This window comes from Schistocerca serialis, chromosome 2 (assembly GCF_023864345.2).
Source record: "Schistocerca serialis cubense isolate TAMUIC-IGC-003099 chromosome 2, iqSchSeri2.2, whole genome shotgun sequence".
Lineage (NCBI taxonomy): Eukaryota > Metazoa > Arthropoda > Insecta > Orthoptera > Acrididae > Schistocerca > Schistocerca serialis.
In genome coordinates this window covers 144261643-144333731 of record NC_064639.1, presented here as the reverse complement: position 1 = coordinate 144333731, position 72089 = coordinate 144261643, and the positions used below count along the sequence as shown (strand labels likewise).

Sequence of the window (72089 nt, the reverse complement as noted above, 5' to 3'; positions counted from 1 at the left end):
AATAACCATTTTTCTCCTCCGCAAACGAAAATTTTGTTGACGCCAACCTACATCGGGAGAAATGATCATCATAATGAAACAAGAGAAATCAGAGCTCGCACGGAAAGATATAGATCTTCGTATTTTCCGCGCGCTGTACAAGACTGGAATAATTGACAATTATTGTGAAGGAACCCTCTGCCAGTCACTTAAATGTGGTTTGCGGAGTATCCATGTAGATGCAGAAGTAGCTGAAATTTTCTTTCATTCCTCTTTTGACACAGAAGCTCAACACACTAGCAGAAAACTGTAAATTTGATTTGAACCAATCTTAAAAGAAATTTTTTAACTTAATTAAAATTTTTTGTTACGCTGAGCTTGTAGACAACTTTGAGATTTCTCGTCTGTGTCTGAACATAGTTCCGATTCTTGTTGCGACTTTTTCATCTGTGTTTATGGGTTCCTCAACACAAAACCTCTGGAGGAATTCTGAGTTTTCAGTGTTCGTCATTCCACTACTAACCACCAGTTCGGAAACATAACACTGCTGTCTGTATCGGTCGTGCTAACAACCTTAGCTGCTTCCATTAATGCTTTGGATTTTCTTTCTGTGCTTCTCTATTTTATTCCATCCAGTTTTGTATAAAGACAACGTCAGTTGTCAGGTAGTCCTTTAATGGTAAAGAAGTTTTGAAAATGTGTTGGTGAGTATAGTGTTTCATAGATTTGGAAAACTAAATGAGGTAATGGTAAGCATGCTATAGTTGCTACAAAGGCATTAAACCGCGTCCAGTCAAGATGGTTTTATCTTCCATCATTCAGTAGTTTCTCGTCCAGCATGCGGAACAGCTTGATGAGGATTCCGCAACTTTCCTTTTTATTTAAAACGACGAGCAGTTGCAGTCTCCAAGTCTAGGACAACACATGTCCGCTCACGAGGCCTGACATATGCCACCTTATATTGGACTTTCGAGCCGAAAATAAACGTGGTTTTGAATAAAATGTGCTACTGGTGCAGACGTTTGCTTCTAAGTCCAGTTCTACTGTTCTTTTGCTTTTAAAACCTTTTCCCACTATTTATAGCTGGGAACGGTGTATTGCTTAGTTATTGTACTTACTTCACGACAGACTTATTCATAAATGCGTCATAAACGATGATATAACTGATGTTAGGCCGTACCTCCGAATAGTGCAAGCACACAGTATATTTAATGTTGTGTCTAGACAAGACAGCCTAGACACAATGAGAGGAAGCCGAAATGCCCGCGCTTAAATTCATGCAGACTGGCGTGAGGTCTGGGACATTACAAGGAATTAGAGTAGCCAAAAATAGTACATAGCTTCTGGAATACTGAACTTTAATTCATAATTGTAGAACATCAAAAAATGGTTCAAATGGCTCTGAGCACTATGGGACTTAACAGCTGTGGTCATCAGTCCCCTATAACTTAGAACTACTTAAACCTAACTAACCTAAGGACATCACACACATCCATGCCCGAGGCAGGATTCGAACCTGCGACCGTAGCAGTCCCGCGGTTCCGGACTGCGCGCCTAGAACCGCGAGACCACCGCGGCCGGCTGTAGAACATCGCTCTTGATGATACGGAAGTATAATAGCAATAATAACAAAGAATAATGGCGCCTTGCTAGGTCGTAGCAAATGACTTAGCTGAAGGCTATGCTAACTATCGTCTCGGGCAATGAGAGCTTATTTGTCAGTCATCCATCTCTGGCAAAGTCGGCTGTACAGCTGGGGTGAGTGCTAGTACGTCTCTCTAGACCTGCTGTGTGGTGGCGCTCGGTCTGCGATCACTGACAGTGGCGGCACGCGGGTCCGACGTATACTACCGGACCGCGGCCGATTTAAAAGCTACCACCTAGCAAGTGTGGTGTCTGGCGGTGACACCACATTTAATATATTTCACTTCAATAAATTTCAAATAATTTCATGTTCAGAGACATAAATTATTAAATGCTCTTGAAAAAAAAAACAAAAAAAAAATAGAAAAACAAAACACTCTGAGTTTGCTTCTTTGTGTATGCTACTCCGTTCATTACATAGTAATATTTCCATCTAATACTCTCAATTCTTATATCCACTCTTCTCATCGATAAAGTCTACTCAGTGTTTTACAAGATTTTCGTGCTTCTTTTCCTTGCAGGTATGTTTACCTCTTTTGGTTAATTACTTATCATTGATCCGTAATGACCACGACGCCATTACTTGTGTTTCCATTTTGACTGTGTACTTCGTAAACCATCGTAAATCTATTTCACGGTATACTTATTTCTCTAACTACAGCCTACTGTTAGCTAGTTTCAAATCCATGTCTGCAGGCTTACAAAATGCGTGGGCCGTCTAGCCACGATGCTTGTCTCTATATCTGTTTTGCTTTGCTGATCCATGGGGACAGAAGGCCGACTGAGTATTATTTTCTGCCTGCCTCCTTCCTTGAAACTAATTTGTTTCAAAATAATCTGTACAATTAGAAGAATATTAATATGGAATCGTAAAAGAATAAATAATATTGAGATGTTTCACTTTGTTTTGTACTTTTTTCTTCTTTTTTGCTTTAAGTTAGCTTGCCAGATATAGGAGCGTGCAGTCAGCAAAAGTATTTCAGTTATTATGGTTATTATTACTATTGAAGTAGTTGTTAAAATATTAAATGGGAGAAGCAACAATGTGGCTACGAAGTTAGCTATCGAAAATGAGGGTTTTAAATAACTAACACGTCATGCCGACTCTGTAAGAGTGGTTGTAACAATTTGGTAATAAATGTAATGAGCGTCAGTGCCGTCATTTGCAAAGGGGTTGTAAAAGCTAGAGAAAGTCCCAAAAACCATCTTATCGAAACAGTTAAAATGATGCCTCCATGGTTAGCTAGGACGCTCCAGTCTCAACGCATAGAAGGTCACAGATATGACGTCCCGTATCGAACAATGTTGCATGAGTTATAAGTGTCAGTACGAAACGATAATCCTTACAACTGCTTAATTTTTCAGTTTGTACGTCAGAGACACCTGGCCGCTCGTGAATCACAGGGGAAGAGACAATTAAAAAACGTGACCTCCGTCCCTATACCATGGCGGGCCCATCCGTACCGACCAACTACCGTGTCATCCTCCGCAAGTTGCGTCATCGGATGCGGTACTGAGACGCGCGGGGTTAGCTCCCCTGCTCTCCCGACTGTTGTCAGTTTTCGTGACGTGGATCCCCTGCTACACGCTCAGGTAGCTCCTCAGTTGGCGCTATGAGGCTAAGTGCACCCCATTCCAGTCCTCCTACCGAGGGAAAAATCTCTGGCAGTGCGGGGAATCGAACCCAAGTCAACCACATGGGAGTGAGTTGAGCCGATCACTGAGCTAGGAGCCGAACCGGAACAGACAAGCGTCAAGACTACATTTTGCGTGAAAAACACGGAGAAAAACTGCTGTAGATAAGAAACAAGTACTTGATCATTCAGATGGCTACTTAAATACAAAGTGGTGGCATATCAAAAACGAGTTTGGAGCTGAGTGCTACTTGCTAAAGTTAAGTTGTTTACAGAGTTACTTATGACGCACATGCGCGGAAAATAAAAGATCAGAATCACTGGGCTTTGCACCTGAATCGGTGTCGTTAAGTGATTTGGGAACAGGATGCTTTATCTCTCTGCGTCATAAAGCACCCTTTGTGATAACGGAACTGTCTCAAGAGATAACTGACTCGACTCGTCTGATCTGCAGTAAGAGGAAAGAGTCCCCGACTCTGAATCGATACATCTACATCTGCATCTACATCTGCATAATTACTATGCAGTTCAGTATTAAGTGCCTCGCAGATAATTCATCGGACCATCTTCAAACTGTTTCTTTACTGTTCCATTGTACAACAGCGGGTGGCAAAACACGAGCACTTAAATTTCTCCGTAGGAGTTCTGATTTTTCTTATTTTATTATGACGATCAATTCTCTCTATGAGGTAGGAGTCGAAAAGGTATTATCACACTCTGAAGAGAAAGTAAGTGACTGCAATTTCATGAGAAGATCTTTCCTAAAAAAACGCCTTTGTTTTAATTATTGCCACCCCAGTTCGCGTATCAAATAAGTGGCACTCTGTCCCATATTCCGCAATAGTATTAAACGAGCTGCCCTTCTTTGAACTTTTTCGATGTCCTCCGTCAATCTTATCTGATGAGGATTCCCCCACCGCACAGCAGTTATCGAGAAGAAGGTGGCCAAGTGTGGCGTAAGCTGTCTCTTTTGTAGACCTGTTGAATAATTTTCTGTATTTTTGCCAATAAATCGCCGTCTTTGGTTTGCTTTTCCCACAGTGCTATGCATGTGATCGTTCCATTTTAAATTATTAGTTATTGTAATCCTAAGTATATTGTTGAATTTTCAGCCTTTAAACTTTTGTGTTTTATAGTGTAATCGAAGTATAGCGGGTTCCTTTCTGGTACTAATGTGAATGACTTCAAACTTCTCATTATTCAGAGTCAACTGCCACTTTTTACACCTTACAGATATCTTGTATAAATCATTTTTCAGTAAGTTTTGATCATCTGTTGACTTTACAAGACAGTAAATGACAGCACTATCAACAAAAACTTATGAGGGCTGCTCAGGTTGTCTCCTAACCCGTTTATGTATATCAGGAACAACAAAGGGCGTGCAACATGTCCCTGGGGAACACGACATATCACTTGTGTTTTTTTTTTCACGTCTTTCCATCAGTTACTACAAACGATGACCTTTCTCACAGGAATTCATGAATCCATTCCCACAACTGAGATGGTACTCCATAGGACAGAAGTTGATTAGAAGACGATTGTGAGAAACGGTGTGAAAAAACTTCTCGGAATTTAAAAATACGGAATCAGTTTAACATTCCCAGTAGATAGCACTCATTACTTCGTTGAGAGTAAATATCTAGTCATGTTTTACAAGAACAACATTTTCTGAATCTCTGTTGTGTATTTGTCAATAAATTTGAGGTAATTCATACTATTCGATGACGGTATATGTTGCAAAACCCTACTGCAAGTCGACGTTAGTGATACGGCTCTGAAAGTTGGCGGATTACTTGTATTTCCTTTCTTGGGTACTGGAATGACTTGCGCAGCTTTCCAGCCTTTAGGTACGGATGTTTTGACGAGCGAGCGGTCGCATGTGGCCGGCAGGGGTGGTCGAATGGTTCTAGGCACTACAGTCCGGAACCGCACGACTGCTACGGTCGCAGGTTCAAATCCTGCCTCGGGCATGGGTGTCTGTGATGTCCTTAGGTTAGTTAGGTTTAAGTAGTTCTAAGTTCTAGGGGACTGATGACCTCAGAAGTTAAGTCGCATAGTGCTCAGAGCCATTTGAACCATTTGGTCGCATTTGATTGCTGAGTATGGGGCTGCTGTATCAGCACACGCTGAAAGGAATCTAACTGGTATACGATCTAAACCGGAAGCCTTGCCCTTATTGAGCAATTTAGGTTGATTCAGTACACCGAAGATGTTTACTTCTAAGTTACTCATGTTGGCAGTAGTTCTTGCTTCGAAGTCTGGAATATTTTATTCGTCTTATTTAGTAGAGGAATTTCGGAAAACCATATTCACTAACTCTGTTTTAGTGGCTCGTTCATCACTAATATCGTCGACGTTATCGCACAATGAATGTATAGATTTCGTATGTGATGATACAGGGTTTTTTACAGAATCAGTTACCGCAGCAATCACGCATGGCAAGTGTCGGCCTGACCTTATTCATATTCGATTCAGTGCGATACAGGCAATGTTTGTATAAATTCCGTTAATTTCTGATTTAAATCCTACAGATGTGTATGTGCGTTGTTTCTTATGTTTCATGAACAGCGCGGCAGCTAAGCGGCAGTGGAAGAAATCTTCTGGCTGACCCAGAAAGTTCAAGTCGCAGGACGCAGAATCAGAGGCTGGTGAGTTGATTGGTTTAGCGAAGGAGACCAAACAGCGAGGTTATCGGTCCCATCGGATTAGGGAAGGATGGAGAAGGAAGTCGGCCGTGCGTTTCAAAGGAACCATCTCGGCATTTGCCTGAAACGATTTAAGGAAATCGCGGAAAGTCTAAATCTGGATGACCCGTCGCGGGTTTGAACCATCGTCGTCCCGCATGAGGGTCCAGTCTGCTAACCACTGCACATCCTCGCTCGGTGAACGTCAGGGAGCCGATGACCGTACGCTGGGAGAAGATGCCACAATCTTCTCTTAGATGCTGTGGAATATGTTTTTAACACTGGAATGACGTTTCATGAACGAAAATATAACGTGATAACTTCAGGTCTATGCCAGAGTTCGAAGTTAGCTGTCCAGAAAAAGCCATGCTTGATCACAGATGTACACTGAAATACTTACGTAGCAGTTATCTGTGAGTGATGTTAAGAAATAAAAGGTTTTTCTCTTCTAAAAAGAATAGTGTAAAAGAATTAGTTATTTTGGAAACCGATGACTCTAGTTTATCTCTACGGAGATGTGTTTGAAAATCAGGAAGAGCCGCGAGTTTAATTGAATGAAAATTCATATACCTATGGCCGCTGCGTAACATCATATTAAATAATGACTGCTTCTACGCACATGTGAGATCATACAGGTTTTTTCTCTTTCCCTTAAAAACATAAAAGTGAATAATCAACAACGGAGCACAGAACAAAGGCTAAGAATAAACAGGACTCAAATAATTAACGTCTTTGCCAGCGCTTTCTGTACTGTGCGTACTGTTTACTTATTTTGTCTGTCTTCCCGCTCCCACACACAGCACCCTCTCGGTAGAACGGAGCTCCAAGTACGCGTGGAAACTTTTATCGGACAATTCGAGGGACCCTTGTATAAATCACCGTTTGTGTGCACTGTTTTTCCACCGCTGTATGTTCCACAAAATTCGGTTTATTTACTATTCTGAAAGATTTTTGCTCCTCTTGTGGCACCACATTCTGCTGTGAGCGTTTTACTTCTTCCTGCTTTAAGCCATTCCGCAGTATGTGAGCAGGCTTCACTCGATCGACTGGCATAGTAACCCGTTTATGTGAATCTGGAGCTTCATTGGGTGTGCGTTACGTTTAGGACTTTATAGGGCCCAATATATGGTGGCTGCAAAGCGCTATTATTACTGTGTCGATTCGTAACGTAACATTGGATCACTTGTTTAAGTCTCGGTGCACAAACGACGGAATGTCACCATGCCATTTCGACAGTTGTGGCCGGAGGTTAGTCATCTGTTCTTGAACCCCCTTCAACAAATATGATAGGTCAGTCTGGGTCTTACGCACTTCAAATATCTCGCCCGGATGTCGCAAGGTTTCTGCCTACACAAGCTCTGCTGTAGAAGCCCCTAGCTCTGGTTTGAAACCAGTGCGCACTGCTGTAGAGCAATTGTCACCATGGCACATCAATGCAGCTTTAAATGTTCTATGCCATCGCTCTACCATTCTGTTACTTTCAGGGTGATAACTTGTTGTTCGTTGACGTCGGAATCCGCAAATGTTCGCCAGTTACAAATAGTGGGGAACCGAACTGACGATCCTGTTCAGTCGTGTCGTACATTAGGCTTTCGAATATCCCTACCCATGTCGCCACGAAACTTCGACTGATTCTCTCCGCTGATATGGCTTCAATTGGTACGGCTTCTGCCCATCTCGTAAACATGTAAAATACTCCAGAATGAGATTTTCACTCTGCAGCGAAGTGTGCGCTGATATGAAACTTCCTGGCAGATTAAAACTGTGTGCCCGACCGAGACTCGAACTCGGGACCTTTGCCTTTCGCGGGCAAGTGCTCTACCATCTGAGCTACCGAAGCACGACTCACGCCCGGTACTCACAGCTTTACGTCTGCCAGTATCTCGTCTCCTACCTTCCAAACTTTACAGAAACTCTCCTGCGAACCTTGCAGAACTAGCACTCCTGAAAGAAAGGATATACCGGAGACATGCTTCGGTAGCTCAGATGGTAGAGCACTTGCCCGCGGAAGGCAAAGGTCCCGACTTCGAGTCTCGGTCGGACACACAGTTTTAATCTGCCAGGAAGTTTCATATCAGCGCACACTCCGCTGCAGAGTGAAAATCTCATTCTGGAAACATCCCCCAGGCTGTGGCTAAGCCATGTCTCCGCTATATCCTTTCTTTCACGAGTGCTAGTTCTGCAAGGTTCGCAGGAGAGCTTCTGTAAAGTTTGGAAGGTAGGAGACGAGATACTGGCAGAAGTAAAGCTGTGAGTACCGGGCGTGAGTCGTGCTTCGGTAGCTCAGATGGTAGAGCACTTGCCCGCGAAAGGCAAAGGTCCCGAGTTCGAGTCTCGGTCGGGCACACAGTTTTAATCTGCCAGGAAGTTTCATGTAAAATACTGTTAGCGAATAACGGTAACCTCTCAGAAATCGGCAGTGGGCCAACGATTTCGAGATGCACGTGTCCAAAACGACCAGATGGTTCGTCAAAGTGTCCAACTGGTTTCTTCACACGACGTACCACCTTACGACGTCCACAGGCATGGCATGCCTGTGTTCTCCTTCGACAACCTTTTCGACCTCGAAGCCAAACAATGTGTTCCGTTAGCAATTTCATACTCCATCGTGTACCTGGATGAGCCAAGTTATGAGTACTTTAGAATATATCTCACCATAAACGTCCAGGCACGAACGGTCTAGGCCTTTCTTGTGACGTATCATGCCATATTTTAATGGACTCACCTTCCCAACGTATTTCCTGCAGTCTCAACCCTGTGGAGGCGCTCTGCGGAAAAACCTGAAGTTGTGTACTTTCTCTTTGCTCTCTTGCCAGTCTCGCGTATTCCACAGCATTTGTTACGTTGAGAAATTATCTCCTACGATATTCTCCGCTCCTTTTACATCGGTGTCGGTGGTGAACTGGCTTATATATTCGCACTGTCTGAACTGCTCAGATAGCAGAGCATCCGTACGCTTGCTGAACACAAAAGTGAGTGGTCTGTGGTGTGTGAGAACGGCGAATTGGTCTACCCCCTACATGACGCCGAAAGTGACTGAGTGCCTATTATACCGGTCTCTGTCGTACACACTCCCTTTATATCTGTGAGAAAAAAACGTAACGGTTTCCAGTGTCCAGCAGAGCATTGAGGTAACGCTGCTCCAGTTGCTACCTGACCTGGATCGACTGTTGTAGCTAGTTTCGAATCTCCCTCAGGATGGCCCAGTGAAACCGCTTGCTTCAGAGTTCTCTGGATCTGTTGAAAGGCTTGCTGCCTGCGGGGTGTCCAATCTAGCATCTGTTGTTTATTGGTATTAGGGCTGGTCAGAGCCTCCGTGAGCGGTGTTTGCAAAGCAGCTGCTCCCAGCAGATGTCGACGGTAAAAATTTACAGCATCTAAGAACTTATGTAACTGTTTCATATTCAAAGGCCAGATAATTGTTGTTTAAGTTCCACTTTCACTTCCAAGAGACGGATACTGTCTGATGAAACTGTGAAACCCAGATACATCAAGTGGTTTTTTCTTAAGTTGCGCTTACTTTCATTAATTATTATCCCATACCTATGTAGTCCGTCAAAAACTGCTTTAAGGTGCCATCGCGACGATTCTGGGTTGCTGAAAATATCAGTATATCGTCGAGATAGGCGAAAGTGAAGTCTGTCCCTCGTAACACGTCATCAATGAAACGTTGCCACGTTTGAGCCGCGTTTTTAAGGCAAAATGGCATAGTAAAAAAACTATGTCGAAATATGTAATGAGAGCCGTCTTCAGTATACGATCTTCTGCAACCGGTATTTGATGGAATGCCTACTGACAGTCTATGACGTTGAAATATTTCTATCCCACTAGCACATTTGGAAAATCACGTATATTCGGCACTGGATATCTATCGGGTATCGTGAGAGCGTTCGATTCCATGTAATCATAGTAATGTCTTCACTTCCGTCTTTTTTTTACTAGATGTAAACGTGAGGATAATATGTATTATCACCTCTCCGTATTACTCCTTTTTCTAATATGCGTTCGAACGCGGCCTTTGCGTCAGCGAACCTGTCTGGCTCCAGTCTTCTCGATCTAAAATAGACTGGAGTGACTGCCACTGTGTTGGTGTGCTGGACCGTAACACGTGCCACTGTGGTCGGCGTTTGTGTTGTTAGGTCCACATGCTGGTCTACCTCTGCCACTTGCGCCGAACCTGTTCCTCTTTCTATGTATTTTCATGGAAGCCCAGTTACCATTTCCTTACCTTTCTCGAATAGAGCCAACCGAATGTCCATAGTGATACTGTATACGTACAGAAAATCCGCCCCTGAGATTGATTCCGGTTCGTCCGCTATTACGAACGTACAACGACAAGTATTACCAAAACCTAAATTCACATCCTTGTTGCAGCTGCGATACGTTGTTATCGGCTGTTTCTTTGCTGCCGTGGGGCGATCTAACGAACTGTCTTTGGCTGAGATATCTCTTTCTACTGGCAACGTGCTTGCGTTAGGCACGATGTCTACCTGATAATAAGATAAAGTCGTCAAATCTCGTACATAGAGTAGTCGTGATCAAGGCAAAAGGAAGTATCTGTATCTATGGTCTCCATTTTATTGACACGGCTTGCGTAACTGCGTGGTAGAATTCATTTGGCAGCTCTTTCAACGAACCGTTTATGATACCAACATAGTTGTTCAAGTTTCAAATGTCCACTTTTTCCTAAGTGCGTTACTGCCCCCCCCCCCCCCCCCCCCCAATCCCAACCAGTGGTCTACCAAGTCTCGATTTGTATCTGTAACCCGTCTAGTTGTTCCTTTACATTTTGAAATCTTGCCGCTGTGTCCACTTTTCGACGCTTGTCAATTAGCCGCCGCCTGATACTCTTTCGACTTCGCTGCAGCTTTTGCCATGCTCAGCGTGTTTGCTGTCTCCATTGTTGCACAAGCTCTGTCGGCCGGCTGGAGAATAGTGGCCATGTCGCACCCATCCTTCGTAGCCACGGCCGCTCTTAATGCCGCGGGAAGCTGTCAGGTCCAAACGGACCAGAGCGTTGCATCTGAAAATTCTGCCTTCTTCACTACATCTACATCTACATCTACATCTACATGGATATTCCGCAAATGACCTGTAAGTGCCTGGCAGAGTGTTCTTCGAACCACTTTCTCAATTCTCTACTATTCTAATTTCGTATAGACTTTTGTGAAGGCATTTCGGAAAGCTGTGCTTTGGCAGCACTGTCGTCGATAGTATTTCCATTGATATTGCGCAGAGAAGTCATTGATTGTGTCTTCCCGCTAGCATACTTCAATGACGACCACAATCTCTTTGGATTTTCTCCCAGCTTTCGAGACAAAGTTTCGTTGTAGAAACTGTTATAAGCATCTCGCACTGAAGTCCACGCTAAATTTCGAGCTTCTCTAAAAGATCGCCAATCTTGGAGATTTTGAGTGTGTTTAAATTTGGCATGTTTATTTCGCTGTTTCTGCAACAGTGTTCTGACCAGTTTTGTGTACCAAGGAGGATCAGCTTCGTCGTTTGTTAATTCATTTGGTATAAATCTCTCAATCGCCGCCGATATTATTTTTTTGAATTCAAGCCGCATCTAGTCTAAGCTTATGTTGTTAATTTGGAAGGAGAGGGGATTGTCTCTCAGGAAGGCGTCAAGTGAATTTTTGTCTGCTTTTTTGAATAGGTATATTACTTGTTTACTTTTGTAGGATTTGTGGGTTACAATATTTAGTATCGCTACGACAACCCTGTGTTCACTAATCCCTGTATCCGTTTTTACGCTCGTTATTAATTCAGAATTATTTGTTGGTAAGCGGTCAAGTGTGTTTTCACAACGGTTTACTATTCACATGGGCTCATGAACTAACTACTCGAAATAATTTTCAGAAAATACGTTTGGCACAATTTCCGATTATGTTCGACGCGTACCTCCGGAATTAAACATGTATTTTTCGCCAACATATCGAGGGTAAATTAAAGTCACCACCAACTATAATCCTATGAGCCGGGTAAGTGTTTGAAATCAAACTAAAATTTTCTTTGTATCTTTCAGTAATTGTATCATCTGAATTGGGAGGTCGGTAAAAGAAACCAATTATTATTTTATTCCGGTTGCCAGAAATGACCTCTGACCATTCTAGCTCACAGCAACCATCTACTTCAATGCCGCGACAAGATAAACTACTCCTAACAGACACGAACACGCCACCGCAATCGCGTTTAGCTTATCCTTTCGGAACACCGTTAGGTTCTTTGCAAAAATTTCGAATGAGCTTACCTGCGCTTTTAGCCAGCATTCAGCGCCTATAACGATTTGAGCAACAGTGCTTTCTATTAGCGCTTGGAGCTCTGGTAGTTTTCCAACACAGCTACGAGAATTTACAACTGTCATACCGATGATTTCTGTATATATGTTCTTCCTGTGTTTCCAAAATTCCTGTGGCACCAAAATTCTGAGAGGGATCTGTCACCTCGTCGCTCGCTGCATAACACGTCGTTTACTAAGTCTGCTTATAGAAATCTTCATTAGGCTTATATATTGCTGTGTTGTTGGTGGAAGCCTAATTTCGTCTTCTACTAATGCCGCTGCTCTGGCGTCCAGACTGTTGACTGCTTTTCTTGATCATTCGTTACCTCATTATGAGTGAATACCAATGTAACATCGAAAACCACAGTTCCGGTTTATCGGGCAGGAACTGAGGCGTGTGCACCTTCTTAAGCCATCTAGACGAATCATCGATTCTCGTAATTTCGTCGACTGCGAAACCTATCGCGCAAATCATTAATTTGTTCCTGCGAAACATTTGTCTCACTGTGCTAGTTCATTCCGTAAAGCCTAGTTTACACAACGACTCTAGGTTGCAGGCAACCGCGCTATCGGCCACTACGCATGCGCGTCACGTGTTTGCCCAACTCGTTGGTGAAACAAAACACTTTCAAGGTGTTCCAACTTTGGCGACACTAGTTGCATGAATTTTGAGGTTATTTATGTTCGTAGAGTGTAGACTAATTGAAATATGAAGTGGGGAACGGAGAATGATGTTCGCGTTTTGGATATCTATGCTTTGAATAGGTGTTTGTGGCATTTCAGTGATGCTGATTACAAAATAAGCAACATATTGCTGCCGCTGAGACCGTCATGTGCGATCATAACATAAATGGTTTGACAATATTGGAGCTGCAGGGCAAAATTTATTGAGATAGCAGCATATATACGACTGAATTAAGAAAAATACAAGCAATTTTAATTCTAGCTGTGGCAATGTTCTCGTCTACAAGACTAAAATCCCATCGTTCGAGTTGGCCAACTCTTTGTTAAGAAATATTGTTGATAGGAGGGAAGGCTATACAAATTCAAGAAGCTGCAGTCTTTATTCAATATTCCTTTATTTAAAACGTCGCTGCAGTGCTCCCCATTCACATATGTTAGAATTTGAAATATTGCCACTGTACAGATGTATCTTCAAGAGAGTGGTTAACGAACCATTCTCTTCTTAATGCGGCCTGCTCAGAATAATTATTGTTGCTAATGTTAATAATTATTACTGTTAATATTAATAATTATTGGTGTTAATGAAATAGCATCATCACCAACTAAAACTGTATCTTATAGAATGCCGAGTGTTCTCGTTGTAATGCACGCAATATATGTAATTTCAGTTCTGGCTTTGCAGTACCTTTATTCCTTATCGCATTATTAACTCCATTTAGAAGAAATGTGAACAGATCTGGTGACATTGTAAGATAATAAAAAGAACTTCTTGGATCTTCTGTTATAAATTATTTCAGCAAGGATGCTGAACAACCGAGCTGACGTTTTTTCTTCATTTAGTGACGATTCGAAACACGTTTCTTATTTTTTTCTTATGCAGCGATTCCACGCAACAAGCTTTAACTCCATCACAACTCGTGCGACGTGCAGCTGCCGAAACTTTCATTTCAAACACGACTCAGGGACCCACAGAACGACGAATCTGAAGTGCATTCTGGTGTCACCGTGTCTACAGTCATATAGCAAAACCACTTGCGTGCAACTCATTCCACGCAACGAGTGGCGCAACCCAATGTCGTCGTGTAAACTAGGCTTAAGTCTTGTATGTGACTGTGCAGCGTACTCTGTAGCTGTACTAAATGTGACGTAGAGCTTCTGTCATCTGTCGTATGCGTCGGCGAATTTGCGTCGCCTCGATTGTTTGTTTCTTGCTGTGCGAGTTCTTTTAAATTTGGGATCACCACTTTATGGCCGCTAGTAACATCATATTAAACAATAACTTCTTATACGCACATGCGAGAACATACAACTTTGTTTCTCTTTCTCGTAAAAGACATAAAAGCGAGTAATCAACAAAACGGAACATTCTAACTACGTAGAACAATGGCATAGAATAAACAGAGCTCAAAGAATTAATGTCTTTGTCGCCGAATTATGCATTGTGCGTAACTGTTTATTTATTTTGTCTATCTTTCCACACGACGCTAATCGAAAGTGGTGTTTAACCTCTGACTTGTCGAGTTTACGAGAAGCGATATTAACTGTGAATCTAGAAATGATTTCCAAAGCATAGTAATATGATAGAGTATATCAGTGAAACATTATCAGTTTTGTTATTCAAGAGCCGTCCAAACTGAACACAAAACACATAATTAATAATTTTCTGCATTTGAGAATCTTAATACCCTTGCCCGAGATAACTGTGCTTACGAATCTTGGTGTTAACAATCATACTTGGTTCACATAGTAACGGATAAACGAATAGAGGAAGATCTTTGGTTTTAACTCAATTTCGCCAAAAATTATTTTTATGAAGCATTTACACTATTCAGTGGCCACAATTCGATCGCTAGAGAGGAGTGAACCTGGCTTAATAATAATTTTACTAATCTTCGGATATATAGAGGTGTGGTTAGACGCGATCTCTGTGAAGAAGATAGTGAAGCGTATTTGGTCTGCTAGCTACTTAAGATACGCGCGGCCAGAAGAGTTTTTAAGCTCTGATCCATAAAATACCTACAGAGTGATTGTGACGGACCCACCCTGAGATAGTAACATCTAATGTCTTGCCGCTGGTGCACTTTGCATACGACCAGTATCTCTTCGAGTTTTGTGATATATTTCTAGACAGAGTTTCCTTGTGTGAACCATTAAAAACATCGCGAATGGAAGTTCGTAGTAAATTTCGAGATTGTGTAAACCTTAGACAATCTTGGACATTTTGTGTCCTTTTAAATTTGGCATGGTTTCTTCGTTGTTTCTGTCACAGTGTTCTTATCTGTTGCATGCAGTGTGGTGGATCAGTACCATCTTTTATTAACTTGTTTCCTATATAATCAAATTGGACTGAGGAGAGACCGTCTCCTAGGAAAGTGTCAAGGGAATTTCAGTCTGCTTTATTAGACATATATACTTTGCGTTTATTTTTGGTGTCTTTGGATGTTAGAATAGTCAGTCTCGCCACAACAATCTTGTGGTCACTAACCCCTGTACCTGTCATTATGCTCCCTACCTATTCTGAATTATTTGTTGCTAAGAGGTCATGCATCTTTTCGAAAACATTTTCACTTCCCGTGGGCTCCCGAAGTAATCGTGCAAAGCAATTTTCTAAGAAATTTATGCCTATACCGATTTTAAACATGTAGCTTTGTCAAGAAGAATACATATGGCAGAAATGAATTGCGTGCCACAGAAAATATATACAGATATGTAGAATGATATGGGACCCCACCCATTGTAAAACAGAGGCTACAAGATTTGTAGTATGGTTGCGACATTTGGTGTCGGATATCTCGCGAAACGTCATTGCTTACAACGGGACGTAAACCTACACGTTTTTAGTGAGCAAAGCCACACAGAAACTGGACTGTGGCGGACTGTAGGCGTGGAATTTGTCCAGTTAGTTTAGATTTTGTCTTTTTCCAAATCAAACATCATGTCGAGTTCACCGAACGCCCAAAAAGGTGTATAACACTCTCACACACAAATTATTATTCTGTAGACTAATAAGTAAATTTCCTCGTATGAAGTCCGTGAGATCGAATAAAACTGCTGCATTTTGCATTTATTAGCAATGGGGAAGTGTCTTCATATGAGGGAAGCGAGAGCGCAAATAACTACGTCCTACGTACACATTTCATTAAGGGGCAACCACCACAGAACACCTCAAAGGGCTGTACACACTGTTTCGAATTCTACTTTGTGTAATAAAAAGGTTAGTTGTGCTCAGGGGTAGAGGTTATACTTGACAACCGGAACAAATTTTAACCGACCCTTTAGTGAAGATGATACAGTTGCTGAACAGTTCAAAAAAACTTTCCAAATGGGTTCCCCACTCATACAGTATTGTTGTAGTTGTTGGTCACTTCAATTTAACCTCGGTATGTAGGAAAAAATATTTGTTTAAAGACGGTGGTGGGCGTAAAACACTCGTCCAAAATCGTACTGAATGTGTTCTCACAAAATTATTTCAGACAATTGGTCTATGAACCTACTCCTAAGTTTAAACGGATTGGAAAACATATTTGACCTCTTAGCAATAAGTAATTCTGAGCGAAAAAGGAGCATCACGACTGATACAGAGACTATTAACCACAAGGTTGTTGTAGCGGTACTGCATACTCTGACATCCAAATCCATCAAAAATAAACGCAAAGTACATTTATTTAAAGAAGCAGATAAAAATTCGCTTGTCGCTTTTCTAAGAGAAAGTCTTCACTCGTTCCAATCTGATAATTTATGCGTAGACCAGATGTGGATTGGATTCAAAGAAATAGTATCGACGGCAGTTGAGAGATATATACCAAATAAATTAATAAAAGATATTACCGATGTCCTGTTGTACGCTATACAAGTTAGAAAACTGTTGCAGAAGCAACGAAAAAGGCATGCCGAATTTAAAAGAAAGCAAAACCCACAACAGTGGCGAAGTTATACAGAAGCTCTAAATTCAGCGCCAACTTCAATACGAGTTGCTTTTAATAGCTTCCACAACAAAACCCTGTCTCGAAATCTGCCAAAAAACCCAGAGAGATCCCGGTCATAGGTAAAGTACACCAACGATAAGAACCAATCAATACCTTTACTGCGCGGTAACAATGGTGATGTTAGTGATGGCAGTGCCACCAAAGCAGAGCCACTAAAAGGCGTTTTCGGAAATTCCTTCACCAAAGACGACGAAGTAAATAATACAGAACTCCAATCAAGAACATCTGCCAACATAACTGAAAAGTAGATATGCTCGATGTAGCGAAGCAGCTTGAAAGACTTAAGAAAGGCAAGGCTTTCGGTGCATTCATTATACCACTCAGGTTCCTTTCAGAGGAAGGTGATACACTAGCCCCATAAGCAATCATATACAACAGTTAGCTCGTCGAAAGATCCGTACCTAAAGACTAGAAAGTTTCCCATTTCACCAAGTCACGCCAATACCCAAGAAACAAAAAAGCAGTACTCCATTGAATTACAGACCCATATCACTAAAGTCGATAAGCAGAAGGATTCTCCAACATATACTGTGTTCAAATATTATGAATTATCCCTAAGAAAACTATTTATTGACCAACAGCCAACACGAATTCAGAAAATATTGTTCTTGTGAAACAAACTAGCCCTTTTTTCTGACGCTGTAATAAATGCAATTCTTTAGATTACCAGAAAGCTTTTACCACCATTCCTCAAAAGCAACTTCTAATCAAGTTGAGTGCCTGTGGAATGTCGTCTCAGCTATGCAACTGGATTCGTGAGTTCCTTTCAGAAAGGTGACTGTTCGTAGTAATTACCGAAAGGTCATCGAGTAAAACAGAAATAATTCCTGGCGTTACCCAAGGAAGTAGTATAGGCCCTCTGCTCTTCCGGTTCTACGTAAACGATTAAGGAGACAATCTGAACGGCCCTCTTATATCATTTGCAGATGATACTGTCATTTGTTGACTTGTAATGTCATCATATGATCAAAACCAATTGCAAAATGATTTAGGCAAAATATATGAATGGTGCGAAAAGTGGCAATTGACTCTAAATAATGAAAAGTGTGAAGTCATCTACATGAGGACCAAAAAGAATTCTTCTGAATTTCCGTTAGACGATAATTTACAACAGCCTAAAGGCTATAAATACCACTGTATACTTAGGGGCTATAGTTGCGCAAAATATAAACTGGAGTGGTCACGTAGATGATTTTCTGGGGAAGGCAAACCAAAGACAGAACTTTATCGGCAGAAAGAAAATTCAACAGATTTATTAAAGAGTCTGCTTATACTACGCTTGTCCGCACTGTTCTGGAGCTCTGCTGTGCAGTGTGGATATGTATCAGGATCGATGGAAGACGTCGAAAATATTCAAAGAAAGGCAACACGTTTTTTACTATCGCGAAACAGGAGAGAGAGTGCCACGGATATGATACAGGAATTGGGGTTCAATCATTAAAACAAAGGCGGTGAAGATTCCTCTGTATTCAATTAACTTTCAGGAACAACAGCTGACTCCTCAAAACAATGCCTCAGACACAGTCTCTACATTATATAACAATAGCCAGCCAACATTATTATGGAATTATACCATCGATATACTCATCATTCTAGTTCTAAAACGTCTAGCGCTTGGTATCAGAGATCTCCTCTGCATTCAGCGAGCAATGCAGCAGTTAAATTACCTCATTGGTCCCGAATGTGGGATGCTCGGTGTTCAGTTTCCTCAGCCTTTCAGTTACATACCAGTGACTTCCCTAAACGGTTTAACACGAGTTCTGGAGTATTTCTGTTGAAAAAGACTAGGCTTCTCCAGTTCTTATTATTTCCAAATCCGTCTGTACTTTCAGTCCCTAATGAGTTCATCGTGGACGCGATATTGAATCCTTGTCTTTCTTTCCTTTTTCTCACAGTAGTTCGCGTATAGTGATTCTTCTTTCCCTGTTGGGTTGCCTAAATGCTGGGGCAGGGGCTTTCCTATGTGCAGGGTCAATGACGTAGTCAAGATGATGGGAAACTCAGAAAATGAAAGACGGCGTCTCTGTTTTTTGTAATATAAGGGGCAGTCAAATGTAAACCGAACACTCGCCACTGTGGGACCATGGAATGTTTCCATTCGAAAGTAATCTCCATACTTCTTAAGCCATTTGTCCTACTGGGAAACGAGACAGTATTCCTGACCGTTTAGACTCTGTGGTGTGTCGCAGGTCCTGCAAAGTGTCTTCATAGAGCTGCGCACTGATTGTGGTTTAATGCCTAAGGAACTTGACGAGGAAAGAAAACGCTCATCATGACCTTAGAGAAACTTGTGTAAACAACATTGGATTTCTCTGTCGGGGAACATGTGAGATGTTTCCACTGTTGGCGTTGCCGTTAGCCTTAGGGCCGTTGGAATTCTGTTGGACGGAATAATCCTGTTGCATGATAAAACATGTCCACACACTAACAAGTGGAAAAAGCTATGTTTCAGCGATTTCATTGAGAAACACTGCAGCATCATGCATACAGCCAGGATCTTTCACTGTATAATTTTCACACATTTGTGATCTGAAGAAAGACGTGGGTGGATTTTGGTGCCAGTCGAACAAGGAAGTGCAAGAGTGGATGTGATTGTGGATCCGTCAGTGGCCAACAGCGTTTTGTGACACAAGAATTGATCATCTCGTCTCACAGTGGGATAAATGTCGTAACACTTGTTAAGATTACTTTTGAATAGAACCATTCCATGATCCTGTTGTAACGGTGTTCAGTTTTCATTTGACTGTCCCTCATATATTGCAGAGGGAATGAGAAATACAGAAAAGAAAACCCGAAAAAACTGTAGATATAAAATTTATTCTAAAAGAATATTACATTACAAAGAAATTGTACAATATTTTTTTTTTTTATATTTAATACTTTTCTTACGTTTTTACCACATGTAAAGTTTGTACATTTTCTTCACAATACAAAAATATTCTAGATATTAAACGATTACATTCCAGAGGAATGTTAAATACATACTAGATTACGGCAAGGAATATCCACAGTTCAAATTTTATAACACTTTTACATTTTCACAACAAGTATGTGAGCAATTCCAGTGAACTTCTTTTGATCACAGTCTGAAGGAAGCATGTAAATTCACATCAGCTGCAAATGGGTGACAGGAAATTCAATCTGCACAGTTGGTTTTAATTCCAATAACCACACATGTTGCCCGTAATCATCTATGGTTACTGACTCTACAGAAGACTGTTTTATGCTATTGGCTCTGTGGATTATGTGTCCAAACTCCGACTAGAGAGAGTACAATTATGGCCCTAAGACCACAAATTCTGCAGTAGGTTCGGCATTCAACTTATCTTTGACTAACCCATAGACTCTTTCACTCACAAGTGGAATACCGTATTTGTTATATGCACAATATGTTATATGCAGAATATTAACATCACACCTAATACATTCATAGATATTTGAAGTTTTAATTGTAGCAGTTGAGGTCATCAGTGCCTGTGTAGTATAGTTTCGCACGATCTGGCAGAAATTTGTTTAATATATATCCACAGTGAAAATAGAAAAAAAGCGTCTTGGAAGTATTCAGGATCATCATTTCCACCCCAATCGGTTTGTGAAAGACTACATTGAGTCTGCGCAGTTCAGTGGGGCCCACGTTTCATAAAAATTATGCTCCTTTGAAAATTTGGTTTTGAAATTGATGCAGCTGCCCCATACTGGCCTTCCCACTATTTTAGTAGTCTTATGATCGACATCTTTTGCATATTTAGGGTGGTCTGTGTTTGAGCTTGACTTTGAATTTGAAAAATGTTCTTCTTAAACTCATTGGTTACACTCATGAGGTTTTGTGCATCAATTTCAGTGTATGACTTCATCCAAGGAGCTTGGCTTAGTGAAAAGATTCAACCAAACTTTTTAAAATCAGTTTATTCTGCAAACTTCGTTCCAAATTTCTGCAATGAATGACATAGTTTTTCTGAGAAATTAAGGTTGAAAATAATATGTTTAGTATCTTACTCTCTGATAGTGCCACCATTTTTTTTCCAAAGGGGAAAATCCGAATGTAACGCTTGAGTGCTCTATGATTACTTAAGGTCTTCTTTCAGGTAGATACCCTATGTCCTAATCGTCTGGTACATAATTCACAATAAAAATTTTGCACTTTCTCGAAGAAGACATTCAAAACTGGACACAGAAAGACACTGCAACTTCGATTTGCTATACAGACTGTTCATGTCAAGACTAATGATGAAAGATTGATTTATTTTACTATTTTAATCGAATATGATGTGATAGAAGAAGAAACAGGAGTCGATTTAGAAGAGATAGGGGATCCAGTATTAAAATCGGAATTTAAAAGAGCTTTGGAGGACTTACGGTCAAATAAGGCAGAAGGGATAGATAACATTCCATCAGAATTTCTGAAATCATTGGGGGAAGTGGCAACAAAACGACTATTCACATTGGTGTGTAGAATATATGAGTCTGACTTTCGGAAAAGCATCATCCACACAATTCCGAAGACGGCAAGAGCTGACAAGTGCGAGAATTATCGCACAATCAGCTTAACAGCTCATGCATCGAAGCTGCTTACAAGAATAATATACAGAAGAATGGAAAAGAAAATTGAGAATGCGCTAGGTGACGATCAGTTTGACTTTAGGAAAAGTAAAAGGACGAGAGAGGCAATTCTGACGTTACGGCTAATAATGGAAGCAAGGCTAAAGAAAAATCAAGACACTCTCATAGGATTTGTCGACCTGGAAAAAGCGTTCGACAATATAAAATGGTGCAAGCTGTTCGAGATTCTGAAAAAAGTAAGGGTAAGCTATAGGGAGAGACGGGTCATGTACAATATGTACAGCAACCAAGAGGGAATAATAAGAGTGGACGATGAAGAACGAAGTGCTCGTATTAAGAAGGGTGTAAGACAAGGCTGTAGCCTTTCGCCCCTACTCTTCAATCTGTACATCGAGGAAGCAATGATGGAAATAAAAGAAAGGTTCAGGAGTGGAATTAAAATACAAGGTGAAAGGATATCAATGATACGATTCGCTGATGACACTGCTATCCTGAGTGAAAGTGAAGAAGAATTAAATGATCTGCTGAACGGAATGAACAGTCTAATGAGTACACAGTACGGTCTGAGAGTAAATCGGAGAAAGGCGAAGGTAATGAGAAGTAGTAGAAATGAGAACAGCGAGAAACTTAACATCAGGATTGATGGTCACGAAGTCAATGAAGTTAAGGAATTCTGCTACCTAGGCAGTAAAATAACCAATGACGGACGGAGCAAGGAGGACATCAAAAGCAGACACGCTATGGCAAAAAAGACATTTCTGGCCAAGAGAAGTCTACTAACATCAAATACCAGCCTTAACTTGAGGAAGAAATTTCTGAGGATGTACGTCTGGAGTACAGCATTGTATGGTAGTGAAACATGGACAGAAGAGAATCGAAGCATTTGAGATGTGGTGCTATAGACGAATGTTGAAAATTAGGTGGACTGATAAGGTAAGGAATGAGGAGGTTCTACGCAGAATCGGAGAGGAAAGGAATATGTGGAAAACACTGATTAGGAGAAGGGACAGGATGATAGGACATCTGCTAAGACATGAGGGAATGAACAGCGGACAATTCCACCTCACATACCTCATTCAATGAATGGAGTTGTTTGATATCTGTTACAAGCTGCAATTTTCTTTTTCTAATTTTCATCACAGCATTCCAAGACAAACCATAAAGACCACAAGAGTTTTCAATATGTCGCTAAGCAATAAAATGTCAATTTTCAAATAGAAATCTGAATATTTTACATGTGTTTTACGCACGGGTACGCAACTACACTCCAAGATCTTTGAAAGTCAGCCTCTAATAGAAGGGCTATTAGGAAAGTGAGGAACGATCGGTCGCGAAATGGAAAGCACTGTGAAAATCTGACGAGGTTTTGGGCAGTGTCTCTTGTATGCCCATCGATCGCATCAAGACGCTGTTTCCAGTTGTGAGCGCACTGTGAGTGAGTAAAGGTGCCTAGAACAACAATGTCTCCCGCCAAGTAGTAGTTCCCGCTGAGAGGCTTTGCCTTAATGAATCTCTGCCCACCTAACACAACTGCCACGTACTTCTTTCATCATGGCAATTCTCAGCCACGTTCTGCAGGGGCAGTGAAGACGCTCCTGCAGCCTTTTCGATAGGAAATATTGGATCACGCACAGCACAGCCATAATTGCCTCATCCTGAGTATCACCTGTATTCACATGAAACGCTGGATATGAAGAAAATACTTGGGCGCAGGCTACGCGCTATAAACCAGCGTAGAGAATTATCGGAAAGCACAGGCGGTTGCCTTCTATGACGATGGTGTGGGAAATTTGGTATAAAGCTTCGACAAATGTCTAAGTTGGAGCGGCGACTGTGTAGTGAAGAACCTGGAAAGTGTAGCTATATGTGCAAAGAAAGCAGTTTTGACTTTCACTGTGGTTTCCATTTCGCGACCGATCGTTCCTTACTTTCCGAACAACGCCCGTGTTATTTCACATGTTAACAAACTTTCAAACCTTTCGATTGAGTACAGGCCACCTTCCGCCAGAATTGTTTCGTTGCTCGCATATTCATATGGTAAAATTCCATTCTGATTAACTAAAATTAATTTTCGATAATTACAAAAATATTTAGTCGTTATCCTGAGTTCATATTATTTCAGAGATGGTGCTCCCTTTTCTAGGAAGCGTGTCAAGATATGTCACCAATAAATAAAACGAAAATCTATGTCGCATTTCTTATCCTGGTGCATTACTAGAACACTCTTAGAATGAGATTTCCACTCTGCAGCGGAGTGTGCGCTGATATGAAACTTCCTGGCAGATTACAACTGTGTGCCCGACCGAGACTCGAACTCGGGACCTTTGCCTTTCGCGGGCAAGTGCTCTACCAAGTGTGCTACCGAAGCTCGACTCACGCCCGGTACCCACAGCTTTACTTCTGCCAGTACCTCGTCTCCTACCTTCCAAACTTTACAGAAGCTCTCCTGCGAACCTTGCAGAAGGTGTTTTCTACCAGTTATTCCTACTTGTATATTCTAGAAAATTGAAAGAGAAAAAGCATACCTTAGGAAACACAATGCAGTTGCATAAATTGATACGGTCATAAACAAGCAGAAGAGTCAGTATGTGGAAGATGTTACAGTTAAATTTATTTCGAAGGCCTGCCACACGTCTTGAATTTTCCTCATAATTGAGTATTTTGTGAATCGTCAAAGCAGTTCTTAAACCACTGTTCCGATCAGTTTCTTTATGGACAGGAGCAACGACAAGTTCTGCAGGAGTGAGCCGGCCGGTGTGGCCGAGCGGTTCTAGGCGCCACAGTCCGGAAGCGCGCTGCTGCTTCGGTCGCAGGTTCGAATCCTGCCTCGGGAATGGGAGTGTGTGATGTCCTTAGGTTAGGTATGTTTAAGTAGTTCTAAGTTCTAGGGGACTGATGACCACAGATGTTAAGTCCCATAGTGCTCAGAGCCATTTGAATCATTTGCAAGAGTGAATAAAAGATAAAAAGGCATACCATAGTTACCAGAAATTAATCAATAGGTGGAAAAATACAAAATTCCAGAAATAAATTTTCACTCTGCAGCGGTGTGTGCACTGGAAGTAGAGCTGTGTCGTCAGTTGCGGTTGGGTGGCTCAGTTGGTGGAGTCGCCCTTCGGCAATCTAACGGCACGGACGTCTTGTGCACATTCCCGCCGCGCAGATCGCTCACAGTTCTTCACATGATTTTGCCGTCTTGGAACGCTATACTTTCTTCGAAACAGAATGGCTTACGTCAACAGAAAATTGACACTGAAGATCAGCTTCCGACTGACTATGCTCGACCAAAAGCACTTGAAATCGAACAGTTCGAGCCGTGGCGGCATGGCACTACGTTGGCGCCACCAACTACTTGGTTTCCGATTTCGATCCGATCATATAAAGCTAAGGTGCCTGGGCGAAGCATGTGTTGTTGGTTTGGTGAGCCCTGGCACTGACAGCTAGAGGGCACGTGGCTGACAAGTTGTTGCTATTGGCGGACTCCAGCTGTCCGGTATGGGCCTCGAGAAGCCGGGAGTGGGTAAAGCAGTCGGAGGCAGGCCGTCGTATGCAACCTGGTGAGCAAGTTCCCGGCCTATACTTTTACGATACCTTGAAGACCACCTTTTTGAATTTGAGGCAATAACACTTCAGATTGGAATCCTGGAAATCACGGGTCCTTCACAGCTGGCTGGAGGTAAGTGTTGTTCTTTATTTTCTGATTAATTGCTATTGTAAGGCCACGTCTGTGTTAATGAGGAATCGGACGTGTTGTATTAATGCGCTTTCGAGTGATTGTGTGTATGATCATCAGACAGTGTAACTCATGGTAATTTGTTGTTCCAGGCCATATTCTCTGTTATAAATTGACTTGATGAAATTAAATTTGTAACATGATCTCTGTCTGAAGCAAGGCACCCTCTGTAGGTGAGAATGCCCTAGTCACTTCATCAGCAGGCGCTGATATTTCGTCTTGTAACTTAGAAGTAATTTTAAGGAGTGTTAAGGGTGTAACTTGTATGTGTAGTCGCTTCCACAATAAGTTAAAATTTCCTACATCTTAGACGTACTAGTCTGTAGCGTTATTTGGGCAAATTACTGTTTCTTTCTGATGTATGTTGGCAGTGTAGCTTTGGCAGCGGACGATGCTTGCTTGATCCCTGGGCCTGGTGCAGAGATATGTTTTCTTTCTGCTGCATCGGCGCTTCCGTTGCCACACGCTAGCTGGGTTGGCCTGAAATCTGGTGCCTCTACCAGCCACCTCGTGTTGGCTCAAGTTAAGAAGAGTTGATCATTTGATAAGTGCCACGTCGGATTGTCGCCAATTCATGAGGAGATATTAATTTATCGTATTTGGTAAATTCAGTACGCTCATGAAGTTTGAAGCGTGTTCTGCAAGCCCGAAGTTCCTCCTCACTATACCTGCTCTGTAACTACTCGTTTAAACATTGCACCCTTCTTGTTACTTCTAGAGCGTTTTAAGTTTTAAGGCCTTTTGCTTATGCCAGATTATCCTCAGGCGTCCTTTGCCGAAAGAGTTAACCATAATCTTAGAAGTCGTACTTGATTATATACCACAATAAGTCCCCGAGAAAATGAGATAGTAACCTCCCTTGGCTCAACGTTGCATTGAATTCTGTTCAACATGATGCATCCATAGCTGCTCTTGCCGCCCTTACGTTGTCGTACTCCCTCGATTCTCCACTATGTAACTTGTGGAATATTATTAATCTTTTGCACGCATCTATCACTCCTGATACGGTTAAAGAAAATTGGCAATGTGTTGGGAATAATATCGAATCAGCCCATCGTCGACAAGCAAGCACTATATCCAGCGTAGACGTCCCTTTCGGGGCAAGATAGAGGATAAAATCTATGTCAGAAGCTATACTGGGGGAGCCCACAGTAGCGTTGGACTTTGTAAATTCACCTCCCGCCTTAGCGGTTCGTGTTCCATCGTTAAGGTTATGGGCTCAGTTAATTTGCTGGCCATGGGTTTAGCCAACGGCCAGACCCTCAGAGTCCACCTCATATTAAGCCGGTCAGTTGACCTCTCGCCCTTTTTCAGGGGTCTGGAGAGGATAATTGGTTTAATGGGGGTGGGAGAGATTGAGCTGTGGCGGTTTTCATTTTGGGGGCATGGCACTCCACTGGCACCACTAATTACTAGGGTTGCCGATATCAATCCAATCATGTGGCTGGATCTAGGGTTCAGCGATGAAGATTTATTGTAACGGTCTTGTTGGCATCCACCTGTCTATAGTGAGCAGTGTGGTGTACGTGGAACAAATTAACAAAGAAGTATGTGACAGAATTCTATGTTCTATGTGCAACCAGATGTGGTCTTAAATTCTGTCACTCTGACCGAAACGTCTATGACGTAACTGTGGAACATGAGTGTCTTAGACAGCGGATTATCTGTGTATTTGAACCCCCTTCGAGGTGTCTTCAGAGATGGTGGTATGGGCATTCTGCCCACAAGGGAAAGAAATTAGTTATACAGCTGAAAAGTGTATGCACCCGCTTCTGAATGGAGTATAGAGTTAACCAAACATGTGCCGTCCTATGTATGTGTTAGCGGATGCTGCGACACTATAATTTATGATGGCATGCTCGGGATGTGGCAAAGAAGGACACTTCCGTTCTAGCAGGATGCAATGCAGAACCACACAGTTGCAATCTGGGGACCAGTGGACCACGATCGCTTTTACAGTGCTCCCGTTTGTCAATGTCTCCAAAATGACCTCCGACCGCGATCCGTGCTGGCTCCTACTACTGAACCATCGCCGTCTCCAAAAGCGTCTCAGGAACGACGCCTACGGCCTTGCCTCTTCCTCCATTGTCTGTCTTGCACCGTGGTGAGCGGTCTCTGGTGCAGGGAATGGCCCTCGAATCTATGGTTGTATAGGCAGATACGTTTGTGCCTGACCATCAGGATCGACAGACGTCTTCGTATGCTGAAGATCACTCGCACAAACAATGGTCGACAAACAGAGGTCGGAAACGCCGGAACAGTCCGTATAACACTTGCAGGACACAATGTCTAGACTATGAGGATCAAATCTATCAAGATGATCTCCGAAGGGACGATTCTGTGATGAAAGCACCAACCTGCTCCCTCTCTGAGGTAAAATCATCATCGCACGCACCAGGCGCTGTATCTATTGATGTTGAAGAACACCTGAGCCAGCACTGCTCTTCCACTGCAGAAATAACAAAGCCTTCGGACTCGACAGGAACTCCGTTCGAAGGACACCATCGACTCAATTTTGTAAGGCCTGGTGATGTGGAAGACGAAACAACCATCGTTGTGACAGCAGCCATGCTGCTGCTCCAACCCACGACTGCTAATCGACAGGGATAATGGATGCCGATGTTCCGCCTGCTGGGACATTTCTATTCGCTACTGCTCTTCCTGCCTCAATAAGCGTAGTCACAATTCCGCTACAAGCTTACGGGACAGGCTCAATCAATATGTCAGTACCATTGGCACCCCTGTCGAACTACAACTGCTCTCTCTAGCGACGTTTTCGACTATCTATGAGTTTGTTTCTTATTCCACGCTGTGTGCTGAGAGTGGCAGTGGGACGGCTTATAATCGTAACAGAAGGCATTGAGGTAGACTAGCGGCTCACCTGCCGTCGGCCAGGGGTCTTGCTGTGACCTTCTATGATGTCAGAATCATCAGTGCTTGCGTTACTTCTGGCATGGTCAAGCGAAGGGAACAGTCACGATTCTATTCACTGGAGATCGCTCCATTGTTTGTGGGCAGTTACGAACATCTTATTCCTAATAGCGACTTCAATTGTGTGTTATCCCAGAAGGACGCACATCCTCATTTTACCACATGCCAGGAGCGCTAGCTGCTAGTGCATGAACTGAATCTCACCGATACTTGAGAGCGTGTGCGTGGTGACCGGCCTGGATAATGTACGTCACCAACCACTCAGTGAGTTGTCTTGACCGTGTGTTGTTGTTGTTGTGGTCTTCAGTCTCTAGACTGGTTTGATGCAGCTCTCCATGCTACTCTATCCTGTGCAAGCTTCTTCATCTACCAGTACCTACTGCAACCTCCATCCTTCTGAATCTGCTTAGTGTATTCATATCTTGGTCTCCTTCTACGGTTTTTACCCTCCACACTGCCCTCCAGTGCTAAATTGGTCATCCCTTGATGCCTCAGAACATGTCCTACCAACCGATCCCTTCTTCTAGTTGTGCCACGAACTCCTCTTCTCCCCAATTCTATTCCATACCTCCTCATTAGTTATGTGATGTACCCATCTAATCTTCAGCATTCTTCTACAGCACCACATTTCGAAAGCTTCTATTCTCCTCTTGTCCAAACAATTTATCGTCCATGTTTCACTTCCATACATCGCCACACTTCATACCAATACTTTCAGAAACGACATCCTTACACTTAAATCTATACTCGATGTTAACAAATTTTTCTTCTTCAGAAACGCTTTCCTTGGCAGTGATAGTCTACATTTTATATCATCTCTACTTCGACCATCATCAGTTATTTTGCTCTCCATATAGCAAAACTCCTTTACTACTTTAAGTGTCTCATTTCCTAATCTAATTCCCTCAGCATCACTCGATTTAATTCGACTACATTCCATTATCCACTTTTTGCTTTTCTTGATGTTCATCTTATATCCTCCCTTCAAGACACCATCCATTCCGTTCAGCTGCTCTTCAAAGTCCTTTGCTGTCTCCGACAGAATAAAGCTGCATGTCCTCTGGAAAAATTACGGCTGTAGTTTCCCCTTGCTTTCAGCCGTTCGCAGGACCAGCACAGCAAGGCCGTTTTGGTTAATGTTACAAGGCCAGATCAGTCAATCATCCAGACTGTTGCCCTTGCAACTACTGAAAAGGCTGCTGCCCCTCTTCAGGAACCACACCAATGTCTGGCCTCTCAACAGATGTCCCTTCGTTGTGGTTGCACCTATGGTAAGGCTATCTGTATCGCTGAGGCACGCAAGCCTCCCCACCAACGGCAAGGTCCATGGTTCATGAGGGCCCTGTGAATGTTTCCCAAAAACTGGTAACTGCCACACTTGACGCTTAGTTGTGAGCTACGGCCTTCTCCGACTAATTCGCCTAGAGCTGCACTGTCTCCTTCCAGAGGCAGAAGGCGTAGCGCGGTCGAGGCCAATGGAAGCTGAATATCGCCCATGCGGAGGATCCGGAATGCAGGCAGGTCGTAGAGATGACGTGGAACAATTGTGTGAGACTTCTGGCATATCTTTCCACATTCTGGTGGTGGCTCCACTGCACGAAGCCTCCTTTCGTCCTTCGATGACGAATTACGGTCTCGACAAAATTCTGTGTCAATGACATATCATGGAATATTATTTCACGGTTCTCTGCGAATCCTCAGGCCACGTCTGTCACATCAGCAACTTTCAGACTGAAAATATTTTGCATTTTCTTAACTCGCAAGGTCACTGCGAGTTTTATAGGCCTACCTATGCATAGAATTGTTCAATAGTAAGTGTCTTTGGGACGATTAGTTAGCTTGATAGGGATGATTCTCAGAGTTATAGAACCACGGGCTACTGAGATTCACGCGCGTCTCGTGGCGAACTGTGAGTATCGTGCGTAAAAACACAACGCTATAGCGTGTATTCTCTAGTTTGGTGTGATCGGGGGCTGGGGTGGAGATGTTATGGAGTTTATGTGTACTTATTTCCTAGGTTAGCATCGCCAGGTTAGTGGTGGAGAATTTCAGAGAATCTTTCATCATTTGAAACCGTGTCTTTCCTGTAGAGATGTTTTCTTTGTGAGTTTGTAAAGACAGTACATTAGGATGCACGTAGCAGCATAGATTTGCTAATAAACCATTCGAATTGGGTAGGGATTTCAAATTCGTCGTACTCCATAACAATGGTAGCTATTCAGTGATTTTCAATATATGAGTCGCTCACTTCCAAAACGTCCTTCATCCAATTTTTGTGGAAACTGAGTTATTTTTACCATAGAATTCATCAAAATTTTTTACATCATATTAAGCTACAGTTTTCGTTTAAAACATCCTTTGATTCATTATAATTTAATAATAAAATCTCGAAATATGCCAATTTAGTTTCAGAATATCCCTTATCCAATCCAACGTTGCCGACTTATCTACCGTTAATTTTTGTAACAAAACGATTTATATCCTTTGCCTTTTTCTAAGTAGTGTGTAATATTTTTTTCAAACGTGAGTCTTACACACAGTCCAACTACGAACGGCCGCCCAGAGTGGCCGCTCGGTTTAAAGCATCACGTCACGGACTGCACGGCCCCTCCCGTCGGAGGTTCGTTTCCTCCCTCGGACGTGAGTGTGTATGTGTGTGTGTGTGTGTGTGTGTGTTGTTGTTGTTGTTGTTGTTGTTGTTAGTATTAGATAGTTTAAGTTAGTTTAATTAGTGTCTATGTCTAGGGACCGATGACTTTAGCAATTTGGTCCCTTAGGAATTCACATACATTTGAACATTTGAACAACTACCAACTGTTTTAAGGAATAGGGTAATTTAAAATCATTATGCATGGTATTTTTCCAGTGAAACGTGTTGTGATACAACTGGCACTCAGCTGAAGCTAAGGTTTGTTTACTGTCGACGATAGGTTATGTTATTTGTACATTGCAAAGTTCGTGCTTGTTTTGTGTGTTCACCATGGCGTTTTTGGTAGTTTTCATTATCAAAATTCTTACCAATAATTGAAATTAGGCAGTTTTTAAGAGTTCTTCTGCGTTTAAAGTGAGCTTCTTGTTTTAAAAGTGTACTGTACAGGCAGCGCTATAGGCCTAAATGTTGATAGACTTTGTTGTTAAGCAATGGAAGAACTACAACCTCAAAGTACTGAACAACAGGTTATGGAGGGACAGATGATAACTCCATGCCAGAAGAACAAAGGAAGGAAACGTATAAAGGATGCAGATAAAAGGAAAAACATAACAGAGAAGCGGAAGCTCTACACGTCAAAGACTTTGCCAAGACTATCTCCGTGCCTTCATTCTGATCAAGTTTTTAAGTGTAATCAGCTTAAAATGCTAGATGTTAGTAACTTTCATGGACGCTTTTATTCTTCTAAGAATAAAATTGATTATGACAACTATGTACTTAAATATACTATGAGTGAAACTCCTAAACCGAGGAGAACTAATTAAGATGAACGGAAACAAATCATTGAAAACTCGAGTCGCTATCTAATACCACATACCAAATCTGGTAACACTTCTTTGGTTGGGGTATGTAATAAATCCTTTTGTGGCATACTTGGCGTTAGTGAGAAAGGAGCTCAACGAGTTTGTGAGAAACATTTCCACTCTCTAACTGTAGAGAACAGATGAGAAGACCATATGTCTAAGCTGTTTGAGACTAAAAGGCATTCTGTAAAGTCAGTCATAGCGAGCCTCTGCCCACTTGAAAAACATTATTGCAGAAACACCAGAATTAAAAGACAGTACTATCCGAGCCATCTTTCAGTAAATAAATTTCACAAGGCTTACAATTCAAGAGTAGAAAGTGATCTTCATGTTCCATATTCATATTTTTCTGAAATATTTGTCAAAGATTATAACTTAAGATTTGGCTCTCCTGCTGTTGACAAGTGCTCCAAATGCATCCAGTTTCAGTTGAAATTAGACAGCTGGGACAAATCGGTTGAAATTTATTTCAATCTCCACAGAAAGAGGGCAGAAGCATTCTTTAATTTACTGGAAACTGAAAATGAAAATGAAATCACCCTATCCTTTGACTGCCAAAAGAATTTGGTTTTACCCAAAATCCCTGACCAGGCAGGTTACTATAGTCGACAGTTAAATAAATATAACTTTACTATCTGTCAAGGTACATTTAAAGATAAGCAGACAAAAGACCGTGTTTTTATATATCACTGGATAGAATCGGACTTCAGAAAAGGTTGGAATGAAATTACATCAGCAATTTTTCATAGGCTACAAAATACTTGGTTAGAAGGAGTGACCACTGTAAGGTTTTTCGCAGGTGGTTGTGGAGGACAAAACCGGAACAGTTCAATGATGAGTATGCTTCAACACTGGTTGGTAAATGAAGCGCCACCAAATATGAAAGACTTTGTTTTAGTATCCCCTGTACCAGGTCATTCGTATATGCCGCCTGATCGTGTATTTGGCAGAACTGAGAAGGAAATTTAAAATAATGACAGTATTATTAAGCCTGAGAAATACGTTGAAATCTTCGAGGAATGTGGAGCTGTTTTCAGTATGACTGCGAGCTGTAATATTTTTGACTGGAAGAAGGTATGTGAAAATTATCAAAAGAAGCCTGGAAACTTGCAATTTAAATTTTCAACTGCTAAAATATTTATTGTAATACGAGGCAATGTGCTAAACTCTGAAATACTTGTTGCAGGTGAACTTTGGTATTATACCAACCACGGAATGGCGAAAAAAGTACTGAAACCTGGATTTAAAGTTCAAAACTTTGAACTACCGTTTGGACTACCTGAAGTAACAGTAAAATAGCTGAAATTGAAAGATATCAACAAGTTTCTGACTTTTCACTTTGGGGAAAATGGGCTCAAAATGAAGACCTCGCCATCTACAAAAATATGGTATTCAATCCAGTACAGAATAGACTTGAAGAACAATCTGATGATGAAAACGCCGGTGGACACATGGACGATGAAAATGGCTTTTAATTACTTCACAGCAGTTAATAGGACAAATCCCGATTTAAAAAACCCTTAAGGCAATTTTAAATTATGTTTTCTCTAATGTGTGTAGGTTTAATGAAATGTTATTTTTTAACCAGAAATTATTTCAATTGTTTTAAAAACACCTACAGACATAGTTTCCACAAAAATTAAATTTTATACATTTGCTAATCAAACACTGTTTATAATTTTCCCCCTGTTTCATTTTTCAAACTGTCTCTTATCCAAAGTTTTTATTTTCGAATTGTCTCTTCTCCATATTTTGTTTACACAATGTCCCTTATCCAGGAGTTTTTTTTATAACAAAATTTTGAAATAAGTTATTTTTATGGTCTTTTTAACAACAAAAATAGATAACTAAGAAACATGCAGAAAATTTTGAAGCTTATACGTACGACTGGAATTGTTTAATAAGTTTCTTACTAAAAACCGAAATTTATGCCGATTGGATAAAGGACGTTTTGACAGTAAGCGACTCGTATATAGATTTCCTTTTTTTCTGTTTCAAGTTCTCACGCATCGAACTTCTAATAGTATACCTTCCTAGCACTTACATTGTATGGGTTATCGTGGCTTAATTACTTTTGGGAAATAGTTATGTATTTTCCTACGAAAACATTTTCAAGGAAAGTTGAATTTCGCTGCCATTTCTTTCCTACTCACACGATTTTTTTCAGATTCGCACTTTGTAGTTAGTATAGTACCACATGATACAGGGTGCACTACTTCGCCACCAACAAAGATACGATTAAGCTTAGACCTCGCACTCCGTCCTTCTCAGACATGGTTTTCAGAACAGAACGGTTTGACGGTTTTGACGCAGCTGTTAAACGTACAGTTTTCATCCTATAAAGTGTGACTATATCACTTCGCATACTCGTGAACTATGATGACCGAGTGGGTACACCGTGCCCATTGCGCACAACGGTACTATTAGTAATGTTACTTACATGTTTCTCATATGAATATAGATGTTTGCCACGACTAATCAGGGTCACGTAAATCAATTAAATAATTACTACAGCACGTTTCACACCTTAAATCACTTCTGCTCTGTTTCATATTTTCTAAATGTTGCAGTCAGATCGCGTTACTATATAAATTCACAAGTCTTAACTTACAATATGAGAGGGCATATCAGTTCGAGGACTATTTCGAACTTACTTTCGCAGGCAATCCGCTTTCAAAACTAAACAAAGATCTGACACATTCTTTGTCTCTGTATGACTGAAAATAGCAGGATATTCACGTTACCGAGTATCAACAACTGTGCATTCTTCAAGCATTTACATGAAATTGTAGGAATGGTGCCGAAGTCTTCAGTCATATACACTATCTACCGTCAAGATTTCCGTTACGTGCTCTGACGTAGTATGAACCACCGAAGATAAGAACAGGATGCAGTAATTTCTGCCAGTCATCACTACTGCCAATATAACGCAAGGTCAGCAGCTCACGGGTTACCATGGCTGGATGTGTATATATATATATATATATATATATATATATATATATATATATATATATATATATATATCACCGAAGCCTGTCTGGAGCACAACACGACTCCTCAAGATGCTCAGCCAGACAGTCCTCGTCCTGGCCCTCGTCGCCTGTGTTGTGGGTGAGTACTCTTAGCGAAACAGAACGCTGTTCTGAATCGCATTGTTTCAGTTTTAGTGGAGGAGTAGCTGCGCTGAGCATTTGTGAAGGTTGAAACGCCAATTAATCTGGTATAAAGTACTGAAAACTCCATCTTGCGAGCAGTATTCCACTGACACAATCTCCAAGTAACTTACTGTGCCATTGGACACTGATTTCTGGCATCATAGCTCTTTTCCTTCCACTCTGCAACTTTGGGGGAGAGGAGAGAAATGAGAATTAGTCATAAATGTCAGTTTCCTTAAATGAGTTTGGATGGTTCAGTTGTGCGAAAACTGCTCGCTATATGCAGATACTAGGAGACTACATTCGCTATATGTGACAGATACTCAGTCTGAAATGGTTAGCCGGACGTCGGTGTACTTGCTACAGGTTCAGCGTTACCGGTGCGTCGTTTTCCGCACACTGGACCGGCCCGACGTTTCGCTGTCTCCAGGGGACGCATCTTCGGGGGACACGACGCCACCAAAGGTGAGAGTCCATTTGTAAACTATCTTATCTTGCCATAATCCATTTGGTCAAGGATGGATTGTATCCGTCAAGTCTCCTCCGTTATAAACGGTCCAAGAGCTCGAGATCCAAAAAACTTGCATCAACCCAGCATTTGATTGGCTGTTCGGTAGATAGTTTAATACATTGCTCAATCAACACATGCAAAAGTCATTAGTTATGACTGCTGCCTGCATTTTAGACACGTAATTTGCTAGTCATCTGGACGACACTCTTACTTTATTAACCTACTTGACAGTTGTTACCTAGACGTTTCACTAATTCTACCAAGTCCACTAATTTAATTTCAGGTTGCCCTAAGACACAGTAGTTGGCGTTGAATGCGGTTTATGGCTAAATCAGAGGAATTAAGATACAAATTCTACCCTAACATTCTCCCAAAATACTAGGTTCATGGACAACGTTAGTAACCTCTTAACGCTCTAAGTGCCTTCATCCAATATAGAGGGTGGTCCATCGATCGTGACCGGGCCAAATATGACACCAAATAAGCGTCAAACGAAAAAACTACAAAGAACGAAACTTGTCTACCTTGAAGGGAGAAACCAGATGGCGCTATGGTTGGTCCGCTATATGGCGCTGCCATAGGTTCCAATGGTTCAATGGCTCTGAGAACTATAGGACTTAACATCTGTGGTCATCAGTCCGTTGCCATAGGTCAAACGGGTATCAACAGCGTTTTTTTAAAAATAGGAACACCCATTTCTTATTACATATTCGTGTAGTACGTAAAGAAATATGAATGTTTTAGTTGGACCATTTTTTTCACTTTGTGATAGATGGCGCTGTAATGGTCACAAACATATAAGTACCTGGTATCACGTAAATGTCCACCAGTGCAGACGATATTTGATTTGTGATACATTATCTGTGTTAAAATGGACCGTTTACCAATTGCGGAAAAGGTCGATATCGTGTTGATGTTTGGCTATTGTGATCAAAATGCCCAAAGGGCATGTGCTATGTATGTTGCTCGGTATCCTGGACGACATCATACAAGTGTCTGGACCGTTCGCTGGATAGTTACGTTATTTAAGGAAACAGGAAGTGTTCAGCTACATGTGAAACGTCAACCACGACTTGCAACAAATGATGATGCTCAAGTAGGTGTTTTAGCTGCTGTCACGGCTAATCCGCACATCAGTAGAAGACAAATTGCGCGAGAATCGGGAATCTCAAAAAAAGTCGGTGTTGAGAATGCTACATTAACAACGATTGCAACCGTACCATATTTCTATGCACCAGGAATTGCATGGGGACGACTTTGAACGTCGTGTGCAGTTCTGCCACTGGGCACAAGAGAAATTACGGGACGATGACAGATTTATTGCACGCGGTCTATTTACCGACGAAGCTTCATTCACCAACAGCGGTAACGTAAACTGGCATAATATGCACTATTGGGCAACGGAAAATCCACGATGGCTGCGACAACTGCAACATCAGCGACCTTGACGGATTAATATATGGTGCTGCGTTATGGGAGGAAGGATTATTGGTCCCCATTTTATCGATGGCAATCCAAAAGATGCAATGTATGCTGATTTCCTACGTAATGTTCTACCGATGTTACTAGAAGAGGTTTCACTGCATGACAGAATGGCGATGTACTTCCAACATGATGGAGGTTCGGCACATATGTCACGTGCGGTTGAAGCGGTATTGAATAGCATATTTCATGACAAGTGAATTGGTCGTCGAAGCACCATACCATGGCCCGCATGTTCACCGGATCTGACGTCCCCGGATTTCTTTCTGTGGGGAAAGCTGAAGGATATTTGCTATCGTGATCCACCAACAACGCTTGACAACATAAGTCAGCGCATTGTCAATGCATGTGTGAATATTGCGGAAGGCGAACTACATGCTGTTCAGAGGAATGTCGTTACATTTATTGCCAAATGCATTGAGGTTGACCGACATAATTTTGAGCATTTATTGCATTAATGTGGTATTTACAGGTAATCACGCTGTAACAGCATGATTTCTCAGAAATGATAAGTTCACAAAGGTACATGTATCACATTGGAACAACCGAAATAAAATGTTCAAACGTACCTACGTTCTGTCTTTTCATTTAAAATATCTACATGTTACCAACTGTTCGTCTAAAATTGTGAGCAATATGTTTGTGACTATTACAGGGCTATGTACCACAAAGCAAAAAAAGTGGTCCAACTAAAAAATTCATATTTCTTTACCTACTACATGAATATGCAATAAAAAATGGGGATCTCTATTTTAAAAAATGCAGGTGATATCCGTTTGACCTATGACAGCGCCATCTAGCGGGACAACCATAGCGCCATCTGGTTTCCCCCTTCAAGGTAAAGGTAGACAAGTTTCGTTTCTTCTAGTTTTTTCGTTTGACACTTATTTCGTGAGATATTTGGCCAGGTCACGATCAATGGACCACCTTGTAAAGGACAAGTATCCAGCCTGTACATTGGCTGCCTTCTTGGTGCGAACTCTATGCAGGTGTGTAAAGGACTGCAGAGTGGTGAGTTCCCCGCAGGGCGAACGGCGTGATTATGGCCACACGAAGAGAATTAAAAAGACTCTGAAGGCGAGATGACAGTTAGAGCTAGGCACATGGAACATTCCATTTCGGAAATCGTCAGGGAATTCAGTGTTCCGAAATCCACACAGTCACGAGAGGCCGAGAATACCGAAATTCAGGCATTACCTCTCACCACGGGCAACGCAAAGGCTGGAGGCCTTTAGTTAACAGCCGAGAGCAGCGGCGTTTGCGTAGAGTTGTCAGTGCTAACAGACAAGCAACCGCAGAAGTCAATGTGGGAGGTACGACGAATACAACTGTTGGACGGTGCTGCGAAATTTTGTGTAAATGACCTATGGTAGCAGACGACCGTTGCATTTGCAAACAGCACACCATCACTTACAGCACCTCTCCTGCGCTCGTCACCATATCCCTTGGAAGCTAGACTACTTGGACACCGTCAGTTGCTAAGGGCTGATGGTGAGGTTTGAGTGTGGCGCAGAACACCCGAAGCCATGGACCCAAGTTGTTAGTAAGGCACCGTGCAAGCTGTTGGTGGTTCCTTATCGTGTGGACTGTGTTCACATGGAATGGACTGGGTTACTGATTAGAAATGTTTGTGTTCGGCTATTTCATTTGCAGCCATTCATGGTCAGCTTCCCAAACAACGATGGATTTTTTATGGATGACTATGTGCCAAGCCACCAGGGCAAATTTGTTCGCGACTGGTTTGAACATTCATGACAGTTCAAGCGAATGACTTGGCCACCCAGATCGCTCGACATGAATCCCATCGAACGTTTATGGCACACAGTCGAAGGGTCAGTTCGTGCACAAAAGCCTGAACCGGCAACACTTTCCCCATTATGGATGACTATAGAGGAAGCATGGATTAATATTTCTGCAGGGGACTTCCAGAGACTTGTTGAGTCCATGCTACGTCGTCGAGTTTCCGCGTCCCGCTGAGCAAAAAGAGATCCGACATGATATTAGAAGGTATCCAGTGTCTTCTGTCACCTCAGTGTAGGCACAGGGCAACTTTCGCTCTGTAACCATCAGATTATTGATGTTCCTGCATGATCAAATACCCAGCACATTATCACCCAGGTGTCTAGAGGTTAAACCTCATAATTTTTACATAGACTCATGTCGTGAGAGGTAAATAATATTGCTGTCACTGCAGTGAAATTTTACATTTTTAATTGCAAATAATTGCCACGAACACGTTATTTAAGCCTCAGAATGAATCTAACTACAAAAGAATTAGACTCATGAGTATAATAATGAAAAGACGACCATATCATGAAATTATGTTGTTATAAAATCTCACCTGTTGTTAACTCGTTATTCAGTTTCATCACTGTATCATATTTTCCTTGCAAAGTTATAAATTTTGAAATTCCTCCCCTTGGGTAGCCTAACGAATCAAAGACATGCGCCAGTACTAATGGTGATATGGTTATTACCTGGGGACTTAAGCCGCGACACCTAAGCAGACGCGTATTAACAACACGTGTTGTTGACTTTCTTCGCAGGCCAGTTTCCTTACCTGGTATCCCTGCACCACGACATCCTGGGTACCCAGTACCACGCCTGTGGTGGCTCCATCCTCACCAGCAATGCCATCCTCACCGCCGGTCACTGCGCTGTGGACGATACAGACGTTTTCGTGAGTATGCCTACAGCAGTGTGTCACACTAAACTTACTTTATCGTTTTTCCACAGATATTTCGTCGACATGGAGGGTTTACACCTATTAGTTCCACATGTGAAACTTATGTAAGAGGAAATGTATTGTGACTTGAAGCACTGTTTTCAATTTGTCCAGACATAAAGAACGGTTCCTGATATTACCGAGCAATAACCTTAATTTTTCATAGTAAACATGGCTTGGAATATAATGCAGCCAAACGACTTGCTATTAATTTCAAGTTTTCCCCGTATATCTAATTTGTCTTGCAAGTACCTTTAGCTTGGAGGAAGATTACTAACTCTCTAACAGTTTAAAGCACACTTCCGAAAAATCAAGTTGTTGTTGTTGTTGTTGTGGTCTTCAGTCCTGAGACTGGTTCGATGCAGCTCTCCATGCTACTCTATCCAGTGCAAGCTTCTTCATCTCCCAGTACCTACTGCAGCCTACATCCGTCTGAATGTGCATAGTGTATTCATCTCTTGGTCTCCCTCTACGATTCTTACCCTCCACGCTGTCCTCCAATACTAAATTGGTGATCCCTCGATGTCTCAGAACATGTCCTACCAACCGATCCCTTCTTCTAGTCAAGTTGTGCCACAAGCTCCTCTTCTCCCCAATTCTATTCAATACCTCCTCATTAGTTATGTGATCAACCCATCTAATCTTCAGCATTCTTCTGTAGTACCACATTTCGAAAGTTTCTATTCTCTTCTTGTCTAAGCTATTTATCGTCCACGTTTCACTTCCATACATGGCTACACTCCATACAAATACTTTCAGAAACGACTTCCTGACATTTAATTCTATACTCGATGTTAACAAATTTTTCTTCTTCAAAAACGCTTTTCTTGCCATTGCCACTCTACATTTTATATCCTCTCTACTTCAACCATCATCAGTTATTTTGCTCCCCAAATAGCAAAACTCCTTTACTACTTTAGGTGTCTCATTTCCTAATCTAATTCCCTCAGCATCACCCGACTTAATTCGACTACATTCCATTATCCTCGTCTTGCTTTAGTTGATGTTCATTCTACACCCTCCTTTCAAGACACTGTCCATTCCGTTCAACTGCTCTTCCAAGTCCTTTGCTGCCTCTGACAGAATTACAATGTCATCGGCGAACCTCAAAGTTTTTATTTCTTCTCCAATGATTTTAATACCTACTCCGAACTTTTCTTTTGTTTCCTTTATTGCTTCCTCAATATACAGATCGAATAACATCGGGGATAGGCTACAACCCTGTCTTACTCCCTTCCCAACCACTGCTTCCCTTTCGACTCTTATAACTGCCATCTGCTTTCTGTACAAATTGTAAATAGCCTTTCGTTCTCTATATTTTACCCCTGCCACCTTCAGAATTTGAAAGAGAGTATTCCAATTAACATTGTCAAAAGCTTTCTCTAAATCTACAAATGCTAGAAACGTAGGTTTGCCTTTTCTTAATCTTAATTCCAAGAGAAGTCGTAGGGTCAGTATTGCCTCACGTGTTTCAACATTTCTACAATTAAATAATTTTTTACCAATAAAAGGAAGCGATATTATAAGTCTTCAAATAAAATAGGCGAAGCATGCGCTCTTAGCGAATCAATAGCTCATCTATGTGCCATTACCGAAAGGATGTCAGGTTGTACAGAACACATCCTTAAAACATTTTCTTAGCAATGAAATGTTTAAAATCCAAGAATCGGACATTTGGGTGAAACCTAGCTCGACTCTTGCGGAGATAACGGTAAGACAAGAGAAAATGACATATCACGAAAGAATTATCAGAATGCTATTAAAATCGCTGGATGTGATGGAGATATACAGAGAAACAAATTATTTCAGTTACAGAGAAATTGGATGATTTATTCAGGAGAAGGAGCTTCACAAATGGAGCAAGTGAATAACGAGTTGGACCATATTTAGCCCTTATGAAAGCAGTTATTCCGTTTCAAATTGACTAAGTTGTTCCTGTGAGATATCGTCCACACATTCTGTCCAACTGACGCATTAGGGGAATGGTGGGCCCTGCCCATACCAAACCAAATATTCTGAATTGGGGAGAGATCCGGAGACATTGCAATCACGGTCTTCGGTGGTCATCGGATCTCCATGCAAAACGGGACTTATCACTGAATTCTACTCGAGTCAATGACATTCCATGCCGGATATATGTCTGGAGACGACTCAGATCCCGGTGGAATATTAACCTGACTCTCGCTCAACATACTGCACTAAAACAGTGGGTGGTGGTCTGGCGTGTAATTTCTTTTCCCTGCAGGACCACTTTGGTTGGCACCCGGTACATCCTTACAGCACAGCTGTACCTCGATATTCTACGCCCCGTTTTTTGGCATTCTACAGAAAGCCATCCTGGGCTTACAATCCAACAAGATAAAGCCCACCCGGATACGGCGAGTGTTTGTACTGCTTGACTTCGCGCTGCCAAACCCTACATTGGCCAGCAAGGTCGCCGGATCTCTCCCCAATTGAGAACGTTTAGAGCATTTTGGCCAGAGCCCTACCACCACCTCGGTACTTTGACGATTTAACGCGCCAATTAGAATTTGGGGCTATATCCCTCACGAGTACATCCGACAACACTGCCGACCAAGTTCAAGCGGCATAATTGCTTGCACAAGAGCCAGAGGTGGACCAACGCATTGACTTGCTCAGTTTGTGAAGTTTTTCCTCTTCAATAAATCATCCAGTTCTCCTGAAATGGAAATCATTTGACTGTCTGTACATGAACTTCACCTCTACCGACTTCCTTCCCATTCGGATAATGTCTTCGAGATGCACAGTTTTTTTGTGTCTTAGACCATATTTTGTAAATTATGTTAGTCACAGTGTAACACTGGCTAATTTATTTCAACTGTACCACAACTGATTTTAATGAACAATAAGATATATCAAGCGGGTATCAATGATGTATTATTTATGTCTAGAACAACGGCAAAAAGGATAAAGTTATAGAGAGTAATACAAAATTCCATCGACACTTCTCACTTACAAATGGAAAGATGATATGAATTACTGAAGCAAACAAATTAAGGTTTTTTCTTTACTTGCACGTCTAACTGCCCTTTGGATGTTAAGGTATTGGCTGTAGAAATGGTTGATCCACATGACAATGAAGAATCAAAAATTTCTAAAGAGCTTTTAAAAGTGTAAATCGGTTAAGGAGTGGTAGATTGTACGTACAGACTATTTAAAGGCTGACAATTATGGAACTATATGAAAAAAACGTAAATTAGTTGAAAACCACGGCGTACACACGCTTTACTCAACATGTAAGCGTTACTAAAGATATTCGGATTTAGGTTATGACATGTTCGATATGCCTGCCATCATTGGCGATGGTGTGGCTCAGACGAATAGCGAAGTTCTACACGACTCGCTGAATTGCCGGAACAGCGATGTTGTCGATGACCTAATCAATGGCCGTTTTCAGCTCAGTAATGGTTTTGGGGATATTCCTGTACACTTTGTCTCCAATATAGCCTCACAAAAAGGAATCACATATGATCAGATCCGGAGAATATGGTGGCCAATCGAGGCCCATGCTAGTGGCTTCGATCGTCTTGCATGAACTAAACCTTGTCGAAGTCAGGGTCACTTTCGATAATAGGGATAAAATCATCTTCCAAAAGCTTGACGTACCGTTCGGTAATCACTGCGCCATCAAGGAACTTCGCACCGATTATCCCGTGACTGGACATTCCTCACCACACAGTTACTCGATGATGGTGAAGAGACTTCTCGATCGCAAAATGCGGATTCTCAGTACCCCGAAATGCCTATTTTGCTTATTGACGAACCCGGCCAAATAAAGTTGGCTTCGTCACTAAACCAAACGATGCATCCGCATACTAGTTCCGATCAAGCCCCGAGGCCAACCGTGGAGTTTGATAGTCCTAACGCAAGCCGTTCACAAGTTATGACGATTTTATTTCATGTACGTTAATAATTGTCACCCTGTACTTTCTCCCAAGGCATTCGAGAAATTGCCATACGCTCAGTCGGAATCACGGTGTAATATCTGGTTGACAGGCCGTGGCCGGAGAACACGACTTGAGCAGCGATGAGGGCACCGAACAGGAGATCCGAGTCTCACAGCAGATCGTGCATCCTGACTTCGCTGGGTGAGTACGTTACCCGGAAAAGTCTTCGTCCAACGCCATTAATAGAAGTAGGACAATTTCAGGAGCGTAGTGCATCGTTGTTGAAGTACTTATTTGTTGTTTTTCCATGGAATTATAATTCGTTATTGTCACACCAGTCAGCTGAATTTGTATTGCATTTAAAATGTTATTTTAACTGACGTAAAAGAACAGTTAGTTCAGTGTCTAAATCTGCGACTGAATTTTTTCCGTAATTCAGGGGTATCAAAAAGAAACATTCGACTTTGCACGTCTACATTTCTGAAACTAATACATATACAATGAATTTTCTTTTTTGATGAACGGAAAACTCAAGAAGTTTTTTTTTCATACCTTTTCATAAGCGTTCAATATGCCATCTTTAAGATGGGGCACACATCAATGCGGCATTCAAATTGTTCCCACACTGCAGCCAGCATGTCTAATCGTTCAAATGGCTCTGAGCACTATGGGACTTAACATCTCAGGTCATCAGTCCCCTATAACTTACAACTACTTAAACCCAACTAACCTAAGGACATCACACCCATCCATGCCCGAAGCAGGATTCGAACCTGCGACCGTAGCAGTCGCGCGGTTCCAGACTGAAGCGCCTAGAACCGCATGGCCACCGCGGCCGACCCAGCATGTCTCTTGTTAAACTTCGGCAGCTGCTGTTACGCGATGTCTCAGTTCATTCATTCTTGTTGCTAACGGAGGCACATAAACAGAGTCTTTTATAAACCCCCACAAGAAATAATCACAAACAGTCAGTTCCAGTGAACTTGGAGGCCAGTAATGTAAGGCTGAATCATCAGATCCAATGCGACAGATCCATCGTACAGTAACTTTTGATTTAAAAATTCCCGCACTTCCAGACGTCAGTGCGGCGGTATCTGTGTCCTGTTGGTAAATGAAATCGTTGTAATCAGTCTCTAACCTTGGCGAAAGAAGTTCTCAAGCACATCGAGATATGTGCTTCCTGTAACAGTGTTCTCGGCGAAGAGAAATAGACAGTACACCCTGTACAAAACAGCACCGAATTTTGGAGAGTCCCTCATGTTGTACAACGTCATTTGGTTGTTCCATATGCCATATTCTCACATTATGATGGTTCATCTTTCCATTTAAATAGAAAGTTGCCTCATCACTATCGTCCTCCATCTTGCCAAGAGCGAAATTACAGAACTCCAACTCCACTCGTTGTTGTTTGTCACCGTTACGAAGAGCTTGAAGTAGCTGAATTTTGTATGCTTTCATGAGTAAACGTCGACGCAACCCACGCCAGATGGACATCGGGAGCATACTGAACTGTCGAGCTACACGGCGAACGGATTTCTGCCAACTCCTTGTGAAACTAGGGCTGACGCGTTCGACGTCTGTCTCAGACACTTGAGGACGGTCCGGCGATTTGCCTTTACACAATCAATCACTTCCTCGGAATTGTTCATGCCATCGTCTAATGCTCTTCGCTGTAGGAGGATCTACACCATAACAAGTACGAAAGTCACGTTGAACAGTTACTACTAACCCACACCGCAAAAAACGTAGAACACAAAGCGCTTTTTGTTCCCCCGACGCCAATTTTACTTGAAATGAAGGGGACGCACACTGCTGCTACCTAGTGGGAACCATGTAAAACTCGAGAGGATGCTCTTTCTAACAGTATGCTGTTGACGCACATATCTCAAATAACGAAATAGTTTGATTTTTTTAAAAATCGAATGATTCTTTTTGACAGGCCCTACACTTCGTAACAGTAATAAATTACGCTGCCTGCAAGAGTAAAATTAATGTTGTTACTGTCGAATAGAAATTCAGTTCACCACATGATGTTGTATTTTGTTAGCAACTCATATATCAATAAGAAATTTTTCAACATAATTCAACAGTTATGAATGTCTAAACAATGCTGTTAGCGTTATACAGTGATTATGGAAAACGTTATTTTTCCTCAGTGGAGTAGCTCCAAACGACATCGCCGTCTTCATCCTGGAGTCCTCACTGTCTCTGGGCACGTACGTCCAGACCATCGGCTTGCCGACCTCTGGTTCACTACCTGCAGGTATTCCAACTCTGAACCACAGCTGTTACCTCACTCGTAGAACGTAAACTGTTTATCCTAATGTCATAACTGTTTAGCAATCACAATCGTTGTCAAGTAGGAGCCAAACCGGCACCTGTTCAGAGAGATGTACACAACTTTCATGAGCTGAGTAAGGGAGAAATACAAAGGAAATATCTTTTGTTATTGATACGCTAATACATGTTTAATATTGTGGTTATAGCAAAATTTAGTAACAGTTGCAAGTGACTTGGGACGATGAGTGCGTTTCTGCATTGTGTTGGGTTATTACTCCGTTGTAGTCACGAAGTTTCCATTAACAAAATCACTTCTATGTAAGGAGAGAAAACTCAGACGTGAATAAATATAAGGACATTACCTTACCAGAGCTTTCGGTGCTTCTGGGAAAACGATGTATAAAGGACTTGTATATAAACGACTTGATATGTATACATCTCTGTAAATATGTGTTCGTTGCCAGAGTTGCATGTGACCTTGAAGATAAAATAATCGGCAAACTTCAAGCATTAGTTTGTATATTAGTCACTTGCAGCACTATAAAAAAACGCGAAAGCAGTAAACGTCTTCTTTGGTATAAGAAAAGATTGACAAAATACAATCTTTTTAAGCCTCACTGACGTCTTGGTCGTCGGAACATCACAAGCTTCCATTCCGGAAAAAGTTACAAAGACAAGTTAGCTACGAGGGTCGTTCAGTAAGTAATACACGATGTTTGTTTTTCTCAGAAGATATTTATTGCCAAGAGTCAGAATTTGATGACAATATACATCAACATGTGTCGTTGTTGTCCTACTTTTCTAAGTAGTCTCCATCTATCGCTGTACCCCAACGTTGTGGAAGAGCATGTATTCCCTGCTGGTAAAAGCTCTTCTTCTGTAGGGGTAGCCATGTTTTCAATTATGCCTCTGATTTGATGGTTGACCCTCTTGGCATCACATACACAAGAATGACGCCATCAAAATCCCAAAAGACTGTCACCATGACTTTTCCAAAAGACAGGGTTGTTTTGAATTTCTTCTTTAGTGGTGAATAAGGATCATGCCACGCCATGGACTTCCTTTTATTTTCCGACGCAATGTGGTGCACCCAGCTTTCGTCTTCCATAACGATCCGTGACTGAAAGGCCTCTCCGTCGGTCTCAAAACGCGCCAGCAATTCAGAAGGAATGGCCTTGCTTTGAATGTTGTGGTCCTCTGTGAGAATTCGTGGAACACAGGACGTCCCGAGCGTGGCTGATCATGAAACTCTGTTTATGCATCTCCTAAGGCTGTAACTTCCTTTACCCATTGCCCTGCTGTACTCCTATCAACTGCAGCACCGCCAAAGATTGCACACAATCGTTTATGGATGTTCGCCACGGTTTCCTTTTCTGTACAGAAGAATTCAATAACAGCACGTTGCTTGTAAAGTGAGTCGAATGTAGACGCCATTTTGACGCTGTACTACGACTCTGCCATCTGCCAGAGCATTCTAAACTTCACCGGCACACAGAACAAAGGACGTTTGTCTCTGTATGTTAATGGCTTTTTCTTAAAAAAAAAAATTGGGGCATTACTTATTAAACGATCCTCGCACGTCTTTATCGAAGGTACCATAGGGACATTCATCTCGATAAATTTGCATCAGTGACGGGAAATGTGGATATGAATGAGCTGATGGGAGCATCAGAACAGCCTCTGAATGCAAAGTAAATAGTTGGTTAAATTCCCTTCAAACCTATTATGACTACCCGATGAATGACTGATATTGTCTCACTAGACCTCTTGCTTTCGATTTGACAACAGGTGGATCAACCGCCGTCACTGCTGGCTGGGGTAGAACGGAGACCGCTGGCGAACCTAAAATTCTGCAGACCGTCGACGTCAGCATCATCGACTACGAAACTTGCAGCCAAGATATCGACGAACTGGGTTTCGGAAATCCGCTTACAGACACCATGATCTGCACGGGACCTCTCTATGACGGCATCTCTGTCTGTTCTGTAAGTCACGACTTGCAATATTTCAGTTTGCTTAAACAAGGAATTACTTAACTTTAGATTAATTTACTAACGGCGATCTAGGTATCAAAGGCTTTGCAAGTCCTTTGCATTATCTAAAACTTTGTTTAATCACGGAAATTACTTATTTTTAAATTTGTTTATTAACTATGGTCTAATCATCGAAGATTTGCACGCACTTTATACCAGTATTTAGCCTGTGACAAAGGAACTTGACTATATACGATTTTCGGAAGCAGCATAGTAACCGTGGTTAATCGTGTACCACAAACGCATCTTAATTTTGCTGCTTATGCTGTCTTATACGTAACTTTGCTTCAAATTTTCAAGGCATTACTGTGCTTCATTTCAGCAAATGGATTCTTGCATTTACTGTTACGTTAAACATCTACGTTTCATATATTCGCACTAAGGAGCCAGTTTTGTTAAACAGTTCCGATCATTTGAAAATTGCCTACGGACGGGAACCCGAGGGTTATTTACTGTACGAAAGTGGTGCTGTTATTTATTAAACATTAACAGGCCTCTGTGTGTCACTGTGGTTTGTTCTTAAGCTAAGATTTTTTTTCAGGTTGCTGTATCTTCTATAAATACAGAAATGTAACAGATATTATTGGATAATCTAACACTAACGGTACAGCTTATTCTTTGTAGAAGCACTGAGATTTTCTGCTCACTCCTTGTGCTCAGGGAGACTCTGGTGGCCCCCTGGTGCAGGACGGCTTGCTGATCGGCGTGGTGTCCTGGGGACTGAACATGTGTGGATACCCGGGCGCACCGTCCGTCTACACAAGGGTATCCGCTCACCTGGACTTCATCAGCGAAAATCTGTGAAGGGACACTCCATGAGTCAAAATGATATTACGTGCCATAACATAAGTCCGCAGACAGCAGTTCATTTCACTTTACGTTACCATTGTAAGAACTACACCCGAATTTCAAACGTCTTCCATAATAAATCTACCATTACCAAACAGTATTCACCTATTTTACTTCTACCAAACCGTTTGTTAACCTAATAGCTTATGTTCCTATTTTTATGTATAAACATTTTTCTACTTTGCATGTCTAGTTCTGCTGGACCAAATTGAGTACCAGGTCTCCAAGGTCATGGAACGTGTCAGTACATGAAATTACAACATAAAAGTAATAACAGACAAAATGAAATGTTTATGAAACCAAAAAAAAGGCAAGCGATAAATTTATGTAAACGCAGTCAACATTATAACACAGGAATCACCTTAATTTTTCACGGAAATCCTCGACAGAATAGAAGGAGTGACCCTTAAGGAAATTATCAGGCTCGTTTTGAAAGCACGTGGATTCCTGCTAAGATTTTTGAATTCTTGTGGTAGCTTATTGAAAATGGATGCAGCAGTATACTGCACACCTTTCTGAACAAGAGTCAACGAAGTGCTATCCAAACGGAGATACGATTTCTGCCTAGTAATAACTAAGTGAAAGCTGCCAGTTCTTCGAAATAAGCTGATTTGTTTACAAGAAACGACAGTAAAGAGTATATATATTGGGAGGTCAGTGTCAGAACACCTAGAATAATGAACAGGCGTTGACAAAAGGTTTACGAATTTACACTACTTATTGCCCGGATCGCCAGTTTCCGAGCCAAAACTATCCTTTGAGAATGAGAAGAGTTATCCCGAAATGTAATACCACACGTTACAAGCGAATGAATATAAGCAAATTAAACTGCTTTTCTTTTCGAACTATCACTTACTTCAAACAGCTTTCGAGTAGTAAAAATGGCTGCATAATGTCTTTGAACAAGATCTTGAACGTGGGCTTTCCACGACAGTTTACTGTCTATCTGAACACAAACAAATCTGAACTGTTCAGTTTCAGTAATCATACGCCCATTCTGTGAAATTGAAGCCTCGGGTTCTGTTGAATTGTTTGTTAGAAAGTGTGGAACTTGGGTCTTACTGTGACTTAACGTTAATTTATTTTCTACAAGCCATGAATTTACGTCATGAACTGCACTACTTGAAACAGTGCCAATGTTGCACACAACAACCTTTACTACTAAGCTAGTGTCGTCAGTAAACAGAAATATTTTGGAATCAGCTGTAATACTTGAGACAACATAATTTGTATGAATAATGAAAAGAAGACGCCCCAGCACCGATCCCTGGGCACCCTCCATTTGACCGTACCCCACTCGGACCCCAGGATAATGACCTATTGTTGTCTGCTATTAAAGTAAGAGGTGAACCAATTGTGACCTACACCCCGCATTTCATAATGGTCCAACTTCTGAAGCAATTTTTTGAGATCAACACCATCAAACGTCTTAGTCAAATAAAAAGAAGCCTGTCGTTGGAATCCTTTCGTTTAATTCATCCAGTACGACACAGAGAAAAGAGAATATAGCATTTTCAGTTGTTAAACCACTTCTATTACCGAACTGTATACTTGATAGCTAATTATGTGGAACAAAATGATCACTTATCCTTACATTCACAACTATTTCAATAAATTTAGCAAACGCTGATGGCATAGAAATAGGTCTAAAATTGTCTACATTATCCCCTTCTCCCTTATCTTTTTGAGTCACCGCCTTCTTCATATCAGTGTTTTCCATGTATTCCTTTTCCTTACCGATTCTGCAGAGAACGTCCCCATTCCTTATTTAACCAGTCCTCATTTTCAACGTCGTATCAAATGCTTCGATTCTCTTTTGCGCTTTCCCACAGTTCATGCTTGACTAGTGAACAATGCTGTGCTCCATACGTCGATTCTCAGAAATCTCTACCTGAAGTTAAGGCCTATGTTTGATACTATGAGACCAGAAATTCCGTCTTTGCAGTGATTGTCTGATTTTTATGTCCTTCTTCGACGGAAATTGATGAGTTACTTTGTTGCCTAGGTAGCAGAGTTCCTGGTCACCGTCCGTGATCTTTAACCCTGAATTTAAGTTTCTCGCAGCTCTCATTTGTGCCAATTCTCATTACTTTTGTCTTTTTTCAATGAACTCTCACTCTATATTCCGTTTAATTAATGTATTCCATTGAATTTATCGTGCAATTTTTTTCTCTTTCACTAAGGACAGCAATGTTATTGGCAAATCGTATCAATCATATTCTTGCAACTTGAATTAAATCCCACACTTTAATCATTCCTTTACTTCCGTAATTGTTTCTGCGATGTACAGATTGAAGAGTAGTGGCCAAAGACTACATCCCCCTCCCCCCCTCCTATACCCTTTTTAATCGTGGCACTTCGTTCTTGGTCTTCCACTCTTATCCTTCCCTCTTGGGTTTCGCACATATTGTACGTATGTTACCTGTCTTACCCTATACGTATCCAACGTTTTTCTTAGAATTTCGAACATATTGCACCATTTTACATCGTCAAATCCTTTTTCCACAGCGATAAATCCAATGAACGTGCTTCTAGTTTTCTTCAGTATTGCTTCTATTATCAACCGCCAAGTCAAAACTGCCTCTCTGGATCCTTTACCTTTGCTAAGTCAAAACAGATCGTCATCTAACAGTTCCTCAGTTTTCTTTTCCATTTTTCTGTATATTGTATTTTGCCAGCAACTGGGATGCATGAGCTGTTAAGCTGATAGTGCGATAATAGTCACACTTTTCGGCTCTTGCTACCTGTGTGGATGATGCTTTTCCGGAAGTCTGATGGTATACACTCTACACACCAAAGCAAAGAGCCGTTTTGTGCTACTTCCACCAGTCAGTTTATATATTCTGATGGAATGTTATCTATTCCTCATGCCATTTTAATTTTTCCACAGCTCTTCTAAATTCTGGTTCTAATACTGGATTCCCTATTTTTCCCTATCGACTGCTGTGTCTTCTTCTATCACAGCGTCAGACAAATTCTCTCCCTCGCAATGGCCTTCAGCGAACTGTTTACCTGTCCGCTCTCCTCTGTATTTAACAGTGGAACTGCCATTGCACTCTTAATGTTACCGGCATTGTTCTTAATTTCACCGAAGGCTAATTTGACTTTTCTGTGTGCTGAGTCAGTCCTTCCGAGAATCTTTACTTTTCGGATTTCGTCACATTTTTCATGTAGCCATTTAGCCTTACCATCCCTGTATTTCACACCACTATGCTTCATTAGATGAATATTGTGTTACAGAATTAACGCAAGTAATTTGGAAGTACTTTGCATGTGAGACACATATCTTATTAAACGATCTAAACGATAACAGCACATATAACGAAGCGACATACTACACAAAGACAACTATACGTAAACGAGCACTCATAGCTTTAAACATATTACAGCAATTTACGTGATTTCGCCGTATTAAGCAAGAAACGCTCTCCAAACAAATTTAGGCTATACAGTAACCAAGAACGGCTAAGTTCTGGATCAGGCAGTCACGGACTGCAAACGAAAAGTGGAATGTAGCGTGTGTGGGAGTGACCGCTACAAAATTTCATGCAAGACACAAATAGCACAATGAGATGTGGGACACACGCTCAACAATACTTCAGTTCAATAAAGAGAAGGCAACAATTACCAATCAAACACAGACTTTGGCTAGTAATTTCCAACAGATTTTATTTAACAATGCATGACAACAGCAACTTGCTGTTACCCCAGAATAATATATATAATTTCCCTAGAATCTGAAACATTAATATACAGACAAAAGGTCTACGGGCGTCAAACCCCACCCGAAACAATAAATGATATTAAAACACTCTTTACCTAAATCTTAAGCACCATAAAAACAATAAACTGTTTATTGAGAAATTTGTGGCGGTGTTCGTAGCGACAAACAATTCGCTGTAGAAACGGCTTACGAAGTCACCGCCACACTTTTAATAGCGGGCCGACCGGTCCGCTGGAACAGTGAACAAAAAGATGAAAACCCAAACACTCTGATTAAATTAAAGTCGGTACTTATCTTTATTAATGAAGATACAGAAACACAGTAGTGAAGTCTAGTTCGAGTCGGAGCGGCTAGGTCAGCGTCGGCTGACGACAAACAACAACTCTGCTGCGATGAACACACAACTGACCAGCAAGTACACAATTCGGTGGCGAGTTTACAACTGAGCGGCGAATCCAGAACTGTCCTAGCGCTCGCGACTCCAGCGCTTAAGAAGCCAGAAGCCAGCGGTGGCGCGCGCAGACTTGCGGCGATTTCCTGTATCGCTGGCGCTGCTTATGCGGACGGCGTCCGGACTTTGATGCTGCCAACCTTTTGGCAGCGGGCTCGGTTGGCATTACTGGCTAGGATATAACAGAGAAAATCTTTTTCAGAAGGAGGACACCTTTTAAGATATAACAGCAGAAACAACTCACAATTTCCCTTTCTGGATAAGATATTAAAAACCCAGTACACTGAAAGACATCTTTCAGGTACTACAAAATTTCTGTGACAAGTAATGGCACATCAGAGGTGTGCGGAAACGACAACTCAGATCGAGCCTGAATGAAAGGAACGGTGAAAACAGAATGTCGGTCGCCTCGGCGTCACCAGGAACAAATAAGAAAATACTCAACTTAAAGTCGCCGAAGAACTGGAGTCCACTGATAAACACAGCGACTGCGCTATCGGTTACAATTCAAATTGGCCGCCGCCAAGGCGTCGTCCGCCCGTTAAACGACTGGTTTCAACGGACGACGCGCACCGCTGATCACTCCGTTGAAATAACAACATAAAACCACACAGCAACTGAGCAGTATGCAGAGTAACACAATCCTCAAACCATTAGAAAAATATCAAAATAGGAATACGGCCACAAAGGACCCACAAGTCATTCATATTCAGAATTAACCACTTTAAAATATGCACTATTTTGCCGTTAATAATAAGAGCAGACAGGCTTATTACTGCCAGAGCAGGGAGTGATAATATACTCAAATACATCAAAGCTAGTCATAGTCCTAAATCACACACTCTTAACTCATTACATAACCCTGGAGCTGATTAACGATGTTATATATATTCCATAAACACACACTGAATGATTACAATACGACAGGACAATAAATTTTTCATCATTAAGCCCCAGCTTGTTTACCTCTGAACACATTACCTAAATACCAGGAGACAGCCAGAAAATCGAACTCGTGGTTATTTCGGAGTGCACAGGCACGCACTTAGATATACATTCGTTACCCGTGTCTCAAGTGTGTCCAAAACAAGCAAACCTCATTCACACAGGTAACCACTGTTCAATAACTTGTGCATCAGTGGTCAATACGAAACAGATAAAATGGGTGGCCAAACACTGGGATAGCCGTTAACCGCAAGCAGCACGAAATTCAGTATACATACAGGGTGGTCCATTGATAGTGATCGGGCGAAATATCTCACGAAATAATCGTCAAACGAAAAAAACTACAAAGAACGAAACTTGTCTTGCTAGGAGGGGGAAACCACATGGTACTATGGTTGGCCCGCCAGATGGCGCTGCCATAGATCAAACCGATTTCAACTGCGTTTTTTTTAAAAATAGGATCCCCCATTTTTATTACATATTCTCGTAGTACGTAAAGAAGTATGAATGTTTTAGTTGGATCACTTCTTTCGCTTTGTGATAGATGGCGTTGTAATAGTCACAAACATGTGTCTCACAATTTTAGACGAACAGTTGGTAACAGGTAGGCTTTTTAAATTAACCTCCAGCAGAAAGTGGGTTTGCAGTTATCCTGTATGTGCCAAACATTTAACACCACCCGGATATCTATCTTAAAAGACATCACCAAGCATCAGAGTAAATAGTCACAATAAATTCTCAGTCCTAAAGCAAAAGAACTAGTATGATGGCTCTGAGCACTATGGGACTTAACATCTGAGGTCATCAGTCCCCTAGAACTTAGAACTACTTAAATCTAACTAACCTAAGGACATCACACACATCCATGCCCGAGGCAGGATTCGAACCTGCGACCGTAGCGAACTAGTATATCTGAAATACAATTGCATCAACATCTACATCAATACTCCGCAAGCCAGGTGACGTTGTGTGGCGGAGGGTACCTTGAGTACCTCTATCGGTTCTCCCTTCTACACCAGTCTCGTTCTTTGAAAGAAAGATTAACGGTACGCCTCTCTGTGGGCTCTAATCTCTCTGATTTTATCATTATGGTCTCTTCGCGAGATATACGTAGGAGACAGAAACATTCTGATTGACTCCTCGGTGAAGGTATGTTCTCGAAACTTCAACAAAAGTCCATACCGAGGTACTGAGCGTCTCTCTTGCAGAGTCTTCCACTGGAGTTAATCTATCATCTCGGTAACGCTTTCGCGATTAGTAAATGATCCGGTAACGAAGCGCGCTGCTCTCCGTTGGATCTTCTCTATCTCTTCTATCAACACTATCTGGTACGGATTCCACACCGGTGAGCAGTATTCAAGCAGTGGACGAACAAGTGTACTGTAACCTACTTCCTTTGTTTTTGGACTGCATTTCCTTAGGATTCTTCCAATGAATCTCAGTCTGGCATATGCTTTACCGACGATTAATTTTATACGGTCATTCCATTTTAAGTCACTCCTAATGCAGAGGCAACACAAACTATGAATGGCGAGATTCATATACAGATCTACCCAAAGTAAATTTAAAAATTAAGGACAAAAGTTGCAAACGCATGACAATTCCTAGTGTTTAGTGTCTCTCAGTAACAGAGAGACGCCGAGGAATAAAGGGACAATGAGTTTTATCTCTCACAAGCGTTGCATGCTGTACGTATATGTCCAACTACACAATGAGAACTATCTGTTCAGTTTAGGACTTTCTTTCGTCAGCACCACTTCTGCTATCGTACTCGCGTTCTCTCTAGCCTCTGGGCAGATTTAGCAGTATTGCAGTGCGGTCAGTTAACCTGATAAAGGCTCCCTGTAAAAGTAGACGATATGTCGTTGGTTTCGCCACAATATTACCCGCTGCAGTCCCAAAAAATTCTGACTGAAACCGACTCCGACTGTGAACCCTTATCTGTATGTATTTGTAAACCCCTTTCCGCTGCTGTTGTCTGCCGACTGATCTAGGCACACTGCACGCGACGGACGATGTAACATCCAGCTGCATTTGAGAAAGGAAAAGTGACGCACCTCCTTTTGTTCCTCCTATCAGTTTTCCAACGAATACTGATATAAATGCTCATTCTTCGCCGTGATACAGAGAGGCAAATGCGTAAATCTTTTGCAAGTTGTGCTTCTTTTTCTCTTCACTGGTGATTAAGTCGTGTCATTTACCGTCCTCATTTCATTATCTTCCTGTCTCTCTCCCTCCTTCGTACCTCTTGTCTCACCCTGATCACTGCCACCGTCCATAATCTGCCTATAATAAATTCATCTTTATTTCTTTTCTTTTCACGTTCTGGTCTATCGATTTCTGTCAAAATTATTCCTAAGCGTGGGATTTTATACTAAATCTAAGCTATTTTGTAACGTATGTGTGATAACGAATGTAGTGTGTTAGATGTAACAGCGTGCCAAGTGGCCCTAATTTTTCCACAATAAAGAAATAAATACACATTTGTATTTCTGTTGTATTATCAGAATGATTGAAATTTTTAGGTGACAACATATTCACTACTGACAAAAATTAATTATAATTTCCACTTTGAGTCCTGACTTCTAACTCACTGTGAAGGAGAGGATCTATAGTCTGTTGCATTGACTTGTCCTCAGCTGGTTGTTTAATAATAGACTATGGTTCAAAGATTCCATAGTAATTGCAACTACACTCATGCTCATAAATTAAAGATCATTGCAGAATGTGGTGCCACACAACGTGGCACTACACAAAACTGTCGCTAATAGCATAGGTACATAAGGAACACACACGACACAGATCTGTTAAGTCCACGGTACTGGTGATAAGTTGAGAAAACCATCACCAAACAAATGTACTACGAAACGCCAATGTTTCCTGCGCATTCACCCCGACATCACTATGGGATATGATCACCATGCACACGTACACAGGCCACACAGTAGGTTGGCATACTCTGGATCAGGTGGTCTAGCAGCTGCTGGGAGGTAGCCTCCCATTCTTGCACCAGTGCCTGTCGGAACTCCTGAAGTGTCCTAGGGGTTAGAAGAAGTGCAGCGATACGTCGACCGAGAGCATCCCAGACATGATCGATGGGGTTTAGGTCTGGAGAACAGGCATTCCACTCCATTCGCATGGTATCTTCTGTTTCAAGGTACACCTCCACGACGGCAGCTCGTTAGGGACCCACTGCACCCCTTAAAAGGCTGAAATACTGATGCAAAATGACGTCCCGATACGCCTGACCTGTTACAGTTTCTCTGTCAAAGACATTCAGGGGTGAACGTGCACCAATCATAATCCCACCCCACATCAAACCACGGCCTCCATACAGGTCCCTTTCAAGAACATTAAGGGGTTCACATCCGTTTCCTGGTTCACACCAGATGAAAACCTGGTGAGAATCACTGTTCAGACTATACCTGGACTCGTCCGTGAACATAACCTCGGACCACTGTTCCAATGATCATGGGCTGTATTCTTGACACCAAGCTTTACGAGCTCTCTTGTGACCAGTGGTCAGTTGAATGCACCTTGCAGGTCTCCAGGTGAATAAACCATGTCTGTTCAGTCGTCTGTAGACTGTGTGCCTGGAGACAACTGTTCCAGTGGCTGCGGTAAGGTCCCGAGCAAGGCTGCCTGCAGTACTCCGTGGCCGCCTGCGGGCACTGTGGTGTTGTACACTGTGGATGTCCCGTACCGTAGCGCCTGGACTGTTTTCTGTTTGCTGGAATCGTTGCCATCATCTTAAGATCACACTTTGTGGCACACGGAGGGCCCGTGCTACGACCTGCTGTGTTTGACCATCCTCCAGTCGCCCTAGTATTCTACCCCTCGTAACGTCATCAATTTGTGTTCTTTGAGCCATTTTCAACACACAGTCACCATTAGCACGTCGGAAAGTGTCTGAACACTTAACTCGCTGTACCGTACTCTGACATGCACCAACACACCTCTGCGTATGTGGACTGCTGCCAGCGCCGCCGTGCGACGACTTCAGGTCCAATGCACCGCATGTTCATACCCCGAGGTGATTGAAACCCGCAAACCGCCCACCACAGTGTTGTTTCACTGTGTATGAGCATTACCCTTAATTTATGAGCATGAGTGTACATTATCATTTCTGTAGGCTGAATTTGTGTAACCTCCGCTACGTGTTACCAAAATAATCAAAATTTCTTACATACTTGTGCATATCGGTAAGTTATCGTTGTCATCAGTGAGTAGCCAAGCCTAGATTTTAAACCGTGTAGCGCATTCAGATTATCAGCAGTGTAGAACCTGATAGATTACAGGGCAAACAGGATGTACTGGGTTATCGAACGCAGTGCACTTATTCGATAGTTCTGACGTCAGTTGGCGATTGATTTGCTTGGTAGAGTGTTACTCAACACATCTTCTCATCCGTTAACGTGGACTTGTGACATCATATTATGTGAATACCAGGTATCGTGTTGATCAACAACTAAATCTTCGTGGTACTTACGTAAGGAAAACAACTTTGACGCGATTTTCATCATTTCTTTTACCAATGTAATTTTATAGTTTAGCTGTTAGCTCATCAACCAGTGTCATACCAAGGTCTTCTATAGAGTTTATAGCATTGTCAGAGGACATATACCCGTGGTCTAGGGTGGGTTAGCTGACCTCTGAAATAAAAAATATAAAATAAAAGAAATGACAGAGTGAATGGGTCATCGATGATCTTGGAAAGGTATCATTGGATGTCCGCTCCAAACAAATGCAAAAAACAATAATAATAATAATAAAAGATTAGCCAAAGGAAAGGGACTGCGTCTTTGATTAATAATCAAAACGTCCTCGGTGCTGGGATCGAAACTCACCAACACTTTTATTTTTATTAATAATCATAATTGGCGGCCGAAGACTTCCGGCATAGAAGTTACCCAAGTTTTTTAATGGCCTCGTCAAAGAGGGCGGAGAAGCGGACTGGGACTCAGGGCACACTCTTCGCCTCGAGGTGGGAAACTGCCCCTAAAGGCGGAAGAATGAGCAATAATCAACGGCATAAGGATGCAGAAGGCAATGAAAACCACTGCATTAAAGACACATAACGTGTATCCACAAGACATGTGGCCTTTGGTTGAAAAAGTGTCATGATCACTTCCCCATTGGCGAAAGATTCCGTAGTAGTGCCCCATTCGGATCTCTGGCAGCGGACTGCCAAGTTGAAAGTGGCAATGAGAAAACGATTGAATAATCAACGAACGGATAACGTTCTACGAGTCGGCGTGTAAGAATGTCAGAAGCTTGAACGTGATAGGAAAGCTAGAAAATCTGAGAAGGAAAACGCAGAAGCTCGTTCTAGATATAGTAAGGGTCAGTGAAGTGAAATGGAAAGAAGACCAGGATTTGTGGTCATATGAATTTAGGGTATTATCAACGGTAGCGTAAATGGTATAACGGGAGTAGGAATCATTATGAATAGGAAGGTGGGGCAGAGATGTGTTACTGTGAACAGCTCAGTGATAGGGTGTTCATATCAGAATCGACAACAAAGCCACGCCGACAACGATAGCTCAGGTTGTGGACTGGATAACGAGATAGAGCGAGTGTATGAGGGTACTGAAAGGGTAATACAGTACGTAAAGGGAGACTGGATTGATGTTGTAGGGAAGGCGTCGAAGAAATGGTTACAAGAGAATATAGCTTGGGACAAGGAATGCGAGATGAGAAAGACTAATTGAGTTCTGTAATAAATTTCAGCTAGTAAAGCGAACAATCTGTTCAAAAATCACAAGAAGAGGAGGTATAATTGGAGAAAGCCGGGTGATGCGGGAAGATTTCATTTACTTTACATCATGGTCAGAAAGAGATCCCAAACTCAGATACTGGATTGTTAGATATACATAGGAGCAGATATAGACTCAGATGACAATGTGGTAGTGATGAAGAGTAGGTTGAAACTTAAGAGATTAGTCAGGAAGAATCAATAGCCGAAAACGTGGGTACAGAAGTACAAAGGAATAACGTGATATGCTCGAAGTTCTCTAAGACTGTAGATACATCAACAAGGAATTTCTCAGTAGGCAGTACAGTTGAACAGGAATCCACCGCCGCGCGGAGTGGCCGCGGGGTTAGAGGCGCCATGTCGCTAATCGTGCGGCCCCTCCCGCCGGAGGTTCGAGTCCTCCCTCGGGTAAGAGTGTAAGTGTTGTCCTTAGCGTTAAGTTAGTTTAAGTAGCGTGTAAGTCTAGGGACCGACGACCTCAGCAGTATGGTCCCTTAGGAATTCACACATACATTTTTTGAGGGATTGACCTCTCTAAAAACGGAAATCACTGAATTTGGAAAGAAAACCGTAGATCGAGAGATGGTAACTGCGAAGAAACAATGGATAACAGAAGAAATTCTTCAGTTGATCTATGAAAGAAGGAAGTACAAAAATATTCTGAGAAACTGAGGAATATAAGTCGCTTAGGAATGAAATAAATTTGAAGTACAGAGAAGGTAAGACGAAATGGCTGCCTGAAAAATGTGAAGAAATCGATAAAGAAATGATTTATATGGATATAAACACCATTTATGACCTGCAGCCGTCAAGAACGAAATTAGAATTATATATTAATACCTGCAGCTGCTGACTAGCAGGTAGAAATGTGTGCCTTGACCGGGACTCGAACCCGTGATCTCCTGCTTACATGACAGACGCTCTATCCATCTGAGCCAGGCCGGCCGCGGTGGCCGTGCTGTTCTAGGTGCTTCAGTCCGGAACCGCGCGACTGCTACGGTCGCAGGTTCGAATCCTGCCTCGGGCATGGATATGTGTGATGTCCTTAGGTTAGTTCTAAGTTCTAGGGGACTGATGACCTCAGATGTTAAGTCCCATAGTGCTCAGAGCCATTTGAACCATCTGAGCCACCGAGGGCACAGAGGATAGTGCGACTGCAGGGAGTATGTTGCGCACGCCTCCCGTGATACCCACATTTTCACCTAATGTGTCCACACACTACATTCTTAGTGTCCCTACCCAACACACTCATTACTCGTGGAAGACATTCTTACCAAGTCCCGTAAGAGTTCGGGTAATATGCGTGCATCCGCACAGAAGGAGAAGGTCATGGCCGGTATTGCCAGAACTATATACTTATATGGATATGGTGTCTGTTCTTTCGGACATTTCCCGGTCGGAGCACACATTTTCACCTGTCCCCGTTGATGTATATCAACACCTGTCAGCAGCTGAAGCTATTAACACGTATAATTCTAAAAGAAATGATTGTCAGAAGGTCTGATTCAGAATATGGGAAAGTCAAAACAACCTTCGATAAAGTTAAAAGCGAGGAGAGTTACATAAAAAAGTGCAACGGGAAATCCATTTTTGAATCCAGAAGAGAGAGCGGGTGCGTGGAAAGAGTACACAGAAGGCCTCTATGAGGGTGAAGATTTGTCTGATGTGATAGAAGAAGAAACAGGAGTCAATTTAGAAGAGATAGGGGATCCAGTATTAGAATCACAATTTAAACGAGCTTTGCATGACTTAATATGAAATAAGGCAGAAGCGACAGATAACATTCCATCAAAATTTCGAAAATCATTGGGGAAGTGGTAACAAAACGACTATTCACGTTGGTATGTACAATGTGTAACTCTGGCGACATACATACCATCTGACTTTCGAAAAAGTATCATCCGCACAATTACGGAGACTGGAAGAGCTGATAAGTGCGAGAAGTATCTCACAATCAGATTCACAGCTCATGCATCCAAGCTGCTGACAAGAATAATATACAGAAGATTGAAAAGGAAATTTTAGGACGTGTTAGATGACGATCAGTATGGCTTTAGGAAAGTTAGAGGCACCAGAGAGGCAATTCTGACATTGTGGTTGATAATGGAAGCAAGGCTGAATAAAAATCAAGACACCTTCGTTCATAGGATCTGTCAACCTGTTAAAAGCGTTTGGCAATGTAAAATGGTGCAAGATGACCGAAATTCTGAGAAACATAAGGGTTAGCTATAAGTAGATACGGGTAATATACAATATGTACAAGAGCGAATAGGGAATAACAAGAGTGGACGACCAAGAACGAAATGCTCGGATTAAAAAGGGTTTAAGACAGGGGTGCAGTCATTCTCCCCTACTGTTCGATCTGTATATCGAAGTATCAATAGTGGAAATAAAAGAAAGGTTCAAGAGCGGGATTAAAAGTCAAGGTGGAAGGATATCAGTGATACGATTCGCTGATGACATTGCTACCCTGACCGGAAAGTGAAGAAGTATTACATAATCTGCTGAATGTAATGAACAGCTTAATGAGTATGTGTAAGTAGGCTGTTTAGGTTTTTTTATGGTAACGCCACCTCTGCATGGAAATCCACTACTTCTGTGTGCATTTTCTTTTACTGCTCAGACTTTGAGAAAAACTCTGCATTTTTACTGTGATGAACAATCTGGACTGTCTTTATGGACTGTGAGAAATTTTTAGCTTTTGACCAACATTGTATCAATAAGAGCGTGCATTTTATTTCTTTGTTATTGTAATTATGAAAAATTTTTTCAAATCTGTATTGGCCACTGCCCAATCCAATTTGTAAAATTTTTGTGGGGAGCATGGGGGCTATGTAAGTAGGCTGTTTAGGTTTTTTTTTATGGTAACGCCACCTCTGTATGAAAATCACTGGCTGTGCTGTGTGCAGTCTGTGGCTGCTTTGCATTGTTGTAATACTCGCCATTGTAGTGTTGGGCAGAGGCAGCTGGCTGTGAACAGCGCGTAGCGTTGCGCAGTTGGAGGTGAGCCGCCAGCAGTGGTGGATGTGGGGAGAGAGATGGCGGAGTTTTGTAATTTGTGTTGAACTGCTATATATATTATGACTTATGATGATATCAAGGTAAATACATTGTTTGTTCTCTATTAATATCTTTCATTTGCTAACTATCCCTATCAGTAGTTAGTGCCTTCCATAGTTTGAATCTTTTATTTAGCTGGCAGTAGTGGCGCTCCTGTATTGCAGTAGCTTGAGCAGCGAAGATTTTTGTGAGGTAAGTGATTTGTGAAAGGTATAGTTTAATGTTAGTCAGGGCCATTCTTTTGTAGGGATTTTTGAAAGTCAGATTGCGTTGCGCTAAAAAAAAAAATATTGTGTATCAGTTTAAGGACAGTCGTGTATAATTGTTCAAACGGGACGTTTCATATTACATAATCTGCTGAATGTAATGAACAGCTTAATGAGTATGGAATAAGGACTGTGAGTTTACTGAAGAAATGCGGAAGTGCGCACAGCGAGAAACTTAACACCACGATTGATCGTCACGAAGTAGATGAAGTTAACGAAATCTGATACCTAGGCAGCAAAACAACGAATGATGGAAGGAGCAAGGTGACATCAGAATCGGACTAGCACTGGCAAAAAGGGCATTCCTGGCCAAGAGAAGTGTACTAGTGTCACACGGACTGTGGGAAAACCGGAACAATCGAAGCATTTGAGATGTGGTGCTACAGACGAGTGTTGAAAATTAAGTGGACTGTTAAAGTAAAGAATGACGAGGCTCTGTGCAGAATCGGAGAGAAAAAGAATATGTGGAAAACACTGACAAGGAGAAGAGGCAGGATGATAGGACATCTGTTGAGGCATCAGGGTGTTTCCATGTTTTAAGTTTATCTGACTTCCTCTTGAAGTATGTTGATTTAGATACAAGGTTGTGTTCTCTGCAGAGTTCTACATGTCTTCGATCATTCTTGTTTCTAAAGTTATGTAGACTTCATTTACCAATTATATCTTTATATTTTCTTTCTTTTCCCAACTGGGCGTTGAGGTCTGTTAATAAAAATTTTAAATATCTTTTATTTGTTCTGTCCAGAGTTTATTCGAGAAGCTCCCAAAATTTGTCTACCTCGTTGCGCCCGAGACAGCAAGCAGAATGCAACAACTGACGACGTCGTAGTTCATTGGTGAATGACCGATCAACCTAACGGAATTCATGAGCAAGTATGTGCGTAAAAGCTAAAAGAAATGATCGGCAAATCGATTTTTACCACGTAGTGTGGTCCGTATACTACCCGACACTTCGCCTTTAGTCTTTACTTTACGGCCTCTGAAAAGATTCAAGAGCACATAAAAATTGTCTTCATCATCATGTGAATCAAAGAAGTCTAATATTATGAAATGAAAACCTTAGAATTAAATATACAGCATATTCTGTTTAATCCCAGTACCAGCACAACGAAACTTCGATGCTTGTGGTAAAACAACAAGTCGAGAAAAGGCGCAAACACACGGAAAGAAAAAGATTAAGTACGATTCTTTCTCTGTTAAAACAAAAAGCTACTCAGAGTTCTTTTCGTTTCTAGAAGCTTGGCCTAGTTGCAAGCGTGTTTGTCCATAGAACCTTACTTTGACTTGGTAGCATGCATTATTTTAAATACAGAGCGTGAAAGGATTCACGTATCATCACAATTACTACACAGTTACATTAGTATAAATACATTTCTTCTTTAAACGTTTTTATAATTTCGTGCGTGACGCTACAGCGTTTTTGAAGGGGACCGTAGGGAAAGTTATACATCAAAACGGAGAAAGACGCAGAGAAGGCCGAACCACTTAATTCCGTTTTCCAAGACTCTGTAAAAAAGGTCGTAATGTGGCTCCTCCTTTCAATCGTCGTATGAACTCATAATGACAGATATGAAAATAAGTGTCCCCGGAAGAGGAAATAATCTGAAATCGCTCAACAGGGGAAAGACGACTTATAGAATGCGAAGGAATTTGCTCGTCTTATGACAGCAGTCTACCGTAAGCTGCTGGAGAAATGAAGAGTTCCTTGTGATTCGATATATGCGTACGTCATTCCCAGTTTCAAGAAGAGTGCCGGCCGGAGTGGCCGTTTGGTTCTAGGCGCTGAAGTCTGGAACTGAGCGACCGCTGCGGTCGCAGGTTCGAATCCTGCCCCGGGCTTGGATGTGTGTGCTGTCCTTAGGTTAGTTAGGTTTAATAAGTTCTGTTCTAGGCGACTGATGACCTCAGAAGTTGTCGCATAGTGCTCAGAGCCATTTTTCTTTCAAGAAGAGTAGTCGGGCTGACTCACGCTACTATATCGATTACGTCAGTCTGTTGTAGAACTTTAGAACGTGTTTTATGATTTCCTGTGATCACTTTTCTGGAGACCGAAAAGCTATCTGTAGGAATGAAGATGATTCGGAAAATAGTGATCGTGTGAAACCCAGTTCCTTCTGATGATCCATGTGACCTACAACGTAGTAAATGCCGTCGCCCTGATCCATGCCCTGTTTATTAATTTCCAGACAACGTTCCACATGGTTCTGCAGTGTTGTCTAGCGAACAAAAGACTAAAGTACTGAGTATCTGGCCAGAAGCAAAGAGTTAGTGGCAAATAGAGCACAGCATTTCATTCTTCACAGAGAGAAATCTTCAGACATAGAAGCAACGTTTGGTAGATTTAAAAGCGGTGTTATAAGGCAATTAATGGTCAGACACTACTAGTTAAGAATTCCTTCTCTTATACCGAGTCAAAACTTTGCTCATACCCTGATTAGATATGGAAATCCGTATAAATTAAAATCAAGGAATTGAATAGGGGGAATCTCATACAATGATCTTCTGCTATTGATAATTATCATTGTGTCACACATTCACATCCCGTTACATGGTGTGGAGCAAACAGTATAAGTAGGGACTGCTCTCAATGCGAAGACCCAGGTGGCAATTAGCAGAATCCTTTGAACCTGCAGTGTGTAGCGTGTATATGAGTCATGTGGATGACAGTGATAAGTTATTAAGTGATACCTTTCTGAGGCTACAGATAATTGTATTACCTTCGGCTTCGAAAGCTCAAAAATGGCTCTGAGCACTATGGGACTTAACTTCTAAGGTCATCAGTCCCCTAGAACTTAGAACTACTTAAACCTAACTAACCTAAGGATATCACACACATCCATGCCCAATGCAGGATTCGAACCTGCGACCGTGGTTGTCGCGCGGTTCCAGACTGTAGCGCCTAGAACCTCTCGGCCACACCGGCCGGCCCGAAAGCTCATACCGATGATGTTTCGTTGAATGGCTCGCACGGTGACACTTGTTGATGGACCAGCATTGAAAACTGCAGCTATTTGTGGAAGAGCTGCACCCCTGTCACGCTGAACGACTGTCTTTAGTCGCCGTTGTTACAGTTGTTGCAGGATATTTTTCTGGCTGCAGCTGTGTCGGAGGTTTGATGTTTTACCGGATTCTTATTGGAACATCTCCACTTCATCGCTGCCTCGGAAATCCTGTGTCCCATCGCTCCTGCGCCTACTATAACACTACTTTCAAACTCACTTAAATTTTGATAACCTGCCAGTTCATACAGACTTTTTTCTTTTCCTTTATGTTTTTGTAATACAGTATTTTATTGTATGTAGCACTCAGTCTTTCTGAAATACGCAAAATACAGTAGTGATTTCGCGAAGCTTCAAAGCATTTATTTTATTTTAGAATAATACATTCATGGAAAGAACCACAAGGTTTAGATTGACAGTCTCTTCAATAACATTCACTTGGTACTAAAACTGAAAGAGTTAAACATTATATGAATGGTGGGCTCCATGTAGTTCCCAAGTCGTGCAGCGACCGTAAACCATAAAATTACCAAATGTGCAGCAACCAGTCGCAAAATCATGTTTTATAGTTTGACCTCTACTTAAGACAGTACTACTACTCAGGGAAAATATTGGTTGAAAGCACCGATGATGGCTGTTAATCAGTTGAAATCGATTTGCAAAAGTGAATAAATAAAACATGATTTTGGAACTGGTTGCTGCATATTTGGTAATTATATGGTACATTGGTATCGGTGACAATAACAGCTACTGGAGGCAGAAAGAAAGCTAGAGTAGAGTAAATAATTACAGAAGTACTCCTGCAGCAGCGAGATCAACGGAAGGCGATACTTTCACAAGATACACTCCTGGAAATGGAAATAAGAACACATTGACACCGGTGTGTCAGACCCACCATACTTGCTCCGGACACTGCGAGAGGGCTGTACAAGCAATGATCACACGCACGGCACAGCGGACACACCAGGAACCGCGGTGTTGGCCGTCGAATGGCGCTAGCTGCGCAGCATTTGTGCACCGCCGCCGTCAGTGTCAGCCAGTTTGCCGTGGCATACGGAGCTCCATCGCAGTCTTTAACACTGGTAGCATGCCGCGACAGCGTGGACGTGAACCGTATGTGCAGTTGACGGACTTTGAGCGAGGGCGTATAGTGGGCATGCGGGAGGCCGGGTGGACGTACCGCCGAATTGCTCAACACGTGGGGCGTGAGGTCTCCACAGTACATCGATGTTGTCGCCAGTGGTCGGCGGAAGGTGCACGTGCCCGTCGACCTGGGACCGGACCGCAGCGACGCACGGATGCACGCCAAGACCGTAGGATCATACGCAGTGCCGTAGGGAACCGCACCGCCACTTCCCAGCAAATTAGGGACACTGTTGCCCCTGGGGTATCGGCGAGGGCCATTCGCAACCGTCTCCATGAAGCTGGGCTACGGTCCCGCACACCGTTAGGCCGTCTTCCGCTCACGCCCCAACATCGTGCAGCCCGCCTCCAGTGGTGTCGCGACAGGCGTGAATGGAGGGACGAATGGAGACGTGTCGTCTTCAGCGATGAGAGTCGCTTCTGCCTTGGTGCCAATGATGGTAGTATGCGTGTTTGGCGCCGTGCAGGTGAGCGCCACAATCAGGACTGCATACGACCGAGGCACACAGGGCCAACACCCGGCATCATGGTGTGGGGAGCGATCTCCTATACTGGCCGTACACCACTGGTGATCGTCGAGGGGACACTGAATAATGCACAGTACATCCAAACCGTCATCGAACCCATCGTTCTACCATTCCTAGACCGGCAAGGGAACTTGCTGTTCCAACAGGACAATGCACGTCCGCATGTATCCCGTGCCACCCAACGTGCTCTAGAAGGTGTAAGTCAACTACCCTGGCCAGCAAGATCTCCGGATCTGTCCCCCATTGAGCATGTTTGGGACTGGATGAAGCGTCGTCTCACGCGGTCTGCACGACCAGCACGAACGCTCGTCCAACTGAGGCGCCAGGTGGAAATGGCATGGCAAGCCGTTCCACAGGACTACATCCAGCATCTCTACCATATTTTCAACCCTGAGCACGAACCTATGCAGGGTCCTCAACTAAGTACTACTAAAACCGAGTATCCTGATTCAAATGAACAATTCTTGCGTTCATGTGTTTAAAAGTGATTTTTTGTCTAAAGTGAAAGGAGTAGTAAAAGTTAAAGTAAGAGTAACATTTGGATGTTTTGTTAATAAACTACTCCAAGTGAAAAGGGAAATTTTGATAGGCTTTTGTTAAAGTATCTTAGTTTATTAAAAATATAGTTTTGTAGGATTACAGTGCAAGATTGTGAAAATATTACCGCTTAAAATACCTGCTTCACAGGTAATAAAGTTCAAGTAGATATAAATTTTTAATGAACAGATTTACGACAGTATTGTTAGAAGAAAAATTATGCGCATTATTAAAGAAGCTGTATTTTTGGTACCCAACATGAAAAGTTCCTTTCTCTAAGTTAGTTGAGCCCAGTGTTGTATTTTATTGTCTTGCAAAGTAATTTAATGAATGATTAGCTTTTAGAGTTAGTCTTTACTATTGAAATAATCAAAGAGCTTTGACTAGTGAAACTATACCAATTTAAGGGACCCCATTATATTCTCCACCTATTAAGAAAAAATTGAGCTACTACTGTTACTAATGAAAACTGCTGTATGTAGAGGAGGCTAAACAGTGTCTTTATGATGTTAGCTATCTTCATTTGTTTTTTTTCATGTCAATTAAGATAGAAGCCTCTCGTGTCCAAATTCAGTTCTGCACCTCATGGAGTGAAATTTCAGTCTTTTGATTAAGTAATGTTCTTGAGTGTGGCTGTCATTAGTACGAGCTTGGTGCAAATTTGCTCCCCATAATTTACTGGTGTGTGTGTGTGTGTGTGTGTGTGTGTGTGTGTGTGTTATTGGTAACTGCTGCTGGACACAGTACAAAGTGCACTTTGTCAGTTTGTATCCTGTTTATTATTCAAAGGGAAATCACGACAAAATTAACTTGAATAACCAATATTCAATTTTCTCAAATATGTATTTCCTAATTAATGTGAGTAATTGGGATGGGGACTTTTCATTTTTTCATTCATTTATGATTTACACTTAATTTCGCCAAATTCGAAATTATAGTCCGATACTTTATCCATTAGACACACGCTGTGTCCATCTCCGAAATCCTCTTAGAGGCTAACATTAGCGTGTTTCACGGCACGTTAGTGTTATATGTGGCTTTTCCCCATGTCTGGACTAAAGGTTCGGATATTAGGGAATAGTGTTATAGACTGTTGACGAAAGCTTATTACATCGGTAAGATGTATAATGTTTCTACATCTACATGTTCATCCTGCAATTAAGTGCCTAGCAGTGCGTTCAGTGAACCACCGTCAAGCTAATTCTCTACCGTATCCCTCACCCGCTCCCATATATCTTATTTTATGGTGATGATCATTCCTCCGAACAAAATATTTTCACACCCTGCGGGCAAAGTCGTTCGACTGAAATTTCATAAGAAGATCCAGTTGGAAGACAGTCATTCTGTCCCCTATTCCGCGGTAATAAGAAAAGAGCTGCCCTTCTTTCAATATCTTCGACGTCCTCCGTCAAGCCGGCCGGTGTGGCTGAGCGGTTCTACACCCTTCAGTCTGGAACCACGCGACCGCCACTGTTGCAGGTTCGAATCGTACCTCGGGCATGTATGTGTGTGATGCCCTTTGGTTAGTTAGGTTTACGTAGTACTAATATGTTAAGTCCGTAGTGCTCAGAGCCATTTCAATGATTTGAATTCGCCGTCAATACTGAAGCAGATCCCACACCGCACAGCTTCAGAATAGTGCGGATAGACAAAGTAAATAAACAAAAAAATGGTTAAAATGGCTCTGAGCACTATGGGGCTTAACTGTTGAGGTCATCAGTCCCCTAGAACTTAGAACTAGTTAAACTTAACTAACCTAAGGACATCACACACATCCAGGCCCGAGGCAGGATTCGAACCTGCGACCGTAGCGGTCGCGCGGTTCCGGACTGTAGCGCCCAGAATCGCTCGGCCACATCGGCCGGCTGTAAATAAACAGTTACGAAAAATGCAGCAATCGGTGGCAAGGACGTTAATTATTTGCATATTGTGTACTCTTTGCTTTTGTTCTTTGGAGTTACTATGTTCCGTTGTTGATTATCCACTTTTACGTTTAATGCGAAAAAGGGGAAATAAAGTAGTATGTTCTCGCACAATATGATGTTACGTAGCGGCCATAAAGTGGTGACTCTATATTCAGAAGAACTGGCATACCAAGAAAGAAACAAGTTAGGCGACGGAAATTCGCCTACGCATACGACAGATGACATAAGTCCTACTTCACATTTAGTACAGCCACAGAGCATGCTGCCCAGTCACATACAAGACTTACGGAATGAAATAGCGCAGCATGGAAAAGTTTCGTCAGAAGAAACAACGATTTGCTTGCGACAGGCTCCACAGTAGACGAAACTACGAAAAACGATTATTCATCCAGAGGGAGAATGAATGTGCGCACGCCTCAGTTCCTGCTCGATAATCCGTAAATGTTGTTTCCGATGTTAGCATCGGTATTCACTGAAAATGAGGTAACGAAAGAATAAGAAAAGCAGTCAACAGTCTCGACGTCAGAGCAGCAGCATTATTAGAAAAAGAAATTAGGAGTCCACCAACAACACAGCAAAATACATTGCAGCGCCAAAGAAACAGGTACAGGCATGCGTATTCAAATACAGAGATATGTAAACAGACAGAATATGGCGCTGCAGTCGGCAGCTCCTATATAAGACAAGTGTGTGGCGCAGTTGTTACATCGGTAACTGCTGCAACAATGGCAGGTTATCAAGATTTATGTGAGTTTGAACAGTCTGCGCACGAGGGATGGGACACAGCATCTCCTAGATACCGATGGGTATTTACCCGTACGACCTTTTCACGAGTGTGCTGTGAATATCAGGAATCTGGTGAAACATCAAATGTCCGACATCGCTGCAGCCAGAAAAGGATCCTGCAAGAACTGGAACAATGACCACTGAAGAGAATCGTTCAACGTGACAGAATAGCAACCCTTCCGCAAATTGCTGCAGATTCAATGCTGGGCCGTCATCAAGTATCAGCGTGCGAACCATACAACGAAACATCATCGCCGGTCGGAGTGGCCGAGCGGTTCTAGGCTCTACAGTCTGGAACCCGCGACCGCTACGGTCGCAGGTTCGAATCCTGCCTCGGGCATGGATGTGTGTGATGTCCTTAGGTTAGTTAGGTTTAACTAGTTCTAAGTTCTAGGGGACTGATGACCTGAGAAGTTAAGTCCCATAGTGCTCAGAGCCATTTGAACCAATTGAAACATCATCGATATGGGCTTTCGAAGCCCTTGTCCCATTGGTTTGCTCTTGGTGATTGCACGACACAAAGCATTACGCCTCACCTCGGCCAATCAACACCAACATTGGACTGTTGATGACTGGAAATATCTTGCCTGATCGGACGGCTCTCGTTTCAAATGGTATATAGCGGATGTACGATTATGGAGACAACCTCATGAATCAATGGTTAGTGCATGTCAGCAGGGAACTGTTGAAGCTGGTGGAGGCTCTATAATGGTGTAGATCATGGTCAGTTGGAGTGATTTGGGATCCCTGATACGTCTAGATACGACTCTGACAGGTGACATGTCTGATCACCTGCATCCATTGATATCCATTCTGCATTCCGATGGACTTAGGCAATTCCAGCATGGCAATGCGACACCCCACACGTCCAGATGCTACAGAATGGCTCCAGGAACACTCTCTTGAGTTTAAACACTTTCGCTGGCTACCAGACTCCCCAGACATGGACATTATTTTGCATACCTGAGATGCCCTGCAACGTGCTCTTCAGGCGAGGTCACCACCCCCTCGTACTCTTACGGATTTATTGGGCAGCCCTGCAGGTTTCATGGTGTCAGTTCCCTTCAGCACTAGTGCGACATTAGTCGAATCCATGCCACGTCGTGTTGCGGCACTTCTGCGTGCTCGCAGGGGCTCTACACGATATTAGGCAGATGTACCAGTTTCATTAGCCTTCAGCATATTAGTCTAAAGAAGATTTCTATAATTAAGCTTAGTAAGCAACATGTAATGCAGCAAAAAGCGAGGCGACATATCTCCCTCAGAATTTTGGCTGCAGTTGCTTCCCATGGCAGTAAGATTGGCGGTGGCTATCAAGGGTGGGTGCGACATGAATACTATTCTCTAGCTGGCCGACAATATGCAACAGTGGATGCAGCAGCCACGATGAACAT

General features: G+C 42.1%; 1 protein-coding gene across 1 annotated transcript; it reads left to right on the top strand.

The window, feature by feature from the left end:
• The first annotated feature begins 34695 nt into the window (after nt 1-34695).
• Nucleotides 34696-48532, top strand: LOC126455803 (trypsin-1-like). Its single transcript, XM_050091564.1, has 7 exons — nt 34696-34745; nt 35156-35254; nt 39329-39462; nt 43525-43616; nt 45572-45678; nt 47484-47680; nt 48389-48532. The coding sequence occupies exons 1-7, from the start codon at nt 34697-34699 to the stop codon at nt 48530-48532; spliced, it is 822 nt and encodes a 273-aa protein (XP_049947521.1). The 5' UTR covers nt 34696.
• The last annotated feature ends 23557 nt before the right edge of the window (nt 48533-72089 follow it).

Bases quoted from the DNA above. Each gene is read 5' to 3' on its own strand.
- LOC126455803 (XM_050091564.1), top strand. From the start codon at position 34,697: ATGCTCAGCCAGACAGTCCTCGTCCTGGCCCTCGTCGCCTGTGTTGTG. The intron at 35,255-39,328 runs GTGAGAGTCCAT...CTTTCTTCGCAG, and splicing joins GGGACACGACGCCACCAAAG to GCCAGTTTCCTTACCTGGTA. The intron at 43,617-45,571 runs GTGAGTACGTTA...ATTTTTCCTCAG, and splicing joins GTGCATCCTGACTTCGCTGG to TGGAGTAGCTCCAAACGACA.